The 60,948-nt window shown below is 48.6% G+C and overlaps 1 protein-coding gene and 1 pseudogene across 3 annotated transcripts; one reads left to right on the top strand and one right to left on the bottom strand.

The window, feature by feature from the left end:
* Positions 1-1,775: 1,775 nt before the first annotated feature.
* IGFBP2 (insulin like growth factor binding protein 2) lies at positions 1,776-32,200 on the bottom strand. 3 transcript variants are annotated; one of them, XM_030804255.1, is made up of 5 exons: positions 31,373-31,930; positions 5,739-5,968; positions 4,520-4,660; positions 2,945-3,024; positions 1,776-2,272 (listed from the first exon to the last, which is right to left on the bottom strand). In XM_030804255.1, the coding sequence occupies exons 1-5, from the start codon at positions 31,812-31,814 to the stop codon at positions 2,257-2,259; spliced, it is 909 nt and encodes a 302-aa protein (XP_030660115.1). In that variant the 5' UTR covers positions 31,815-31,930; the 3' UTR covers positions 1,776-2,256. The 3 variants fall into 3 exon arrangements, with proteins under 3 accessions (XP_030660115.1, XP_030660116.1, XP_003254105.2); XM_030804256.1 differs by lacking the exons at positions 2,945-3,024; positions 31,373-31,930 and adding an exon at positions 32,058-32,200; XM_003254057.3 differs by lacking the exon at positions 2,945-3,024 and having other exon boundaries at positions 31,373-31,933.
* A 22,340-nt stretch (positions 32,201-54,540) lies between these two features.
* Positions 54,541-55,263, top strand: LOC100607047 (annotated as a pseudogene).
* The last annotated feature ends 5,685 nt before the right edge of the window (positions 55,264-60,948 follow it).

The raw sequence follows: 60,948 nt of genomic DNA, 5'->3' as shown, positions 1-60,948 counted from the left end.
AAGTCGTGGGAAAGGATCCAAGCCCAGGTGTCCTGACTCAGGCCTTTTTCTTGCCTTCTCCCTCCCTGGTCCACAATCACCACGGAACCTAAGAAAGGAAAAAGACCCTACCTGGGCTCCGTGGCAGACCAGTTACATCAGAATGTCTGAAGCTGAGGTACTGGCATCAGTTTTTGTTTTAGGTGCCACCGCCGAGTCAAATGTTCACCGAGGTTGAGAAACACCAGGCTTCCCAGGAGGGCAGGCACGGGCTGCTCCACCCAGGGATAGCAGCTCCACCTGGGGACAGCAACCCGGGTGCTGACTGCTCTTTGCAGCAACTCAGAGGGCAGGGGGAAGGGCCAGCTGCAGCACACATGCGCCGAATGAAAGACAATCAGACGCCATGCAGGGACTGCTGAGCTTCAGGCCCCAGGTCCATCCAGTGCCCAGAGCCCTCTAGGCCCTCTCCAAGCGTCCCACCTGCTTCCACCACGGGGCCAGTATAACTCAGGGGTGGGTGGCTGCCACGCGCTGGAGTTAGGGGTCCCCAGACCCAGGGCAGGAGAGTTTGGGCACTTCTGGGGACCTTTTCCTCATCTGTAAAGTGTAACTAACAATAGTGCCTGTTCCACGGATGCACAAGGATCCGCTGAATGAATACTTTTGGGGCAGTGGCCAAGTGCTGGCCTTGGCCTGCTGCAGCCTAGAACACACCCTCCTGGCAGGGCTCCATCTATTCTTGGGGATCTGGTTTTCCTGCACTCCAAGAAAGCTGTCTTGCATTCCAGCTACACTTATGTCACACCTGGTAAAGGGCCTGCCATCCCTCCGCCTCTCCACACTCACCAGATGGAAGGTCCGGAAGGTAGTGGATTGGGCTAGGCCCCTGGGGAGCCCCTCCTCTGTGGGAAGGGATCAGACTCCAGCCACAGGAGAGGGGAGTGACAGGAGAGGCCAGGTCCTGGGCCACGTACCGAGGAAGGTTAGGGGGCAGGGACTGTGGGCCTCAAATAGTGAGCTTTCTCCCCCCATGGCCCATTGCAAAGCAGGGGTGGGGGTGCATAAGCCCTCTGGAATTCACTGGAGTTGAGAGGCCAGCAGAACACAGTGGCAGATGTAGGTGAGCCCTGATGTGGAACTCTGCTGAGGAAACAGGCCACATTCTGTGCCTCCTTCCACAGTCCCTCAGCCTGCACACCTTGACACACTCACAGCCCTTTGTTTCAATTGATATTTGCTGGTCTGGAGACCAAATCCCTTGGGCCCCTTAGAGAGCAGCACCTGAATTCTCAGTGGTGTCATCTTTATGAATAAGCCAGTTAACCACAGCCCTACTCCCTTTCTTAGGGGGCTGAGCGGAAATGTCTCACGCTGGGCAGGGGGGAGCCTCCTTTATTTCAGGGGCCAGACGACAACAATCCCAACGTTTCCTGTTCCTTATCTCCCACTGCAGTGTTATCTGAATGTGGGAGGGAGGAAGCCGGACCCACGCTCCACATCTCCCCTGACCCCCACCCCGTGACACATCCTGCCCCTGTACAGCGCCAGGCAGGGGCCGCATGGGGGCAGAAGCCTCACCTGGGAGTCCTGGGGCTGCACTGGAGGGTTTGATCTGGATTCAGGAGGTTCCCATTCCTTCTTATTGCCATTTCATGAATGGGAAACGGAGACAGGGCCTTTCCCATTTTCCTAGGAGCCAGGGGCAAAGCTGGATGCTGGCGGGAAGGCCAACCTAGGCCAGGCTCCGCATCTCTCCCTGGAAGACCCCAAAGACTCAGGCAAAAGACACACACTTTACTTTTCCTTCCTTTAATCTTATGCAAAAGGGACACAGGGGTTCAAAAATAAAAATTTCTCTTCCCCCTCCCCAAACCTGTACCCCAGCTCCCCGACCACAACCCCCTTCCTCCCCCCGGGGAAAGCAAGAAGGAGCAGGTGTGGCATCTGTAGCTGGGAAGAGAGAGGCCGGGGAGGTGCCGAGCTCGGTGCTGGTCTCTTTCCAAATATAAATACGTGTGTCAGAACTGGAAAATCCTCCAGCACCCACCACCCGAGCACTCTCCGTTTTCTGCCGGTGTTCGGAGAGGGGCGGGGGCGGGGGCGCCAGGCACCGGCTGGCTGCGGTCTACTGCATCCGCTGGGTGTGCACCCCGCGAGCCTCCTGCTGCTCATTGTAGAAGAGATGACACTCAGGGTCCCCCCGGATGGTGGGGGCTCCCTGGATCAGCTTCCCGGTGTTGGGGTTCACACACCAGCACTCCCCACGCTGCCCGTTCAGAGACATTTTGCACTGAGGAGAGAGGAGAAGAGCATGGAGGAGCCCGCAGCCAGCAACTTTCCTTCCCTCCCTCAACCCGGCATCCACTGAGCAGCCACCCCTTGCAGCTACCCACGCGCTGCCGGGTGGAGCTTCGCAACTTCAAATATGCACCAGGGAACCTTGATAAGATGCAGATTCCCATGCAGTAGATCCCTGGAGAGCTGGAAATTCTGCATGGCTAGCAAGCTCCAAGCATGATGCTGATGCTGCCCGCCCAGGGACCCCTCTGATTAGCAAGGCCATTCAGGACACCCGAAGACAAAAAGACTCAGTCCCCAGCCTCAAGAAGGTCCCATCCAGTGGGGGGGACCCAGCATACTGAAGCTTAGTCATAGTGTCAGGTGAAAAACCTCATGTTGCAATCAAAATCAGTGTGTGCCAGGCACTGTGTGAGCAAAAGACACACTGCTCGTTCAGTTTCTAACAAATATAGTCATTTAATCCGCACAACCACTTTGTGAATTGGATGCCATTATTATCCCTGGTTTACAGATGATAAAACTGAAGCACAGATGGGCTAAGCAACGTGCCCAAGGTCACACAGTTGGTAAGAAGCACAGCTGAGATGGAAGCCAGGCATTCCCACTCCAAGGTCTCTGTTTTATGCATAAGCTAACTACTCCTGCAAATCACATTAGTTACCTAAAGGTGCAGCAGACAGCCTGTTTTCCATGAGAAGTGATCGAGACTTTTTCTTCTGAGCTCCAAATGGAGTTAGCCGGCTTACATTTAGAGGGCATGTACACAAATAGCCTTTAATATTAAACTAATATTTAGAGGGTCAAGGTGCCTGGATGGTGAAGGGGGTGGAGAGGTGAGACCCCCTAAGCCATCAGCAGAGCCCTGTTCCCATCTCCTGGCTTCACACACCCACACTTTAGGTCAGCCCAGACTGCCATTAGAGCCACCAGGGTAGCTTTATAAAAATCCCAATGCCCAGCCAGGTGTGGTGGCTCACGCCCGTAATCCCAGCACTTTGGGAGGTTGAGGTGGGTGGATCACCTGAGGTCAGGAGTTCAAGACCAGCCTGGCCAACATGGTAAACCCCATCTCTACTAAAAATTCAAAAATTAGCCAGGCATGGTGGCAGGCACCTGTAATCCCAGGTACTCAGGAGGCTGAGGCAGGAGAATTGCTTGAATACGGCAGGCAGAGGTTGCAGTGAGCTGAGATCGCGCCACTGCACTCCAGCCTGGGAGACAAGAGCGAGACTCCGTCTCAAAAAAAAAAAAAAAAAAGTACATTACAGGGAAAATATTGCATATGCACACTGACTGTTAAAATGTATATGAACAGAAGGTGGAAAGAGGAGGGAGAAGGGCTCCTGAGTGGTTTACTTAAATTTCATTTTCTCCAACGTATTTACAATGGTGTTCTAGATGGCTTTTTTTTTTTTTTTTTTTTGAGATGGAGTCTCGCTCTGTCTTCCAGGCTGGAGTGCAGTGGCGCAATCTCGGCTCACTGCAAGCTCCGCCTCCCGGGTTCACGCCATTCTCCTGCCTCAGCCTCTCCGAGTAGCTGGGACTACAGGCGCCCACCACCACGCCCGGCTAATTTTTTGTATTTTTAGTAGAGATGGGGTTTCACTGTGGTCTCGATCTCCTAACCTCGTGATCCGCCCGCCTCGGCCTCCCAAAGTGCTGGGATTACAAGCGTGAGCCACCGCGCCCGGCCTCTAGATGGCTTTTCAGAATCTTTCCAACGGCATTTCTCCATCCCTGACTCTTCATTCCCTGAGATACTTCGAAACCATGAAGACAACTAGGCCAGTGGTTGAAATCAATGATGGTGGGAGTGTAGGTCGCAGATTATCAGCCTCACCTGAGGCTTATTAGAGCTGCAAACCTGACCTACCACATGGCAATTTGGGGACGGGCCCAGGAAGAGCTCCAGGTGATGTCAATATCTGATCAAAGTGAAGATGCTTGGTTTAAGCCACTTCCCTTCTCCAAGAGCCTCCTCCCAACCTGGACTCCAAGTGAGGCTGGTGGGTGGCTGGGCAAGTGGAGCCAGCAACTGACCCATCGGAGGCAGGGAGAAAAGCTGCACCCTCCCTGGCCTGGCAGCTGGCATCCCAATCCCCACGGTGACATGAGTCTGAGTCTCTCACTCAGCTCAGACCTCAGAGGATTACAGACAGGTGAGGGAGAAACAAGGCACCTCTGGGGCCCAGGGCTGAGGAGGAGCTGCTCTGGCCCAGGCTGGCACCATGCTCACCTGTTTGAGGTTGTACAGGCCATGCTTGTCACAGTTGGGGATGTGCAGGGAGTAGAGGTGCTCCAGAGGCCCCCGCTCGTCCGGAAGGCGCATGGTGGAGATCCGCTCCAGGACCTGGTCCAGTTCCTGCTGGCAGGGAGTCTGCAAGCACACACAGCAGGGGACGCCCGCAGTGAGGACAGCAGGCCCATGAAGCACGCGCCAGACGCAAGCTCAGGGAGAAGCTGCTGCACGGGGAGGGGACTTCCCCATGGTCACACAGCCAGCAAGGGGCACAGGGGGACTTCTGACAGCCTGCCCGGGGATCTCCCTGCCATGCTGGGTGCCCAACCCCAGCCCCTAAAGAAAATTGTATGGATGGGAATGTTCACTCCTCTCCTTGTTCTGTGACCGTGGCTTTCATGTGTCAGAATGGGCTCTACCTCCAAATATCCATCCAAGTGGCTGTCTCCAGAGTCTCTATGCCCCTGCCCCATGCCCAAGCTCCATTTCTTTCCATAAAACCAACCAGGGCCGGGACCCAAGATGGCAGAGCTGGGCAGGAAAGAGGAGAGGGGGTAGTTCAGTGAGGGAAGCATATGGCAAAAAGAGTGACTGAGTTTCAGGCCAGGCGCAGTGGCTGGTGCCTGTAATCCCAGCGCTTTGGGAGGCCGAGGTGGGAGGATTGCTTGAGTCCAGGAGTTTGAGTTTGAGACCAGCCTGGACAACACAGTGAGACCCCCATTTCCACACAAAAATACAAAATTGGCCAGGTGTGGTGGGGCACGCCTATAGTCCCAGCTGCTCAGGCAGCTGAGGAAGGAGGATGACTTGAGCCCAGGAGTTGGAGGCAGCAGTGAGGCGTGATGGCGCTACTACACCCCAGCCTGGGCAAAGAGTGAGACCCCATCTCAGAGGAAGGAAAAAAAAAAAGTAAGCAAGTTTCAGGGACTCTGTCTTCATCTCTGGGATTCATTTTCTGTGTCTATGTTCCAAAACCATACAGAAATGTGAAGGTTTTAGAAGGAAAGAACATCAAGAAACCACAGGTCCAATCTATTTCACAGCCAGAGATACTGATTGCCCCAAAGGTCACTATGTTCCACAACTGTTTGTGGACAGAAAAGTGCTTTGCCTACAGGTCACACCAGACGAGGGTCTTATTGGGATACCCTCCTCCAGCTGAGACCCCACTTTCCTTGTCCTCCCACCCCTTCCACCAGACCTGACCCTCACTGACCCTGGCAGGGGGCGGTCGCAGCTTCTTGGGCTCCTCCAGGCCGAGGTGATGTTTGCCACCCTTGCCCATCTGCCGGTGCTGCTCAGTGACCTTCTCCCGGAACACGGCCAGCTCCTTCATACCCGACTTGAGGGGCTTCCGGCCAGCACTGCCTCCCCCGCCCAACATGTTCATGGTGCTGTCCACGTGGTTCTCCACCAGGCCTCCTTCCGAGTGGTCATCGCCATTGTCTGCCGAGAGAGGAAGGGAAGAAGAGCTCCAGGTCCGGTTTCCCAGAGAGACGTGCCCTCAGGAGCCACCTGGACCGTAACGATGATGAGGGTGGAGATGACGCGTGGCTAATGAGTGCTGATGGCCTGTCAGGGCCTGTGCTGAGCAATTTACATGGATGATCAATTTCAGCTTCACCTTAACTCTTAGGTGGGTACTACTAGCACCCTCCCCAACTTTCAGAGATGGAGAATTTGAGGCTCACAGAGGTCAGTTACTTGAGCAAGATCACAAATCTGAAAAGTGATGGATTCAGGATTTGAAATCAGGCTGTCTGGCTCTAGAAGAATGATAGGGACCCTCTTACAAGGCTGGGGCAGAACAGAGGCGCACAGAGGGATGAATGCATTCGAAAGGCCCTGACCATGGAATGGGTTTAAGTCCTTTCTGGGACCCCCCAAATTCTCCCACTATAACCCCCAGTTTAAAGTTCTTCATTTGTGGTCTGGAAGAGCACGAATTAGTTGAGTTTTTTATAACTCGTGCCACAGACATCACTGGGCTGCAGCATGTATGGCAAAGGAGTGAGAAGGTGGAAGGCCACGTCGCCACCCAGAACCTGGTCCCAGCATCCCCCTGCTGTCACTTTGCACTTGCCCACCTGGCCCCGCCTAAGGTCCCATAGTGCTGCTCCAAGGCAGCTACAGCTCTGCCCCACTGACATTCCCTCGTTCCCAAGTCTGTCTGTGCAGCCCACCCCCCAACCCCATTATACTGAGAGCCCCAAGAACAGGAACTATGACTCCTTCGACTTCATAGCTTCAGCTTCTGCAGGGCATGAAGCTTTGTGACGTCTGTCCAAGAAGCATCCATTAAGTCTCCTTATACTTTCTTCAACCTTTTGTATGCACAGCCTAGGTGAAGGAGGCCTTGAAAACAGCTCCAGCCTGCCACAGTCTCACTCTGGCTGAGGCACGTCCAGCCAAAGGAGGCAGAGAGGATCTGAATCGCAAGGCAGAGCTGTAACCAGGAGACAAGACCCGGCAAGCTCCAGAAGGGCAGGGCCTCACACCACCCAGCCCCAGCCCCTTGGAGACACAGCAAACAGCCCCAGACCATCCTACCCAGAGCTGCTCTCCTGCAGGTCCCAACAAGATCTGGGTGGGTGCAGAGGGGTGTTTTTCAACCAATCTTGCACATTTTCTCTTCCCCATTAATGCACCTTCAAAAACTTACAGCCCTTAGAACACAAATGAATGACTCTTAGAGTAATTCTATACAAGAGTATTCACTCACTCACCAACTAAGGGAGGGGGCGCCTCTTCCATGCCAGGGACAGCAGCGGGTGCTGGCATTCCAGCAGCACTTGCTGTCAAGGCGTGCCCAGCATAGGCCCCAGCATATGGGACATTTGATGGGGGTTGCCCCTGTCCTTTCCCCTCCCTCCGAGCCTGATAACTAGTCAGTCTTCACTTGTTATGCAGCAGCTTCCTTTAGAAGCCAGCACGCCGTCCCCAGGGTAGCAGCTCTGGTTAAAGGGGTGTAGTCGGGTTAAATCCCAGCTCTGCCATTTTCTATATCAGCTGCATGTGTTCTCCCCACACAGACCCTCTCTGTGCCTCTACTTTCTTAACTATAAGTTGCTGGATAATAACAGTTCTTTCTTCATAGAGCTGTTGAGAGTATGACGAAAAAAAAGCAGTCAAAAGACGACTTAGGCCGGGTGCGGTGGCTCACGCCTGTAATCCCAGCACTTTGGGAGGCTGAGGCATGTGGATCACTTGAGGTCAGGAATTCAAGACCAGCCTGGCCAACATGGTGAAACCCCATCTCTGCCAAAAATACAAAAAAATTAGCCGGGTGTGGTGGCACACACCTGTAATCCCGGCTACTCAGAAGGGTGAGGCAGGACAATCGCTTGAACCCAGGAGGTGGAGTTTGCAGTGAGCTGAGATCGCACCATTGTACTCCAGCCTGGGCGACAGAGCAAGACACTGCCTCAAAAATAAATAAATAAATAAATAAAAGACGACTTGGAGCTCAGAAATTCTATATCCATGTTGCTGGTGGTTATTACGTTGATGATGATGACAATGACGAATGCCCCAGTTATCTACTACTTCAGCAGCATGAAACCCAACCAAGAACAGGGAAACCAAGGAAAATAAGCTCTGAACATCCTGATAGCTGTTACCATGGCTGAGCATGTTTAAATGTTGGCACTTTCTACTCAAGATGAGGGGAGAATCATCCCGTGAGGAGCCTCGAGACAGTTCACAACAGTTCTGCTCCAGGAAGCCTGGCTTCTGGATGTCTGGTTTCCAAGGCTGCCATAGAAGAAAGTCAACAATATTGAAGGGACAAAGAAGGAATACATGTGGACAGTAGCAAGAAGGATCAAATGGCAGAGAGGAAAGAGGACACTAAGAAAACAAAACATACAAACTCCGGGTACCTTTTGTGTGTGGCAAACAATGAATGCCACACCCCTCAATGAACCCTGGGGATTTCCATGTCTTCTAGCCCAAAACAAGAATTATGTTGATGATGATGAGCTTGGGACATCAAAAAGGGGAGGGAATTAAAATCTACCTATTCATCATTTTAAAAGACTTTTATCCAAAATTGTTGAACTTCAGAAAAAAAAAAATTGCAATGTTTAAATGTATAAACCTCTGAAACCTGGAAAATCCTTTCATTTAGAATGGTATTCCCACAGGGGCTCTGGGGAGCCTGGGTTGTACCATAAATGAAGCCAGCACAGATTAAATTGTTCCAGCGGCCCGGCAGCCCAGCACCACTGACAGGAAAAGGCCGATTTAGCGTGCGCCTCCAGGCTAGTTTGCAGTCCTGCTCCACCGTGTCTAATCAGACCCAGGCACCAGCCCGCAGCTTTCCTCATCCATCCTGCCCTGCCCTCTGTGCTCCTCCACATGGAGAGCAGCAGACACCCAGGGGCCCAGAGAGGCAGGCTGAGTGAGTCCCCCTGCTCAGCTGCCTGCCAGGTTCCCAAGAACAGGGACACTGAGTCACCCCATCGTGCGGCAGATTTCTTCAGTGCCACCAGGTCCGCACCCTACTAGAAGAGCCCCCCTTCCCTCTTCAGATGGACCCCAGAGGTCAGGAACAAAAGGGTGAAAGAGAAAGGCCAGGGAAAGTCTGAGATCAGACAAACCTGGACAACAAACAGAAGAGGTCAGGTTCAGTCAACTTTCCATCTCAACACTAACTTCTAACGCAGCACACAGACGCCGTGCAGCGCACGCACTCATCCCCAGCCTCCCTGCCTCCACCCCGCTGCCCTTCCCAGACACGAAGTGGGGCACCTCCAGTTTGCCCTCACCCGAACCCTTGGTACCTGAGATCACCCTTGGCATCACCCTGCTTACCGCACCCTACCCAGCTTTGTGCCCACAGAGGCAGGAAGGATATCTGGAGACCTCAACACCGCATTCTGCCCACAGGGTGTTAGAGAAGACAGGGGCTCTGGGACTCTGCTGGTACTGCACCCTGCCACCATTTCTGAAACTCTCCACTCTGTGGACATGAAGTCTGTGATGCTCAGAGGCTCACCTGGCTCTGCCCTTTTGGGAACTGGCTTGGGTGAAGGCAGCCAGTCTCTATTATGTCTGTAACGACACGTTGTCTGGTTGGAGACAGGAAAGGCAGCTCATGTGTAGCTCTATCCAGCAGCTTCTGGAAAGGCTCCGCTCACCCGAACTCAATGTCTGGAACATCCAGTGTACTCCAGATGTTGGGCAGCATTCCTGGCCTCTACCCACCAGAAACCAGTAGCACCCTCCCCAGGTTGGAACAACAAAAAATGTGTCTTCATTCGTTGCCAAATGGCCCCAGAGAGGCAAAATCGCCCAGGGTGAGAATCACTGTTCTGGAGTCAGGCTTTTAGCCCAAGACCTGGAAGTTGATAGCCCATTTGCTGAAATGGCTCCAGGCCCCATATAAAGCAAATATTCCGCATCCACAGCTAAGACCCCTCCACTACCCTTCCATCTGCAGCCACACTAGTCCACAGTTTCTTGGGGGCAGGGCACAGGGTCTTCCCTGGGCCTCCCAGAAGACTTTCAGCCTGCAGCTCCCCCTCTTCACTAAGCCCTCTTGTACCACAGTGGCCAAAGAACCATCCTTTGGCTGCGTCCCAGAGGTCAATCCAACATTAATCCTCAGAAGAAGGCCCTCTGCAATCTCTGGAAACACATTTGAAAAAGGAGAGGGGCACACACAGATAAATGTGCATTTGGGCCTGAAGGCACCAGGCAGGGCCAACTTGTCCATTAGGCTCTGGAGGCATAGTGCCTAGGATGTATTTTGATTTCTATTAACATCAGAAAAAAAAATAACTTTTAGGTTAAAAATTCTTAATATATAATATTAATACATTTGCATTTATTAAACAAGTTATAAAATACAGTTTTCTGATTTTTTTTTGTTTTTTGAGACAGTCTCCCTCTGTCACCCAGGCTGGAGTGCAGTGGCACGATCTCGGCTCACTGCAACCTCCACCTCCCGGGTTTGAGCAATTCTCCTGCCTCAGCTTCTCGAGTAGCTGGAACTACAAGCATGCGTCACCATGCCTGGCTAATTTTTGTATTTTTAGTAGAGACGGGATTTCACCATGTTGGCCAGGCTGGTCTTGAACTCCTTGCCACAGGAGGCCCACCTTGGTCTCCCAAAGTGCTGGGATTATAGGCATGAGCCACCACACCTGACCTTATTAGTCCATTTTCACACTGCTATAAAGAACTGCCCGAGACTGGGTAATTTATAAAGGAAAGAGCTTTAATTGACTCACAGTTCAGCATGGCTGGGGAGGCCTCAGGAAACTCACAATCGTGGTAGAAGGCGAAGGGGAAGCAAGGCACCTTCTTCACAAGGTGGCAGGAAGAAGTGCCAGGCGAAGCGGGAAAGAGCCCCTTATAAAACCATCAGATCTCATGAGAACTCACTCGCTATCACGAGAACAACATGGGGGACCCACCCCCATGATTCAGCTGCCTCCACCTGATCTCTCCCTTGACACGTGGGGATTATGGGGATTACAATTCAAGATGACATTTGGGTGGGGACACAAAGCCTAACTATATCACCTTGTCTCTGCTAAAAATAAAAAAAATAGCCAGGCACGATGGTGCACACCTGTGGTCCCAGCTACCTGGGAGGCTGAGGTGGGAAATTACTTGAGCCCAGGGGTTAGAGGCTGCATGATCATGATCATGTGAGCCATGATCATGCCACTGCACTCCAGCCTGGGTGATAGAGTGAGCCCCTGTCTCAAAAATGAAAAATAATAATTTTTAAATTTTAAAAATATAGGTTTTTACAGAAGGGCCCACAGAGGCAGTGTCCAGGGCCCACAGATGCCATATGCAGCCCTGGCTCCAGGTCCCAGGAGGCTGGGGTCAAGTTGGCAGTGTTCCTCCAGGAGGACAAAGTTGATTTCCTGTCCTGAGATGTCCCAAACTCTCTGAGGTGAAGGTCAAGTTTGCCCACCCTCACAGAGGCCACCTGGATTCAAGGGTATGTTTTATTCCATTTCTTTATTGATCTCAGCAGTGCCAACAAACATGCCAATAAGATGAAGAAATCCACAGGCCTGGTTTGCTGATGCAAGGTCTTTTAAAGATGGTTTAACAAGACCATGCATCAGCATCTGTTTCTTTCTCTGGAACAGGCTTCTGGAATCAAATCCAGTGGCCAGATCTGAACTCCACATCTTGAAGTAGAAGCCCAGGGAAGGGAAACGAAAGAGTTGACCGGGCAGAGATCAGAAAGCATTGTAGGCTGAGAAGAGCCTGCATTCCTTGTTACTGTTCCCAGCCAAGAGATTCAAACCCCAAAATCTAACTGCCTGAGTTGGAATTCAAGCTTTTACTACTGAGCTGTGCAGCACCAGACAAGTTCCTTACACTCTTTGTGCTTCCATTGTTCATCTGTAAAAAGAGGACAAACAGTATGCACCTCCTATGGGCCACTGGGAGGATCCAAAGAGATGCTGCCTGCATCTACAGTGAGGGCCTGGCACACAGTAGGCACACATGGGGTTAGCTCTTAGCCACTTCCATTTCCTGCCTACCAGGAAAGTACCCACATAGCGCCCCTCCTCCCCTCAGTCAGACAAGGGCATCATCATACGTTACCAAGTTCTTCCCATATATTCTCTTATAGGCTGCAGGAACAATCCACAGGAAAACATTCCAGATGTCGAACTCCAGCTAGAGATGGAATTTGCCCTCAGAACAAAAATACCAAGTTGTATTTTTTTTCTGCCTAAGAGAGTTAAGTTCAGAATAATATTTATTAAGCAACCACTTATGTATGCAACTCCACAGGCTCTGGTGCAAAGGTCACTATAAGAAATGGTTCTTAGCAACCCAAATGACATCAATGGAAAAGGCTCATGGGCTTAGAAATGGTTGATAGAAACCTCCAAGGCCCCTGAAGAGACTTTCCCTGTAGATTAGTAAGCATTAGCTCTTCTCCCCTACATAGCACCTGGGGAAATGGGTCAACACAGAAGCAAGGGATTTCACATATAGAAGGTCAAGCTTTTCCAAAGAGAAGTCAGGGAGATGACAGACAACCCCAGAGCCATTAGTGGGGGGCCTGAAGGGCAGGGGAGAACTCCCACCCCTGCCTTGGGTAGATTGCCACACCTTTCTACCTAAGACCCCTAGAGGGGAGCTGGAGATGAGGAAGGCAGATGGGATGAAAAGAAATGGATCGTTGTCCCATTTTACAGATGGCAAACCTGAGCCCAGATGGACTACCATCTGAATTCACAGGAGCAAACGCAACCTCTCTGTCATATCAGCAGTTCTTCACAATTATCATGGGGTCCCTACATTGTCTTTTGGCCCACCCTTACTAATTTAGCCAAGGAGAGCAGCTGGAAGCTGACAGCCCAAGAGAAAGAGCCTTTATTGTTCACTTCTATGCATTCATACTCAGGTTTTCAGACTTAATTTTGGCACAGCCCATTTTTCCAATGTAATCCTGTTTGTTGCATCAATGATCTTACTCAACAAATCAAACTCTTGTGTTTGACAGAAACAGACTCCCATAAAATCTCATTTTCTCCTAGCACAATATTCTGACCTCAGTGCTCTATTTGGAAATTGGTGATTCCTGATCTAAGAGAGACCTTAAAAAGCTTTCTTAGGAAACTAAGCCCCAAGAATCTAAAAGCACCTCCCTGGTCCTTCCTCCTCAGAGTGTGTGGCCTCGGTCCTTATCCAGACCTGGTGAGGAAATAAGACCTTTTCCCTACCTAGAACAATCACATCTTCCTAACAGCTCAGTGTGTCTCCCTTCTTTTTTCTTTTCTTTATTCTGAAGAAAGACTTACCATTTTCCAGCCTTCTCCTCCTAGCTCATGATTATCTTAAAATCTAAGAGCAGGGTTGAGGAAGAGGAGGACTACAGAGATGATCTAAGCCAACCCTGAACCTGTCATTCCTCCAATGGACTCACCTCTTGCAACAGGTAATAGCATTCCAAGCCTTTCAAGAGTTAATTCTGAGTAATGGGCCAGGGGAATGAAGGTTGGCTGCAGCTTCCTGGTTCCACCCTAGCTGGGCAGAAAACTCACATGACTCCGTCTTTGTTAATTTCTCCCAAAAGGCACTTAGCCTTGACATATGCTGGGCAACAGAATAAATACTAACCACCATCCTCCTCCCCCTGCTCTCTAGACGACTCCACTAATATCCATTGCAGTGGACGATTCATTAACAAACTGGAATGAGCAATGAACACCAGCACTCGAGAACCCTGAATGCCAGCACTGCCCCTTGAGATTCACTCACGAGTCAGAACCTTTAGCCTCTCTGAGCTCTAATTTCTCAAGATGATATTAACAATTCTGCCAAGGGGCGGGGCACGGTGGCTCACGCCTGTAATCCTAGCACTTTGGGAGGCCGAGGCGGGCAGATCACCTGAGGTCGGGAGTTCGAGACCAGCCTGACCAACATGGAGTAACCCTGTCTCTACTAAAAATACATAAAAATTAGCCAGGCATGGTGGTGCATGCCTGTAATCTCAGCTACTCGGGAGGCTGAGCAGGAGAATCGCTTGAACCCAGGAAGCGGAGGTTGCAGTGAGCCAAGATCGCGCCATTGCACTCCAGCCTGGGCAACAAGAGCGAAGCTCGGTCTCAAAAAAAAAAAAATTCTGCTAAAATGATGGCTGCTGTTAAACAGGACATGGTATTTTTACCCCTGACAGCCCAAGAAACTCTCACTGTGGCCAAAACCAAGCTTTAGAAAAAAATGTGTGGTGGCCAGGCATGGTGGCTCATGCCTGTAATCCCAGCACTTTGGGAGGCTGAGGTGGGCGGGTCATTTGAGGCCAGGAGTTCAAGACCAGCCTGGCCAACATAGCAAAAACCTGTCTCTACCAAAAATACAAAAATTAGCTGGGCGTGGTGGCGCATGCCTGAGGTCCCAGCTACTTGAGAGGCTGAGGCACAAGAATCGCTTGAACCCAGGAGGCAGAGTTCACTTCTTGCAGTGAGCCAAGATTGCACCACTGCACTCCAGCCTGGGCAACAAAGCAAGACCTTGTCTCAAAAAAAAAAAAAAAAGAAATGTGTGGACAATCAATTTCTTGAATGGGTAAATAAAAGGTATATCTGCCATGTGAGGGGAAGGCTAGGTGATGTCTGATCTGTAGAACAGCCAAATGCATGGAAAAAATGATTCATGAGAGAGTTCTGCAATATGATCTATTGCATATTTCTTCTAAAGCTTGGTTTTGATTTTATAAATTTTATACATTGCTAAATATCAAAGCTCTCTGCCATTTGATGGAAATCCTTAAGCAAGAATGAATTTGCCTAAATTACTTTAACTTTGTTTACAGAATTTAGGGGGAGGGACAAAAGGAAGGAGGCCAGGCAGTAGCTCATAATCACCAAGCATGCTCAGTTGAGACAGGGCTCATAAACACGCCAGCACATACAAGAAACAGCTTTTGTTGGAGTGAATTCGAAGCCAGTCCTCTTTGTATGGCTGATGGTGGTCACCAAACTCCATCTAGCATGTGGCCACTATGTTCAATAGCACAGCCTACCAACAGGCTGGGATTAGTAATTCAGGCCATGCTGGAGGTAGGGAGGGAGGCAGAAGTTAAGAAAGAGGAAGGTGAAATGGGGGTTCTATTTGTTACTTTTTTAGCTAAAGTTTAACCTGAAGTCCTGAGACTTTGTGGGTGAGTGACACTGTTTATGTGTCTTCCCCTGACTTTTTTTTTCAAAAGGTCAGAGGGAGCAGTGGCCTCTCACACTGGAATTCTGAATAGTGTGCACAGATGTCTGTCGCAGTATAGGCTGGCACGCAGGACACATTCCAGCTTAGTTAATGACATCCCCCCAACCAGTCCATCTATCTCCTAAGGACACCCAGCTTCATTCACTGTAACCTCCCTTCCTATTCCTTCTCATCCCCTGAGCCCTTCCTTCCTGCAAGGGAGCCAGCCATGCAACACCTGACATCCTTCCATCCTTCAGTAACAGACCAGTCACTTCTGAGCATGGTTTTCCAACAGGTGGTCCCTCCTCTCCCAGTTTCCTTTGTGGTAGTAAATGACTGCAAACAGCCTTCTCAGATGTTTCAGATCCACAAGTCCCCTAGGTTATAAGATCACACGAGTGCAAGAACTGGCCTTTCTCTTCTGAGAATCATCTCCCTCCACCTGCAGCTACCACAGGCCAATCACCCAGCTGAGTGCTGAAGAGCTCAGTGACCTCTGTTGACTAGCAAGCCCAAGAGGCACAGGCCACTGCCCTTCCACGGTGACAGAACACCTACAAGAGATGATGCACCACTAAGGGAGGGCAGAGAGCCTCCACCTGGCTGATGAATCCCCTCCACGTCAAACAATGCTGCAAAGTTTTTTGGATTTCCTTTGGAGCACCAGCTTTTGGGTTCGAAGGCTTGGCCAAGCAGTCCTAGTGTGGGAGGAAGGACTGAGGTTCGATCCTGACTTCGCCACCACCCCTGGGATTCTGAGTGATGCTAAGCAGGGTGTTGAACTTGTGCAGGTGTCAGTGTACTCATCATCTGTAAATTCAGGGAATTAGACCCAGTCAGAGGTTCCCAAACATAGCTCTTCATCAGAAATCATCTGACGAGCTTGCTAAAAATAAGAGCCCTGGACCCCAGCCCCAGAAAGTCAGAGGCAAGGACTAAGGAATCTGTATGTTGAATGATACCTCTCCTCTCAAGCTCTGGCATTGCCAGGCCCCCATGCCTTTGTGATTCTCTCTGCTCTGTCTGAGTTTCCTGAAGAACTTCCTGGTGAGGAGAGAACAATCCCTCTTCTTTTCAAGAGAGGTGGTCTCGGGTACAAGCTTTGCAGAGACACAGCCTTGTGAGCTCATCCACTCATGGGTTTGTAAACAGACACGTATGCTTGCTTGGATATATGCAGAGGGGCCTCTCCTGGCCAGGCGTCATGGAGGTTTCTAGAGTATGCCCTCATGCTGCCATCTCATCTCGGGCTCCCCGCGAGTGAGCAGAAACAGCACAGCCTCTCCAGAGCCTCCCTGCCTGTGCACTCTCCAAAGGGCTCCTTTATAAACATCAGGGTCATTCCTGGAATTGCAAAGACCTGGGGAGGGTCAGGGCTGAGGCAGACAGTTTGAGAAAACAAAAACATGCTCAAATTCAGCCAACGTCCTCTGGGGCCCCATGAGCCAAGCTGTCCTTGAAGAGCCAGAGAAATTGATATCAAGATGGCAAACAGCACTATCAGCTTTCACTCCTTTCCATGGGTCCCAAACATTTCTCCTCAGGTTCAACTAAAGCCATCCAGGAACCTGGCAAGGTGACCTAGTTGCTGAGGCCCAAGTGAGTAGACTGTGCTTTGATTCAAACTTGAACCAGGGACTATGGGAATGGGAAGAATGTGCCTGACCCAGCAATTCTACTTCTCTCTACATGTGCACAGGGACACATGTACAAAAATGGTCATTACAGCATTATTTGTAGTTGTAAAAACACTATTAGCACCAGATCCAAAAGTCTTTCAACAGGTGAATGGATAAATAAAACCAGTAGGGTAATACAAAGGAACAATATATAGCAGTTAAAAAGAATATCTCTGACCTATGGATGTCAATATTAGATCTCAGACACCTAATGTTAAGAGGGAAAATAAAACCTTTATGTACATTTCCAATTTATTTTCACAAAACAATTTGGACAATATTGGTCATCTATCACATATATGCATATAGATGCAATATATGCAAACATAGGCATATTAGTCATCTACCATATATATGCAAATCTGCTTAGCTAAGAAAGATAAACACTAAGTACTGCATGCTAGTGGACAAAATATCAACTGCCCGCGGTTCTGGATGGTAGGCTTGTGTTATTACATTGTTCTTTGTACTTTACTGCATTTTTTAAATCTTCTTTGAAAAAAGTCACCTCTCAGGGCTGGGCGCGGTGGCTCATGCCTGTAATCCCAGCACTTTCGGAGGCCAAGGCAGGTGGATCACGAGGTCAGGAGTTCGAGACCAGCCTGGCCAATATGGTGAAACTCTGTCTCTACTAAAAATACAAAAATTAGCCAGGCATGGTGGCGCATGCCTGTAATCCCAGCTACTCGGGAGGCTGAGGCAGAAGAATCGCTTGAACCCGGGAGGTGAAGGTTGCAGTGAGCCGAGATCGCACCACTGACTCCAGCCTGGGTGACAGAGTGAAACTCTGTCTCAAAAAAAAAAAAAAAAGTCACCTCTCACACCAACCACCCCTCATCTTCCTCATCAAGCAGAGCTATTAGTAACCTCAAGTGTCCCTGAAGCCCTGCTGGAAGAGGACCAAACAATAGTGACATGGCAGACTTCACCACCACTCTCATTGGCCAGGGCAATGATGTTACCAGGGTCACTTGTCCACCAGTCAGAACCTAGCCCTGGGCTCCTGGCCAGTTCTCTATGCCATGAAGAACTCGCAAATGAGTCAGAAAGAAGACCCAAAGGTAGTAGAAGAGGGTCACAGAATTAAGAAGGGGAAGATGAGGTAATCAAGATGACTCAGGCCTGAGAACTGAAAGCCAAGGGACAAGTCCATCCTGGTGCTGCCAGAGGGTGCTGAGTGGTGGAGGTGTCCAAGGGCCAGGAAAACCCAAGGGAAGGGAAGGAGCCATTCTGTCTCCCCAAGGACCAGAGAGAAAACAGCCTTAAACTAAAATAGGAGAGACCCAAGTTAGAAGCCATCCAAGAATTTCATAAGAAAGAACAAAACAAGTGATAAATTGCAGATGGGAAGAAATTGCACAGACTCCCTCTGGTATAACTTAGGAGAAAGCTTTTGAGAAGGAAGAAGGATGAACAATACGGCCTCCAAGTGTCCAAAGGCCACCTGATTGCATGGATGAAAAGCACTGCCATAGGTGGGAGGATGGCTTAAGCCTGGGAGGTGGAGGCTGCTGTGAGCTGAGATCATGCAATTGCATTCCAGCCTGGGTGACAGAGCCAGACCTTGTCTCAAAAAAAAAAACAAATAAATAACGGCTGGGCGCAGTAGCTCACGCCTGTAATCCCAGCACTTTGGGAGGCCGAGGTGGGCAGATCATGAGGTCAGCAAATCAAGACCATCCTGGCTAACATGGTGAAACCCCGTCTCTACTAAAAAATACAAAAAATTAGCCGGGCGTGGTGGTGGGCACCTGTAGTCCCAGCTACTCAGGAGGCTGAGGCAGGAGAATGGTGCAAACCTGGGAGGCAGAGCTTGCAGTAAACCAAGATCACACGCCACTGCACTCCAGCCTGGGCACAAGAGGGGGACTCTATCTCAAAATAAAATAAATAAATAAATAAATATTTTAAAAAATTTTAAAAAAGAAAAGCACTGCTGGGTAAAGTCTTCTGGTAATTTGACCCAACTTTCTTCACAGGACTCTAGCCTGAGTCCATTGCCAAAAAGCTGTAGGTCTGTGCATTTTCTTAGTCCTCCTAAGGATAGAAGCTTCCTGAAGACATAAACTTGGTCTTAGCTTCCATACAGCTTTCCATACTTAATGAATGAAGGACAGGAGAGAAGACATTCTGTGTCCTCAATTTACATTTTTGGAAGGAAGACACTGTGCTTTTTTCTTCCAAGACTGAAGAAGTAGAAGCCTGTCCAACTTGATTCTCTTACTTTCGTAACTTTATTTACCATGAAGGGACTTCATTATTTAACATCAAGCTCTTCCCAAGAGACTTGGTCAAAAGACTAAAAGAGCTACCTGTTTATTTGCATAGGATGTATATACATCTCTACTGACTTGGTTTCTTCTTTATTCACCTTTCTAAGATGCTTTTCTTGTCCCCCTCCAGCACGAAAAAGCGTGTGTTATAGGTGGTATGACAACTGCTTTTTCATATGGTCTCCTAGCTGACACACAGCATGTACTCAATTAAGGTTTACACATTAGAAAAGGTGGCCATCTGATATGGTTTGGCTGTGTCCCCACCCAAATCTCACCATGAATTATAGCTCCCACAATTCTTACATGTTGTGGGAGGGACCCAGTGGGAGGTAATTGAATCATTGGGGTAGGTCTTTCCCATGCTGTTCTCGTGATAGTGAACAAGTCTCATGAGATCTGATGGTTTTATAAAGGGGAGTTTCCCTGCACAAGCTCTCTTGTCTGCCACCATGTGAGACGTGCCTTTCACCTTCCGCCATGATTGTGAGACCTCCCCAGCCACATGGAACTGTGAGTCTATTAAACCTCTTTCTTTTCTAAATTGCCCAGTCTTGGGTATGTCTTTATCAGCAGCGTGAAAACAGACTAATACACTATCAAAGAGCATCTAGCACTTGCCCAAGAGTACCCTGTTACGTTAACTCTTTTTCTCATTCTTCTGGCCTTTGCCTCACCATCTAGGGCCCATATCAGCAAGAGTGGTTAAGAGTCAAGAAAGGCAGTGAGCAAGTGGAACCATGAGATGGGATGGGAAGGACACATGCCTCTCCCAAGACCCACATTCAAACAGTTCAGTTTCGATGATGCAATCCCACAGCCCTACTCCCATAGTGTAACAAAGGCTGAATCCTACCAACCTTTCCCACCACCCTCCCCTTCCACTGTCCTCTTCTCCATCCCCATAACTCTGCTCTCAGATATTCCAGGCCTGACAAATTGAACCCACAGGATGCAAAAAGAAATTTAAAACCTGCGAAGATGTCCAGGATTGCCGGCCACTCTCAAACCAGCACAAGAAGTGTCTTGAATATAAATAAGTGTCTTTAAATAGGTCACCATGCTTTTCTCTGTCTTCAACTAAAGTTCACTAATTTTGTCTGATAGTATATCACATCACTCACCTTCCTTGGCTATGCTCTCATGGTTTAAGAGGCAGTGAACCAAACCAGAGACAACCAGCAGAGCCTCAAGTGGGAGTCCTAACTTCTGGAGCATAAATGGGACATGGTTGGTCATTAAGCTGTTGTTAGAACCACAGGCACAATGGCATCGAGGGTCATGACTGCCCCCTGGAAAACTCTCAACTATTGACTCCTCTCTGGACTCACTGAAGGCTTTCCAAAGCAAAGTGGCAGCTGTCCAGGTAAGCCACACTCAAGGGAATAAGTCACACCTGCTAACAGGATTCTTGAAATGACCAATCAGAAAACGTCCAAAAGCAGGTGTCTGCCATTCTCCTGTTCTCCTGTGTTGCAAGAATCAGAACCTGCATTACCTCATTCGATTATCTCTTGTTTCTGTGCTACGTGGCTTGCATGTTTACCTTCATTATCAAGCAGGCACATGAGGTTGATAATTTCTTATCCCCCTCACACTTCATAGATGAGCTATAGAGCTGGAGGCCAACTGCACAAAGTCACGTAGCCAGTGGCCAAAACCAAGCCCAAGTTGTTAACCAACCAGGTGGCATCTGGCCACTTGGCATCACCTAAGAAAAGACTCTCAAGCAAGACCTTTTAGCCCCAGGGCTTCATTTCTTCCCCTCCCCATCTCTATGGGACCCCCATCTTTCCCTAGAAGTAGGCTATCAGTCATGTCAGCAGCCCTAGTCAACTGCAAAAGCCTCTTTGATCCAGTAAACCTGTCCTACCCCCACCCCCTTTATCCTGCCTGACACACGTCCCGCCACTGTTGCTATAGCAACTGCTCAGCATTATCAGGAAGTCACAGGGGCAGGGCACAGGGCACAAGGGAATTCCCATTTTCATTTTGTTCTTGGCCTCGGGCATTTTAGAAAACAAGTTCACCACCCAGAGGCAACTTGGCACCTCCATCCAGAAGTGAAGACAATAGACCTAAAAGAAACTTCCTAGAGAGTTGCATAAAGGAACATTTTTGAGAAGATATGCCTTAATTACTACTTCCCAGGGAAAAGCAGCTTTTCCAAGAAGCAGTATATAATTCACTGTTTTTCTGCATGTGTGAGTCTGGTGAAATGGAGAGCTGGAAGAAGAAATCTAGAGACCCAGACTACAATCTGGTCTGTGCTTGCCTTGGCAGTTGAACCTGAATGTAGCCTTGATTTCTTCATTTGTTAAGTGGAGAGAATCTCGAGGCTAAAACAGAGCTGGGGCAGGAAGTGGGAGGGGGGGAAAATATAAAACAAACAAACAAAAAAAAAAACAAAATGAACTTTCTGGTAGAAGCAGGCAATGTCTAGAACAAAGCCATTTTGTTTATCATTGTTATATCACTTATTCTTTGAGGTGGCACCCTTTGCTTAGTGCCAATGACTGACTCTCTGCACCCCCAGAGTCCAACCTGAGTCCCTCCAGCTGAAACACCCCTCTCTTCTCAACTTCTAATAGGATGGAACACACTGAGTAGGCACAACTTCCTCCCCACCTCCCACCTACCAAGGCCTTCCGGGACTCAGTCCCCCTCTTCCCTTTGACTTCCTGGCTCAGAGAGCTCAGTTCCTTGAATGAACACAGGCTGCCACACCTTCACCGTCCTCCACTAATTAGAAACCTCCCCAGGCTTCACTAGAGGCCAACTCCACCAGGGCCTATGGGCGAATTCCACTGCCCAGCAGCTGGGGGTTTGCCAGCCCCTGCCCCCTTCTCCCCAATCTTCCCTCCTGCCCTGCCTCCCAACAGCCAGGAAGAGATGTGGGGCTGGCAGCCAGAAGGGCCCCAAGGACTGCCAAGTGTCCCTCCCCCCGCCCACAGAAAAAAGGAAAGGGAAAAATTCCTGACTACAGTTGCTCTGTATTTCTTTCCGGGAGAGCTGGCTTTTTGAGCTAAGTCTCCCTCTGAGTCTTGACTGACACCCAGGGCCTGAGCCAGCCCAGATCTTCCCTGGCTTTGTTCAGGAACAGGAGTGGCCAGAGAAGGGGGAGGGAAGAGTCAGGGGTTAGTAGCCAAGGAGGAGGAGAGGCATAGGGAGATGGTCCATTCTCCAGGAGAAGAAAAAAAAATCAACATCCCATCCAGCCTGCTCTTTGTGAGTGTGGAGGGTGGGAGCAGGTGAAATTACTCTGGAACTGAAACCAACACATTTCTCTGGACCTACTATCCCATCTGTAAAAGGGGCTTTTCCTTTCCTGCCTCCATCATGAAAGCCCTCCAAGAGTCTAAGCCAAGCTTGTCCAACCTGCAGCCCAGGAGAGCTTTGAATGTGGCCCAACACAATTTCGTAAACTTTCTTAAAACATCATGAGATTTTTTTGCAATTTTTTTTTTTCAGCTCATCAGCTATGGTTAGTGTTAGTGTATTTTATATGTGACCCAAGGCAATTCTTCTTCCAAGTGGCCCAGGGAAGCCAAAAGATTGGACACCCCTGGTCTAACATGACCATCCACCCCGAATTCCCAATGGCAGTACTTTGCCTTGTCCCCAGTCCTGATTTCACCATAAGTGTATTCTGACCCTCAGAGACTCAAGCATCTGCCTTCTCTGCTTTCCTGGGGCCTTGCCTCATTAGCTGATGGAAAAGAAAGTCTTCGGCATCATTGTGCACAGACAGGCTGCCATTCAGAGGGCTTTTTGGTACCACAGATGGAATCAGACATTAGGTAGAGCCCCAGTACTCAGAAGACACTCCCCCAACCCAGCGTTTCTATGGAGAATCCACCAGCCCCTTGCAAAATGAGATGCTGCTCCCCAACTCAGGAGTAAACTCTGGAGACAATGTAGCAAGAAAACATCACTTTTTTGGAAACAGCTTCCAATTTATTTGCCAGGATCAAGTTCAGTGCATTCTGGCATCCCAAGTTCAGAGATGTGAAAGGTGCATTTTCCTGGTGCAGGAAATGGGTGGCATCGGGTGTCCTCACCGGCTTTGATGACTGCACAATTGCACACCCTTGAGCATGCCATATGTGCTAAATGTGCTAGGACCACTTGGATTAGTTAGTACTTAACTCTATTATTCTGAAGTCTGGATCCTTGCAGACTTCCCCTGGAGAGCCATCTATACAGAGAGGACCTTCCCCCACCCAGAGATGTGGCCTCAGGGATTCTCCAGAGCTCTGGACACTGACAGCCAGAAGGCTAGGTCTTCCAGGTTGGCTGGCCAGGCAAAGGAGGAACTCAGCCCTGTGTTACCTGCTTATGAGCAGCAAGGCCAGCATGAGAACCCAGGTGTCCAAGCTCTGGGGCCACCTCTGTTCCCCACAGTCCCTCCAACTCCCATTCTAGACACTGCAGAGAGAAGCTCCCATACCAAAAACAGTCAGTCCTAGACGTTAGGACATCGGATCCAAAGAGCACTGCCCAACTAATCCATTAAAAATGCAAGCCTAGCCAGCTGCGGTGGCTCACACCTGTAATCCCAGCACTTTGGGAGGCCAAGGTGGGCGGATCATGAGGGCAGGAGATCAAGACCATCCTGGCTAACACTGTGAAACCCCGTCTCTGCTAAAAAATACAAAAAATTAGCCGGGCGTGGTGGCGGGCGCCTGTAGTCCCAGCTACTCGGGAGGCTGAGGCAGGAGAATGGCGTGAACCTGGGAGGCGGGGCTTGCAGTGAGCCAAGATTGCGCCACTGCACTCCAGCCTGGGCAACAGAGCGAGACTCCATCTCAAAAAAAAAAAAAAAAAAAAAAAAAAAAGCAAGCCTGATTTTGCCTCCAACCATTTATGCACTGCATTTATATTGCATTTAGCAATTGCATTTATATTGCATTTAAAGTACAGTTTCATTGCCCTTTCCATAAACTGCCTCGCTACAGCCCTGTGAAAGTAGGTTGGAGAGGTATGGATATTTCCATTCATAGGTGAAGAGATGGACATCAAGTGACTCATCACCAAAATGCAAGAGCTTAGGTTTTATATGTAGTTAATATCTTTACACACATCTGTGTAGTTGACCCAATGAAATACTAGCAATTTTTGATTTACAAATAAGAAAACTGAGGCTTAGCAAGAAATCTCTTACCTTGGGTGATTAGTACATGGTAGACCACCTGGGATTTGAACCTCCAGAGAAGAGTGGCCTGCCTGACCTTTCCAGTTTGGCCTTCATTTTAAAGGCCAGCTAACTGTCAAGGAGGAGACGTCACTTGTCAAGATTGTTAAGGCAGCTAACATATACAAGAACATACCATGTGCCAGGTACTTGCCATTATCACAGCCACCCTAACAGGCACCCTGGGAAAGAGGTAAAATCATTGCTATTTTACCAACAGGGAACTGGCATTGGAGGAAGAGCCTTACTAACTACTGAGGTATTAAGAGATGGGGTTGCAATGGAACCAATCTCGGTCAATATGACAGCAAAGGCCAGGCTGCCTGCACCATCATCTGCTACCCAGCAGCTCTTCTCTCAAGAGGCCCACCCTGTGACCTTCTTGTCCCTCTTGACTGACCTCTGTATGCTGGCTACTTACAACTGTGAGGTCCCCAAACTCCAGGACTTGTGACTCTCCATGGAGTCAAGGAAATCTACATAATTGAAATCTGGCAGAAATTTACTGTGCCCCATACATCACCTGCATATGGCAGCTGTCCAGGAACAAAACTGCTGGTTGATAGGGTCAAAAGCTTTTCTCTGCCAACAGCCCAACTCCTTGCCCGGCCATGGAGGTAGAGGGGTGCAGTGGGAAGGTGCCCAGGTTAGCCTCTCAGCATTTTCGTATCGCTGAGTCACCCAGTGTCCACACCTGTGAAATGGAGGCAGAACGGCCTCCCTCGCAGGGAGGTGGAAGACAGGAGACAAAGCAGGCACAGAAGCCAGTTCATAATAGGGTGAGGACAGATGTGAGCACCACCAATCTCCTGGTGGCTGCGTGCCATCTCAGTGAATTGCTGGCCAGAGACAGGAGAAGCAGAGGGAACTAGAATATCTGCCAACCACGTCACCAGCTTCCCTCACGAATTCAAACATCATCTCCCTCTTCTATGCCTTGGTTTCAGCAGAAGCAGCACTAGTGCTAACCCTTATAGGAGAAAATCCCCATTCCCTGGTCTATAGAAGTCCTTTCCCTCAAAGCCCAGTCAACCACCCTCCTCATTTAAGGATTCTAGTTTTTTCAAGCATTATAGTCTCCAGTCACCTACATAATATCCCTCTGATTGGACGGATCTCTGAGGCTGAGACCACTATATTTTCCACACCATTTTTGAGCCCCACCCACCTACCTAGCAAGCAGGTGTTCTAGCTGAGCCAGAGTAGGAAAGGCACGGAAGGGAGAAGTGTGGGAGAGGAAAGAATGGTCTGCAGGGACAAAGAGAACAGCATGGAGAAGGCAGGAGAAGGAAGAGGGAGTCGGGAACATAGAGAGAAAGGCTGAGACAAAATGCACTCCCTGGATACAGAGTTCCTTAAAAAATTAAAATAGGCCAGGTGCAGTGGTTCATGCCTGTACTCACAGCACTTCGGGAAGCCAAGGCAGGAGGATCACCTGAGGTCCGGAGTTCGAGACCAGCCTGGCCAACATGGTGAAAACCCGTCTCTACTAAAAATACAAAAATTAGCCAGGCATGGTGGCAGGTGTCTATAATCCTAGCTACTTAGGGGGCTGAGGCAGGAGAATCGCTTGAACTCGGCAGGCAGAGGTTGCAGTAAGCCGAGATTGCGCCATTGCACTCCAGCCTGGGTGACAGAGCAAAACTTGGTCTCAAAATAAGTAAATAAATAATAATAATAATACAAATAAAAATAACAATTCCCAGATACACAGACCCTTTGCAAAAAAAAAAAAAAAAACAAGCTTTTTTCTTTTGGGTACAGTGTTCTAGTACGTGGGAAGGACCAACAACAAAAGCAGATGTGGACGTGGCCTCACAGCCCCTTTCTGTTCTGCTCCTCCTTCATTCCTTTCAGCAGCCCCCATCCTGTCCTGCCAGGCATCGTAGGTATTTACCTGTTCTCCATTCCCTTTGGTGCAGAATTTTCAGAACTTCCTCATATCAAAATCAAACAGTTGTGGCCAGGTGCGGGGGCTCATGCCTGTAATCCCAGCACTTTGGGAGGCCAAGGCGGGCAGATCACTTGAGGTTCAGGAGTTTGAGACCAACATGGTGAAACCCTGCCTCTACTAAAAATACAAAAATATTAGCCGTGTGTGGTGGTGCATGTGTGAATTCCCAGCTACTCGGGAGGCTGAGGGAGGAGAATCGCTTGAACCTAGGAGGTGGAGGTAGCAGTGAGCCGAGATCATGCCACTGAACTCCAGCCTGGGCAACACAGCGAGACTCCGTCTCAAAAAAAAAAAAAGAAATTGAACGGTTGTACCTCCCATTTTCTAAGGGTGTGAACAGCCCAGCTGAGAACCAACTGGAAGCCACCTCATGACTGGACCAGAGAACAATTCTTTCCAAGTCAGCCCTCAAAGGTCAGATAATGAGTGAATGGATATGCTCCTACTTTCGGGTAACCCACGGCTTTTTATTTTTATTTTATTTTATTTTATTTTTGAGACGGAGTTTCACTCTTGTTGCCCAGGCTGGAGTGGAGTGGCACCATCTCGGCTCACTGCAACCTCCAGCTCCCAGGTTCAAGCGATTCTCCTACCTCAGAGTCCCAAGCAGCTGAGACTACAGGCAGGTGCCACCATGCCCAACTAATTTTTGCATTTTTAGTAGAGATGGGGTTTCACCATGTTAGCCAGGCTGGTCTCGAACTCCTGACCTCAGGTGATCTGCCCACCTCAGATCTGCCCACCTGTAATTCCGGCCTCCCTAAGTGCTAGAATCACAGAGGTGAGCCACCGCGCCTGACCAACCCGTGGCATTTTTATTTTATTTATTTTTTGAGACGGAATTTTTTTGCTCTGTTGCCCAGGCTGGAGAGCAGTGATGCAATCCCAGCTCACTGCAACCTCCACTTCCCGGGTTCAAGCAATTCTACTGCCTCAGCCTCCCAAGCAGCTGGGACTACAAGCATGCTCCACCATGCCCAGCTAATTTTTGTATTTGTACTAGAGAAGAGATTTCACTATATTGGCCAGGCTGGTCTCCAAACTCCTGACCTTGAGATCCACCTGCCTCAGCCTCCCGAAGTGCTGGGATTACAGGCATGAGCCAATGCGACCGTCCCCATGGCATTTTTATAGAACTAATTTCCAGCCTCTGAGCCTGAAGGAATGATTTGCCTGAAAGTCTTAAAGCTCAGTGCTGAAGTAGGCCAACAGTGAGAACTATCTAAGCCTCCCTCTTCCCTCTGCCTGACAGGAAACTCAATAGTCCACTTGGCCAAGAGCCATTGTGTAGGCAGACCCTCGGGAATACACCAGATGGGTTCTTCTCTCCCTCCAGGCTCTACCACCTATTCTAACCCAGAGATTCCGGTGCCCCATTTTTCTCAGATTTCTTAACAGTGTTACATAGAATTTTTCTGTTCTCAAACCTTCCTCAAATATCTTGTCTAAAGAAGTGGATCATTACCACCACACAAAGGGACTTATCACAGTAAATGTTTTGGACATATGTGGAAGCTGAGTAGGGAAATTTCAAACAAAGAAGACCCGGATTCTGCAGCTTCCTCAAACTGCAGCCCACCATGGGAAATGGCAACCCCAGGCGTCAGAAAGAACGCCACTTGCCTCACTGGTCCAGAATCTGTCGGGCCACACCCTTCAGAGAGGCCCTGCCTCCGAGGCCCTGCCACACCCTGCTTGGTCTCCTAGACAGGCGCTTCCCCATCTCCTTCTTTCATGAGCAGTGGTGACTGGTGACTCAGGCAGCGCTGCTTAACAGAACTACTGCTGGGAGTTCTGTCCAGATGGGGGGAGGGGAGGTGGAAGGTAGTGGTGTTAACAATCAGTGACAGTAGATCCCACTCATTTCCCTAGTCTATTTTACGACTTTGAACTCAGTATGCAAATTTATGCAAGACGAGATGCAAAGCAGTACTCTGAGCCAGAAGTCCCATTGCTTTTTCCCCCTTTTTTTTTTTTTGAAGCTGCACTGAACCACTGTAAATCAGTGCTCGCCTCTTCCCCCCTTTATTCTACCCCAGCAACTGCAGAGGCAGAGCTCCCCAGGCCCACCCGCCCGCCTGCCCGCCTGCCCGCCTGCCTGTCTGCCCGCCCTGGGACTTTGAATGACTGCACATTTCTATAGCACCTTTATACGTGCAGTGGGCCAGACGGCCACTCGGGCGGCCCCGCCCCTCAGTATAATCCCCTGCATTGTACACGGTAGGGAAGGAGGCTGGGGAGATACTGAAGGAACCGGTCTAGCCCAGCCTTAATTCTGAAAGGGCCTGGACTGGCCCAACCCTGCTCCCTCCTCGACCCTGACATTTCTAGGCACTTCTGTCCACTCCACCACCAAACACATACACACGCTTTCAGAGTCCCAACTTCATGCAGATCTCAGGGTCTCCTTTCGGTTTTTCTTCTAGGCCTACCCACCCCTTCCCCCAAGTCTGACTTCTCAGTTTCTTTGAACCAACAAGCCCCAGCCCATTGTCCCCGTGGGATACAGGATCACCACCACCCACTCCTTCCACCCACTGATGTGCCCACCCCCACCCCTGCATCCTTGCCATCCCCAGGAAGCCAGCAGCAACACAGCCCCTGAGTCCCGGGAACAAAGACAAAAGAGCTAACAGCAAAGCCGGAACTGCTGAGGTTCGCTGCCTCGAAATAAGAGGGTATGTTTAAAATTCTCAAAAGCAACCTGCTCAAAGAGGAATGCAGGCTGGAGGGGGGTGCTCATTCTTCGGACGGGAGAGAAGAGGGGACGGGAGATGGAGTGGGAGGCAGAGGATTCAGTGCTAAGATCTCCGCTGGGCCAGGCCCCACCCAACGCGGACCAGCACTCTCCATCCAGTGACTCCAGTCTCTGCCCCAGCCTAAGACCCTCTCCCGCACAAAAGCCTCCAACCTTGACCCCTTTTTCTCCTGCACCCTTGCAAGCTCAGGCTCCTTCCCAAAGTGCTCCCCTCCCCCAGCCCGACTCTTTCTCAGGCACCCCTGACATTGGTCACTTCTTTTGAGTGCACCCACTCAGCTTCCAGCCCCACCCCCCACCTTCCACCCCTGCTTAACATCCCCTCTTCCCAGGCTGGTGCACAAAAATGCGGAAGGCGTCTGGGCACTGGGGAGGAGAAGGCAGCTGGGGCAAGCCGGCGGAAGGGAGTCCCATAACCAGGCAGAAAATCCAGAGTGACATTCTTCCCATGAACTCACCCCATTGTCCCTGGCCTCCCCTAACAACTCCCCCCCACCCCCTTCAGGCTCCAGGGAAAAGTGAATGGGAGAAAATCTGCCGCATCTGTTCCTGGCTAAAGACCCTAACCGGCTTCAGGGATTTGGGAAGTAGAATTGGTTTTCAGGCTTAGAGTGAGACGAACGAAGAGTAGAAAAAAAAAAAAAAAAGTAAAACGTTAAAGAAGGAAAGGCATCACACACTTTATTAAAACAGTCAGCAGCCAAACCATCCTATGAACTTAGAGGCCTTTCAAAAAGTTCACCCTGCTGAGGAAGATGTTTAGTTTGTCAGAGTTCAGCTCAGAAACTGCACAGCACCTCCCCGGTGGACCACGAGGGGTGATGAGGAGGAACGCATGACTGGGGGACAAGCACCCCGCAGTGAAAGGATTTCATGGGGGCTTTTTCCTTTTATTGTTACTTTCTAAGAGAAGCAGGAGGGAAGGGTTAACTTCCAGGCAGGCTAGGGAAGGAAGCGAGCCGAGGGAGAAGAAAGGGATTGAGAGGCTCCACTCAGAGGAAGCCCTAACTTGCTCTGTACTCCAGAGCAAAATGTGCTAGAGAAACAGAAGAAAGATTTCAACTCTGACCCCTAATTCCATTCTCAAGGAGAAGAGGGAAAAAAACAATAGCAGACCAGGAGAAGGGAGGCGGGTTGGTGCATGGGGTGGGGGGCTTACGAAGACCTCAGAAGCTAAAAAGCAAGCATTCTTCTTTTCACTTTTTCTTTTTAAGTTTGAGAAACTTAGACCCACTTGCTTTTTCAACAACAGCAGCAGGCAGTGGACACATTTCACCACTGTCTCCAAGAGGAAAGAAAATAATTACAGCTTCCTCCCGACCACTGGGGCAGGAGGCTTTCGTAATTTAAAAAAAAAAAAAAAAAAAAAAGTAACCTCCTTAGAGCCTGGTTGTGTCCCTCAAATAAGTTTTTGGGAGGGATGAGGGCCCCTGAACAAAGAATATCGGGTCCCCATTCTATCCTACAGGAAGGGGTCCCTCAATTTAGGATAGGGGCGGGGGTGGGGGGGGTGGCAACGCATCTCTCCTGCCTTTCGATCTGGGGCCCAGATGCGAAACTGCACAGCCTGGCTGCCCCCGTCCAGGGAATGCAGCCGGCGATCGGGCTTAAGTTACATTGATTCAGCTGCTAGGAGACCCCTCGCCTACCAAATGCCTCCCTTTTATTTTTCCATTCAACGTGGTAGCAAGATCCCCGCTCGTTCCCTATGGAGAAATGGTAGTGTTCGTTTTCATTTTTCTCCTAAGCGACTCATCCTACAAAGTACCAAGTCCTTTCTTTCCAACTCACAACCCCAGTAGAAGGAAGGGTCCCTTGGGACGCCGGTGCCTCCTCCTAGCTACCTTTCCTCTTCCAAGGTTCCTGGTGTCACTGGCACCCCGCAGCCTCCGCCTCCCAGCAGCGATCCCACCAGGACCCCTGGGTCCTCAAGCAGTGCCCCAAATAAGGTTCGAGTTCCTACTCCCATGGATCTGACCACCGGCCCCCTTCCCAGCAAATCCCTCCTCCAGAATAGAACTCTGGGTCCGTTCCACGCGGGTAAGACTATGGCAGCAGGGATGCCTTTCCTCTCCCCATTCATCCCCACCAAATGAGTCGCCCAGGGCTCTTCCACTTGCTCTAACTCCAGTTCCCCTCCCCAGGCCTGACTTCCGCGTCCCGCTCGCAACAGTCCCCCTTGATCTGGTCCAAGGTCTCCGCTCTGCCGCCCCTAAAACAGTCCGTGAGATCCAGCCGCCCGTCGGGCTTCCCCGCTGCCCTCCAAGTTTCTCCCAACTACTTGTTCCAGACCGCGTTACCTGCAACCTGCTCCGGGCTGGCGCCATACTCGGCGTCCCGACGCTTCTCACAAGTGCCCTCGCCCATGACCAGCGCCTGCAGGGGCAGCTCGGAGCCCGGGTGGGGATAGCAGCGCAGCCCCTGGCCGCAGCGCGGGGTGTAGACGCCGCACGCCTCGCCCTCCAGCCGGGCGCACACCGAGCAGCAGCCGCAGCCCGGCTCCCGGACGAGCTCGGCGCATGGCATGCGGGCGCCTCCGGCCACCGCGGCCACCGCGGCGGGCGGCGCGACCGGCGGGGGCCCGCAGGCGGCCAGGCGCTCGGGTGTGCAGGGCGGGCAGCGGAACAGCACCTCCGCGCGCGCCCCGCCGCCGCCGCCACTCGCGCCCAGCAGCAGCAGCAGCAGTGGCAGCAGCGGCGGCGGCGGCAGCGGCAGCGCGGGGCAGCCCACTCTCGGCAGCATGCTGGCGGTCGGCAGCGCGGCGCGGCGGGCGAGCGAGCGGGCGGGCGGGCAGGTGGCACGGCCCTGCGAGCGCGGGAGCCGCCTCCTCCGCTTCTTCCTCCTCCCTCGCCGCCGCAGCCGGGTCCTAAAGGGCCGGCTTCTCCCCGCCCCCTGCCTTCTCCCCTCCCCCTTTTGGAGACCACTCCCTTCCCCCCGACACTCCCTCGCGCCGGCAAGGGCGTGCGCGCACGCCTGCTCGCCCACCCTTGCGTTGGCCACGGGCTCTGGGGGTCCCCTGCTCTTCCTGGGCCACGTCCCTCCGCACTCTTGTGGCCCTGCATCTGACTACTGGAGGAGAATACAGATAACTCGCGGGTTTGGGTAGGACCGGCGTGGCGGTGGAGAAGAGCGCGTGCTTTTGTCTGCTCTCAGTTCAGTTCGCGAGGACTTCGTTTGCGCGCTTCCCATGTGGCCGGCACTGGGCTAACCGCTGGGGAACACAAAGGACATAAGGCACCGTTTTGACCTTCAAGTAGATTTCAGTCGGCTCACACTAACTCCTTCCATCCTGGGGTATCACCCGCCGCTGACACGTGGCTTGGAACAATGACTTCTTGTTGGGTGGGTCCTGCGAGTTTCAGACCCGTCTAGACCAGGCGAGACCCAAACAGCCCCGAATGGTCTTAGTGACTATTGCAGTTTTCCAAACCTGGGAGCTCGTGACTACAACCTATGAGAACCCTAAGTGCAATGCTCCGCAAAACCTGCCCCCTTCCTCTGCCCTAGACCCCCTCCCTTCTCCCCCCGCTAAAATAATCCCTTAGCACTCTGGGCCCCCACCTACAAATCTCGAGGCACTTGTTGCAGGACAGATCCCAGAACACCCAGTTGCAGGGGTCTTGGAGAGGTCAGATCAGCTCTCCAGGTGTGACAGACCCGCTCTGGGGTAAGGCCATTTATGGCTGTCTTCAGTAATGCAGATGGACAAGCATGACCTCCTTTCATTGTTCTGTTTGATTTACTGAGTCATCTACCCAAGCTGCCCCCAACCCCCATCATTCCAGGCTGGACTCGGCCATAATCATCAACCATCTCCTGGGGTGTGACCCTAACAAAGACCCCTGTCACAGAGATTCCCTGGGTGAGAGATGGACCATTAAGCTGCCTCCACCGCAGGTTTAATCTCCCTATACCTCAGCGCCCCTCTTCCCCAACCAGACCCCTCCACTCTGGCTCTTTCTAACTTTAAGGCTCAGAGCCTGTTTGATTCAATTCAACAGCTAGTTAACCTAACGGCCACCTGGCTCTGAAGGTGACTAGATGCCTCCAGGAAGACAAGTTCCTGGTCTTAAGACCCTAAACTGGGAAGAGTTAAGGGGAAAGACTTTGGTAAGATAAAAAATAAATAAATAAATGTTTATCAGAGGCTTTGAAGAAAAGAAATATTTTGGTAGAGAGGTGATGTGGTGATTGAGGAAAGGGGAGTTTCTTGGGTGAGTCGGAATTGAAATTGAAGCTTGTAATTTTGTAATTCTATCAGAGGAAATGGACGGTTAGCAAGGGCACAGGCAGAGCGACCACCTGAAGAAAAAACACAGAAATGCGGCCGGGCACGGTGGCTCACACCTGTAATTCCAGCACTTTGGGAGGCCGAGGCGGGTGGATCACCTGAGATCAGGAGTTCAAGACCAGCCTGGCCAACCGTGGCCAACGTGGTGAACTCCTATCTCTACTAAAAATACAAAAAATAGCCGGGCACGGTGATGCACGCCTGTAGTCCCAGCAACTTGGGAGGCTGAGGCAGGAGAATCGCTTGAACCCAGGAGGTGGAAGTTGCAGTGAGCCAAGATCGCACCACTGCACTCCAGCCTGGGTGACAGAGTGAGAATCACTCTCAAAACACACACACACACACACACACACACAGAGAGAGAGCGAAATGGGAAAATGAGTTTGGGGATCAGAAAGTCCACTTCAGCCAGAGTGCAGGATGCTTGCAGAGAGCAGCGGGGGAGGCAGGAAATCCAGTTGACTGTGGAGCTTTGGCTTAATATGCTGGGCAGTAAGGATACAGCATCCATGTTTGAGCAGAGGAAGAGATGCACAGAGCTGGACTTCTGGAAATCATTAGCACTATGTAGAGTGCCGATCTGAAAAAAAAAAAAAAAAAAAAAAAAAAAGAAGTAAAAAGCACTATGTACAGTGCCAATCTGAAAAAAATAAAAATAAGAAAGACACAGGAAGGATCATGGTCATTCCACCTTCATTCTCCCTGGTGTCTTCTGCCTGCTTTGTAACATGTTTCTGTTGGTCCCACCCACTGAGCTCCTACAGAGTAGGGACAGGGTCTAGCACAACGCTGTCCAATAGAAATCTACTGCAAACCGCAAACGTGAGCACATGTGCAACTGTAAATTTCTGGTAGCCATATTAAAATATAGTAAAAAGAAATAGGTGATATTTATTTTAATAATATTCTTAATTTGGCGATATATCCAAAATACTATCATTTCAATGGGTAATCAACACTAAAATTAATGAGAGAGTTAACATTCCTTTTCTTAGACTAAATCCTCAAGTTCTGATGTGTATGCTATACAGCACATTTCAGTTTGAAGTAGCCAAAATTCAAATGCTTGATAGCCATGTGTGGCTAGGTAGCTATCAAATTGGACAGCCCACAGGTCTAAATACTGCCTGGCACTAGGTAGGCACTCAATAAATATTTGTTGAGTGAATGAAAAGTACAATCTCTCAAAATATTCCTGGCAGGGCCCCTCATTCTCTTTCTGTCTTAATTGCAATGCCCAGGAGCTGGGAATGAAAGGCTGTGATGAGTCTATTAAGAGGCTAAGAGTGGCATTCATTCATTCATTCACATGCAGCTACTCACTTATCTTTTGGGATTCATTCTCTTTCCACCTCCTTTTAAAGTTCTTGATCTTTTAGCCAAGAGCAGTGGAGATGAGCAGGCAAAGTGATGCTGACTTGACAAATGCAAAGTACTCAATGATATTTCACTTTCTAATGAGCCTGGAGGCCACACCCAATTCTTTTCTCCTAGTTCCCAGGTTAATGGCCAGTTTTACCCTTCCCCACCCTAAATACACGCAAACACGTAACAAAATAATCCCATCTTTTTAAGGCTTTTCCTAACCTCTCCTGAGCCTCACTCAAAATCCCACTCCCCAAAGGCCAGCTGCTACAGAGGCTTGAATCACAAAGCATCCTCAATCCATTGAAGCCTAGAGAAGTAGGGGGACTCAGCCCAGAACCCAGAGCTGGTTACTGGCTGGCCTACGACTTAACCATTTTGCCTATTACTGTAGGCCCAGGGCTAGAACAGTGCCTGCACAGAGATACTCAAAGAATATTTGTTGAGTCAATCCAGATTCTCCACTCCTTGTCTCTTGCTTTGCCCATCGCATTGTTTCTGGAGCATTCTTCACTTTAGATTTCTCATAAGTCCTCTGCAAAGGTATGTCCTCAGGCTTGAGAGCCTGTCTGTGCCCAGCAGTGAGGATTGGTTGAGAGATGGGGACAGGCCAAGAGTGGTTTTCTCCCTTCCCCTTAATCCCTACCTTTTTCCATATCAACCGCGTTTTATAAACCCTACCCTTACATGGTTTACCGTAACTAGGTACCACCTGTACTATTATTTACATAATTTTTTTAAAGTAAGGCAATTCACTCTCTTTTTTTTTTGCTTACGATCATTTTTAAAAGAAATTTTATATCACTACCATAAATGGAAATGTAGTATTGATGACCATCTATAGATGGTAACCATAAAACACAATGAAAACAAAACAATGTTATTTGATTTGAGCTGGATAGTGTTGCCTGCTGAAGCTTCTGAAGCTGGCACACTCTTCCCAAGTTAAGAAGGATGAGACAATTTAGAAGAAGCATTCAGGTCAAGTCAGACCCCAGCTGAGATTTTCTCCACTAAGTCATCAGGAGAGGAATGTTTTTAAAAATATTTTATTGACATATACATGCAAAAAAGTAGATAAACTAGAGAAATATCCACAAATTAACCACACCATATAACCAGCTCCCAGATCAAGAAGAACATTGGCCAGGCACAGTGGCTCATGCCTGTAATCTCAACACTTTGGGTGGCTGATGCAGGAAGATCACTTGAGCCCAGGAGTTCAAGACCAGCCTAGGCAATATGTGAAACCCCGTCTCTACAAAAAATAAAAAATAAATAAAAATAAAAATAAGCCAGGTGTCACACATGCCTGTAGTCGCAGCTACTCAGGAGGCTGAGGTGGGAAAATAATTTGAGCCCAGGAGGTCGAGGCTGCAGTGAGCTGTAATTATGCCACTGCACTCCAGCCTGGATGACAGAGTGAGATGCTGTGTAAATAAATAAATAATAAAGGAAAGAACGTTAACAGCATATGGAAAACCTTTCATGCCCCTGCTGGTTATTATCCCCATGCCCTGCAAGGGTAAACATTGTCCTGACTTCTACTGGCATGGATGAGTTTCCACATAAATGAAAACTTACAATAAACAGTTTTATTTTTATTTTTTTTTGTTTTTGGAGACAGAGTCTCGCTCTGTTGCCCAGGCTGTAGTGCAATGGTGTGATCTCAGCTCACTGCAACCTCCACCTCCCAGGCTCAAGTGATTCTCCTGCCTGAGCCTCCAGAGTAGCTAGGATTACAAGTGTCTGCCACCATGCCCAGCTAATTGTTGTATTTTTCATATGGAACCAAAAAAGCATGCAAACAGACCAAGCAATCCTAAGCAAAAAGAACAGAGTCAGAGGCATCACATTACCTGACTTCAAACTATATTATAAGGCTACAGGAACCAAAACAGCATGACACTGGTACAAAAACAGACACATAGACCAATGGAACAGAATAGAGAACCCAGCCATAATGTTACAAAGTTGAGAAAATAAGCAATGGGGAAAGTACCTAGTCAATAAATAGAGCTGGGATAGCTAGCTAGCCATATGCAGAAGAATGAAACTGGACCCCTACCTCTCACCATATACAAAATTGAACTCAGGATGGATTAAAGATTTAAGTGTAAGACCTCAAACTATAAGAATTCCAGAAGAAAACCTAGGAAACACCATTCTGGACATCAGCCTTGGGGAAGAATTTATGACTAAGGCCTCAAAAGCAATAGCAACAAAAACAAAAATTGACAAGTGGGACCTAATTAAACTAAAAAGTTTGTGCACAGCAAAATAATCTATCAGCAGAGTAACAGACCTACAGAATGGGAGAAAATATTTGCAAACTATGCATCTGATAAAAGTTTAATATCCAGAAAAAATTCAACAAGCAAAAAAGCAAATAACCCCATTAAAAAGTGGGCAAAGCCACTTCTCAAAAGAAGACAGACAAGCAGCAAATAAACATATGAAAAAATGCTTAACAACACTAATCATCAGAGAAATGCAAATCAAAACCACAATGAGATACCATCTCACACTAGTCAGAATAGCTATTATTAAAAAGTCAAAAAACAACAGATGTTGGCAAGGCTGCAGAGGAAAGGGAACGCTTATACACGGTTGGTGGGAATGTAAATTAGTTCAGCTACTGTAGAAAGCAGTTTGGAGATTTCTCAAGGTACTCAGAACTATCACATTACTCCGTATATAGCTAAAAGAAAATAGCCAGGCGCGGTGGCTCACGCCTGTAATCCCAGTGCTTTGGGAGGCTGAAGCAGACGGATCACTTGAGGTCAGGTGTTCGAGACCAGCCTGGCCAACATGGTGAAACCCTGTCTCTACTAAAAATACAAAAATTAGCTGGACATGGTAGCACATGCCTGTAATCCCAGCTACTCGGGAGGCTGAGGCAGGAGAATCACTTGAACCCGAGAGACGGAGGTTGCTGTGAGCTGATATCAGGCCACTGCACTCCAGCCTGGGTGACAGAGTGAGACTCCATCTCAAAAAAATAAAATAAAATAAAAAGGAAAGAAAATAAATTATCTTACCAAAAAGACACATGTACTCATATGTTCACTGCAGCTCTATTCACCATAGCAAAGACATGGAGTCAACCTAGGTGCCCATCAATGGTGGACTGAATAAATAAAATGTGGTATATATACACCATGGAATACTACGCAGCCATAAAAAAGGATGAAATCATGTCCTTTGTAGCAACATGGATGCGGCTGGAAGCCATTATCCCAAGCGAATTAACACAAGAACAGAAAACAAAATACCACACGTTCTCACTTATAAGTGGGAGCTAAACACTGGGTAATCATAGACGTAAAGATGGCAACGACAGACAATGAGGGCTACTAGATGGAGTGGGACAGAGGGGGCAAGGGTTGAAAAACTAACTGTTGGCTACTAGGCTCACTAACTGGGTGATGGGATCATTCATACCTCAAACCTCAGCATCACGCCACAAGCCCATACAATAAACCTGCACATGCACCCCTTGAATCTAAAATAAAAGTTGAAATCATATTTTAAAAATTCCTCCTATTTTATCATACATATATTAACCCCACTGTGAATAGCCCACTGTGAATAAAGAAGGTGTTCAACCAGAACTGGTAAATTGAGAAAAGATGGAAAGTGCCAATTGTTGGCAAGGATAGGAAGCAAGTGGAACCTCCATGTACTTCTGATAGGAGTATACGTTCATACATTTACTTGGCAAAACTTTTTAGCTCTGTCTACTAAAGCTGAACACATGTGTACCCTATGACCCAGAAATTCCAGGTCTAAGTATGATTACAGGTATGAGCCACCACGTCCGGCCATCATAGTTTTTTTTTAAAGATGGGGTCACTATGTGTCACCCTGGCTGGAGTGCAGTGGTTATTCACAGGCACAGTCATAGCACTTTGTAGCCTCAACCTCCTAGGCTCAAGTGATCCCCCTGCCTCAGCCTCCCAAGTAGCTAGGATTACAGGCACATGCCACCATGGATGGCTCATATACTTTTTTTTCATGGGGGAGTTTTGAGTTTGAGTTTTAGTTGTTGTTTCGAGAGGAAGGGAAGAAGCACAAAAGGATAAGAGCATTGCTTGAGCGGAGGAAATGTCCTCTAGTTTTTATACATTCCCCTGGGATTTGCCAAAGAGCAGCACAGCCTCCTCCTTGGTGAACCCTGAAACAGAATGAACAGGGGTGAGGACCTCTGGCTTTTCTGACCCAGCTCCTTGGTAAGAAACTCCCTAATGGAAATCTGGGGAACATCATTATGGAAAAGATGAAGAATGGAAAAATGTGCTGTGGTGAAACTAAGGCTGGGGCTGCATGCTCTGTGGTGACTTTCTGAACAAGCATCAAGTGCCAGGTCAACAACTGGATCAATCGCTGTCATCATCTTTGTCTTCAGAAAATCTTAACCAAGCGCCTCCTCCCAGATGATAGATTAGGCTTTGTATAGCCGTGCCATCTGGAAGTTGCTGATCAGGTTGGATGACTCCACAGTGACCAAATGGAAAGGACACAAAAGAAAAGAATCAGAATCAGAATGTGGGCCCTGGAGGCAGGTAGGAGTTAAGCAAAAAAGGGCCTTGGGACCAAGATGCTTGGATTCATGTCCACCTCCTCTGCTTACTGGCTATGTGATTTGGAGCCAGTTTTTTAACCTCTCTCAGCCTCAATTTCCTCATCTGTAATAAGGGGATGATAATAGTACCTGTTTCAGAGACTCGTTGCAAAGAGTAAATTAGGCTGGGCACTGTGTGGTTCATGCCTGTAATCCCAGCACTTTGGGAGGCTGAGGCAGGTGGATCACTTGAGGTCATGAGTTCAAGACCAGCCTGACCAACATGGTAAAACCCCGTCTCTACTAAAAATACAAAATTAGCCGGGAGTGGTGGTGCACGCCTGTAATCCCAGCTACTGGGGAGGCCGAGGTAGGACAATCACTTGAACCCTGGAGGCAGAGGTTGCAGTGAGCCAAGATCGTGCCACTACACTCCAGCCTGGTAAATAAGAGTGAAACTCCATCTCAGAACAACAACAACAACAACAAAACAGGGTAAAGTAGGCTGGGCACAGCGGCTCATGCCAATAATCTCAACACTCCGGGAGGCCAAGGCAGAATTGCTTGAGATCAGGAGTTCAAGATCAGCCTGGGCAACACAGCAAGACCCCATCTCTACAAAAAATTAAAATTAAAAAATTTTCCAGGGATGGTAGGGGGTGCCTGTAGTCCTAGCCACTCAGGAGGCTGAGGTAGGAGGATGCTGGAGCCCGGGGATTCAAGGTTACAGTGAGCTAGGATTGCAGCACTGCACTCCATCCTGGGTAACAGAGTGAGACCCTGTCTCTAATTTTAAAAAATAACAAAAATTTTAAATAAGAGTAAATAAAACAAGGTGAAATCCTTAACCCACTGCCTGGTATGCAACCCTCAGCCAAAGATAGTCCTGCCATTATGATTGCATTAGGCACGTGGGAGGCGCCTATGTCTTTTGGCATGGTGCAGGAGTAGGGTATGATATTTAGAGTTCCTCAGTGTGAGGTCAGGAAAGCACCACATCTCTCCCTCTGTAAAGCTGGGAAGATGTTTGCAGAGGAAGGAGAAATTCAAAGGGACTACTTGGTTGGAAGGGATTGGAGTTGTTCCCCAAAGTGTAATGAGGCAAGAGAGGGAAAACTGGATGTATATTGCTTCCAGCAAGTGTGCTCAAGAGTAACAGAAAAGTAACAGAAAAGAAATAGAAGAAACCAGAGCACAGCATCCTCAGAAGCCTGGAAGAAAGTATGGAAACCAGCCGTGGAGATTTGGAATCTTATCCGCAGTGTAAGTCGAAGGCCTGGCTCATCTGCATGGCCTAGGTAACAGGCAGGGAAGTGCAGTGACAACAGGAAGAAAGGAACAAAACTAACAGCAATAAGTCCGTGCAGACACTTTTACAGGTGCTATTTCATTTAATTCTTGCAAGTGTTAAATGATGCTTAGATAATTTAAGTGACCTGCCCGTGGTCATCCAACTAGTATGCCAAAACCTTACCTTTCCACTACTTCCAGGGGAGCCAAGAAACGACAACTCTAATTCAGGACCTACTGCCAACCTCAGGGTGTGTGGCCTTGGGCATGCTGCGGCACTCTACTCAATTTCTCTGAGTTTACTCAAGTTCTTCTGAAGGATGAGGGCATTGGACTGCATGTTCTTAGGCACTGGATGAAGGAAAGGATGACTTACAGAGGCAGTTTAGTGTGATTAAGAGCAGGGATTCTGAAGCCACATGACCTAGGCTCAAGTCTCGGTTCAAACTACTGTGGTAGAGCCTGCTGATGTTCACCTTTATCCCATTCTCTTTTCCTTCCTTCACACACAGAAGCTTAACTCACACAGCCACAAGTGACTAGTTGTGGGCAGTGAGCTGTGAGTGAGGTGAAGTGATGTGTCACTCCCAGCCTGAGGCAACGGAACAAAACCTACGTGACTCCTCAGTTTCTGTCTTCTTCATGTTTTAAATGGTGAGGCTACAATATGGCAGGGTCTCCACCAGCCTGGATCCTGAGTGACTGTATGGATTAGAGAATAGAGCCTCCTGCCTTGAACAGCTAATGAGTGTAAATTAAACCTCTGTTGTTTTAAGCCATTAGGATTTGAGAGGGTTGTTATTGTAACATAGGCTAGTCTATCCTGACTAATGCAACCATTTGCTAGCTGTGTAAACTCGGGCAAGTTTCTTTTCTTTTTTTTTTTTTTCTTTTTTGAGATGGAGTCCTGCTCTGTCACCCAGGCTGGAATAAAGTGGTATGATCTCAACTCACTGCAACCTTCACTGCCTGGGTTCAAGTGATTCTCCTGCCTCAGCCTCCCGAGTAGGTGGGACTACAGGCGTGCACCACCACGCCTGACTAATTTTTGTATTTCTGGCAGAGACGGGGTTTCACCATGTTGGCCAGGCTGGTCTTGAACTACTGACCTAAGGTGATCTGCCTGCCTTGGCCTCCCAAAGTGCTGGGATTATAGGCATGAGCCACCCCGCCTGGCCTACCCAGCCAAGATTCTTAACCTCTCTGTGTATCAGTTTCCTCATCTATAAAATGGAGACACTGATAATACCTACCTCATAGGGTTGTTGTGAGCATATGAATAACAATATTTTACACACTTAAGACTTAAAAACAACAGCTAAAACATTGAAGTACTATGTAAGTATTATTTATCACATTTATTTTGTAGGACGTTTTTCCAGTAGCAATAGAAATTGTCCGTTTCAATTAATATTCAAACATGCAACAGTAGATCCGAGTTTGCATCCTGACGTTGCCACTTGCTTGTTGGATGAGTTCGAGCCAGTCGTCTGATTTTTCCGAGCCTCTGTTTCCTTATCTTTAATGTGAACAATAATGTCTACTTCAAAGAGTAGTTGTGAGGATCCTGTGAGCTCAGCACCTGGCATGTTGTAGGCTCAAAAAAAAACAAAAAAAAAATCCAGCTGGGCGCGGTGTCTCACGCCTGTAATCTCAGAACTTTGGGAGGCCAAGGCGGGCGGATCACAAGGTCAGGAGATCGAGACCATCCTGGCTAACACGGTGAAACCCCATCTCTACTAAAAAAATACAAAAAATTAGCCAGGCATGGTGGTGGGCTCCTGTAGTCCCAGCTACTCGGGAGGCTGAGGCAGGAGAATGGCATGAACCCAGGAAGTGGAGATTGCAGTGAGCCAAGATTGGCCACTGCACTCCAGCCTGGGTGACAGAGCAAGACTCTGTCTCAAAAAAAAAAAAAATCTCTTCTTGATTTATATTTTGTAGGTAGGGAGTTTGTGGTGATTCTCCTCTAAAAAGGAGATACCAAGGCACAGAAGGGAAAAGTCCAAATCTTCTACTACTAGAGGAAGCTTTCCAGACCAAAGCAATGGAACCCCACCTGGGACTAACCAGATGGCCACCCTCATCCCCTATTCCCCTCACAGCCCACGCTGCCATTGCCTTGTTCTCATGACCTTTCCAGTATAACAGACCATCCCAAAGTTTAAGTCTTGAAACAGCCATTTATCTTACTTCTTGTGGTTCTGTAGGTTGACTGGATTCAGCTGGGCAGTTCTCATGTGGGCTGTTTCATGTAGTTATAGCAGACGGTGTCTGGGACTGGAGTCATCATCTGAAAGCCCAGCTCAACTGACACCCAAGAGGGCTGCACACTCCCCTGGGGGCAGTGGGTGCTGGCTGCTGGCTGCGAGCTGAACTGGCTGGTCAACAACAGCACCTGCATCTGGCTTCTCCTGTGGCTCAGGTGGCTCAGAGCATGGTGGCTGGGTCTGGGTTTTGAGAGGGAGTGTCCCAAGAGTGAGTGCTCCAAGAGACCAGATGGAAGTTGCAAGTCTTTTTTTTTTTTTTGAGACGGAGTCTCACCCAGGTTGGAGTGCAGGGCATAATCTCGGCTCACTGCAACCTCCGCCTCCCGGGTTCAAGCGATTCTCCTGCCTCAGCCTCCTGAGTAGCTGGGATTACAGGTATGCGCCATCATGCCCAGCTAATTTTTGTATTTTTAGTAGAGACAGGTTTTCGCCACATTGACCAGGCTGGCCTTGAACATCTGACCTCAGGTGATCCACCCGCCTCGGCCTCCCAAGTTGTTGGGATTACAGGCGTGAGCTACTGCGCTTGGGCCCAGAAGTTGCAAGTCTTTTTGGCATTAAGAAGTCCCGCAGCATCACTTCCCCTACATCCTATAGACACGTAGAATGTCAGCCCATGTTCAAGGGGGGGGAGAAATAGCGAGTGGGACAGAGATATTGTGGAAGCCATCTTTGGAAAGTGTAATTGGCACAGCATCCACACCTCCTCACTGACGGGACATCTGCATAGAAGCCAGGCCTTGTTCCAAGGAGTTGAGGGGCAACTCCACTCACCCTTGTCTCCTCCGACTGCTGGTCATTCCCTGGGAAGCAAGGGACAACTGCTGCTCTCCAGAGGCAGGCCAATTTGGATAAATGAGTCAAGCCTCTACCAGGCCAGGAGTCCTGCCCAGCTTCTGGGGCTCACAGTTTTACAAAGAGCACTATAGACAGAGCTCCAAGCCTTGGGTAGAGGCGCTTCCCATTAAACACATTACAAACAAATAGAAGTTTTTTCCCTCCCCTCTTGGAAGGTTGTGTTGGGGTCAAGGAGTTGTGGAAATCCTTGATGGCTCAGGACAGGGGCCTTTTGCATCTGACGGAAAGGAGTGTTGAGCAAAGCATCGCTCAGCCAGAATTTTCTAGATTAGAAGTTGGCAAACTTTGGCTGTAAAGGGCGCTGTGGTAAATATTTTAAGCTTTGCAGGCTTCATGGGGTTGCAAGGACTCAGCTCTGCCATTATATCCCAAAAGCAGCCAAGGGCAATATTTAAACAAATGAGCAGGCTGTGTTCCAATAAAATTTTATTTACAAGAACAGATGGCGGCCAGGATTGGCTTACAGGCTGTAGCTGGTCCACCCCTGCTCGAGGGCTTCCTCAGTTTGAGAGAGCAGATTTTCAAAGGCTTCCGTGCCCAAGAGATAACTTAGGGCCTGAAGTATCACTTCCCAGCCTGCATCCAACCAACCCCCATTAGAGCAGCCATCCATGTAACCCCAAGAAAGCCCTAGAATGCCTGTGAGAAAGGCCAGCTCCACAAATGTCAAGTTCTTTATGAGGGTCCCCACTCCCTCCCAGGATTTCAGGGTGAGGTGTTCCCAGTCCCCAGCGTCCCCAGAGGAGAATCTCAACCCAGCCCTGGCCGGGCCCTGGCAGCCCCTCTCTGTTCAGTCAGGACAAGATTCAGACGTGCACCCTGAGACGTCTTGGAGAAAGGAAGAGAGGCAGGCAGCAGAAGGAAGCAAAGCAGATGCTGCGAGAACGGGCCTGGGAAAGATTTCAAGCAGAGTGCAGCATCTGTGGACAATGTGAGCAGCGCTGCGGCCTCCATTGGACGGCCCGCCCCCTGCTTCCTGCTGCAGCTTTTCTTTCGAGGAACGAGACTACATCTGTTTGGCGATATTCTATTTGGAATCATTAAATAAACCTTTCAGGCCTGGCAAACAACAGCCCATCTTATTCCAGTGGGGGAGCTCCTGAAACGCAGCAGACTTCTTAATCCTAAATCTGTCTGCTAGCTCCCCCTCCCCTCCAAGCAAATCCCTGCTCACCCCATTCCCTAGCCAGCGACTTGGAGAAAGACGGCATACTTACCACCTTCAGCTCCTCTCAACACTAACAGATCCTTGTTTTGGAGTCTTCATGTTTACTTTTTTTTTTTTTTTTTTGTGGTGGAGTGTCGCTCTGTTGCCCAGGCTGGAGTGCAGTGGCACAATCTCGGCTCACTGCAACCTCCGCCTCCCAGGTTCAAGCAATCCTCCTACCTCAGCCCCACTAGTAGCTGGGATTACAGGCACACGCCACCATGCCCGGCTAATTTTTGTATTTTTAGTAGAGACAGGGTTTCGCCATGTTGGCCAGGCTGGTCTCGAACTCCTGACCTCAGGTGATCCACCCACCTCGGCCTCTCGAAGTTCTGGGATTACAGACATGAGCCACTGTGCCCGGCCTTCATGTTTACTTTTAGTATTATTGTACTTGGTTTCTCTCTTTCAGTAGCTCAATAGTCTTAGCCACACAATACTGTCTGAGCAAACTTGTCCAGGCCCCCACAATTATCTCATCTCCCTGTTACCCCCACCCTCACCCTCCTGAGGCCACTGAGAAGCAGGCAAAGCTAAACAAATAAAGGATGGAAAGCGACCCAGCCAGCATTTCCAAGGGCCTGGCAATGGGAAATTACAAGCTCACTGATCAGCTTGTCTTTACGCCCCACAGACACCAGCCTGCCCCATAGACACACAACACACACACACACACACACACACACACACATGCACACACACACACCCCGCAGAGGCATACTGCAATGCGGGCTACAGACCCTGTGTGCCCAGCTGCGCACACAGCCCTCTCCCCTTCCCCGTCTCCTCACTCCCTTACCTCAATGCAGCAGACACTCATTGCCCTAACTCCCCTTTCCAGGAAGTCTGTTGCCTCAGCAGAGAGTCATGACATGGAAAGCAAGAAGTTGCTGTAGACACATTTGATTTCTGATGAAATTGCTGCTGGGTGGTGGTGAGAAATGAGTTTGAACTGCACCCTTCCACCTCCCCAACTCTTTCCCGCCTGGGAGAGGGATGTATAGACTACATGCTGCAATTTCACAGACAGGCCTTGTTTCTCTGTTGCTCTGTGATTAAACCGCTGCCTCTCTTTTCTAATCAGAAGCCAGGTGGTGAGGCTGTTACTGCTCTACCAAGACAGAAGGGGAATGGGGGGAGGAATAGGAGGAAATGATGAAATAATCCAATTTGGAAACAGCCATTGCAGGGTGGAGGTAGCCAAGAATCACTCCCCAGGGGAAAAGTAGAACCCTCAATTTGGAGACTCTTTATAGGGCAGTTTGGGGATTGGAAACGTTCTTTGTAGGAGGAAGACTCTTCTAAAATGATTCCTGATTCAGTCTTTGCTGAGCACCTTCCTGAAGGTGAGGCAAACTTCATCTAGCCTGTTCCTCCTTCCTAACACCAGGCATGGAGCCCCCCTCAAAGCTGTCTTAAGATCTGAGTTCAGGTGGCTTTGTGTTTCTTTTTGTGCCCTACCTTCATCTCCCTGATGACATTGAAAGCTCAGTGAGGACAGAGACTGGTATTCTCTGATTCCTGTGCCCCCGTCCCCTCACCCATCTCCCCACAACCCTCCTGCCTGGCTTTGCCTATGGTAGAGAGGTTACTCCATTCTCATTCTCCTGCTATGCCTCCAAGTGAGCAGCCTCAGTGATTCTCTTTTGCGTAGGTGGAAGAATCGCAGCCTGAGGAAAAGAAGCTCACCCCTCAGGGCCATTGGATGATCCTGTTACTCCCAAAGCAACAGCCATTCTACTTGGCATTCCTGTCTTTTCATCCTGACTGTGGCCGGGCAGGAAAACACAACTAATTCAGCACCACTGGGCTCAGAGCTCACATCAAGCAGTATTTCCCAAACATCAGCCATTCAAGAACTTCTTCCTACTCTGTGCATTATCTTTGAACCACATCGATTATTATTTCTCTAATATTTATGTTTAAATCAACTCATTTAACTTATTTATTTAGAGACAAAGTCTTGCTCCGTCACCAAAGCTGGAGTGCAGTGGCGTGATCTTGGCTCACTGCAACCTCTGCCTCCAGTGTTCAAGCGATTCTCCTGTCTCAGCCTCTCGAGTAAATGAGATTACAGGTGCGTGCCACCATGCCCGGCTAATTTTTTTTTTTTCTCGAGACTGAGTCTTGCACTGTCACCCGGCCTGGAGTACAGTGGCACGATCTCGGCTCTCTGCAATCTCCACCTCCCAGATTCAAGCGATTCTCCTGCCTCAACCTACCAAGTAGCTGGGATTACAGGCACCTGCCACCACGCCCGGCTAATTTTTTGTATTTTTAGTAGAGACAGGGTTTCACCATGTTAGCCAGGATGGTCTCGATCTCCTGACCTCAAGTGATCCGCCCACCTCGGACTCCCAAAGTGTTGGGATTACAGGTGTGAGCCACCACACCAGGTCACACTCATTTTATTGAAATAAAAACACTGCAAGGAATAATATGCCCCAAAACACAGCTTTAATATATTATTTTCCTATTACACATAAAGACAAAATACATAAATAAGAGATCTTTCTTCTAATACCACCTAAAATCAGCTTGTATGCTGTATATTGCTACACAATGTAGAAGATATTTTAATCTTTTGGCCAAGTTAAGTAATAGACATGTCTCTGAGACTCAGTCCGTTCATCTTTAAAACAGGAATAATAACTTCTGCTCTGCCTTCATGAGATAATAAATACCTCATGGAAGGCAACGGACAGCATAAAGAGCTATCAAGTAGGAAGGGGATTTTTAACAAAGGACATGGCCAGGAGAATGGCATAAGATGTAATAAGCTGGGAATTTTGTAAAAGAATAAATTGCTAAAGGGGAAGAAGTAAAGTGTTATACATACCCAAAAGAACAGAAGCCCTGCACCAGATACTGCAAAGGAGATAGAAATAGTAGAGAAATGTACAGACTATTAAAAGAAACAATACACGCCCACAGGAAAAACACAAATAAAAAAGGCCTATAGAGAATTATAACCCTAATTATAATTCTACAGAGCTATGAAGGCAACGCAAAGGGACGATGAGCCTCTAGATGAATCATGGGGAGCTCTGCAGTTCTGCAGCCTAAATTGTGGGCTGGGAGGACTTCCTGGAGGTGGTGGTAGAAATCAGAGCTCTGTCTCCTCGGTCGTGAAGGTGTTTCTGGGATCCTTTTCCTCTCTCCCACATCTGAACTCCACATTCTCCTTGGGCTTCAGCCGTGGACAACCGGTGCCTACTGGAAACGGCTTTTCTGGAGGCTGCTGGTGGTTGGCAGGGCCTCGAGGCCACGGGTAGCAGCAGCACCGTGTCTCTGTGATATCCCACAGTGCCCAGCACCCACCGTCTCTCCGAGTCCTCTCTACGGCCGTCCATCACCCCCTCTCATCCACAGCTCTCCATGTGCACCGACTTCCCACTTGAAATCTTTCCCACTGCCGCCTCCAGTGAAACTTCTCTTGCTCACTTTCTGTAAAGTGTTTCTCTCTCTCCTCTCAGCAACTTGTCACAGTGCAACTATTTCTATCTCTTACATTGCTGTTTCTCTCTGTCACATTGTAGCTTATCTTGGGGTTGGTCTCTCTCTCTCTCTCTCTTTCCCCCTCTCTCTCTTTCTCTGTGTTCTATGACTCCTTTTCCTCCATTGTTATTATCTTCATCCTCCCACCACCTCCTGATCCCCTGAAGGCCTGATCCACTGAAGGCCTCCTTCTATGACCCAGCCCTTTCCTTCTATAGAGCAGAGTCCGAGGTGACTCTGCTATAATATAATAATCAGTGGCCAAGGGACTCTAAGGCAGGGGTGTCCAATCTTTTGGCTTCCCTGGGCCACATTGGAAGAAGAAGAATTGTCTTCAGCCACACATAAAATACACTAACACTAATAATAGCTGGTGAGCTAAAAGAAAAAAAAAAAATTGCAAACAAATATCATAATGTTTTAAGAAAGTTTACAAATTTATGTTGGACTGCATTCAAAGTCATCCTGGGCCGCAGGTTGGACAAGCTTGCTCTTGCTGTAAGGTATCATTGTCTGGGGGTTGGGCAGAAGGTTGGTTTTAGAGGGTCACAATGAAACCTCTACCACAATTGCACTAGACACATAACCACACCCACCTACACACCCACCCATTCCCACCCACCCCCCACACACACACTGCATGGCTAGGGTGCAGCATTGGGCATCTTGCTGATACTTTCAAAACTGTGCCTTCTGCCCAAGAGCCAGAATGCAGAATCAATAATTATTTCTATCCACATCTTTACAAAATAGTAAACAACCCCGAGGCTTAGCCAATCAATGACCTCAGTTCCTGCTCTTTGTCCAGAATCCTGCTCTCTGGACTTGCACTGTGTAAGGGGCATTTGAGTCGTAACACAGAAGAACTCAGAGCTCGAAACAACCAGAACAAGCACAGCACACTTTAGAGGCACTTACTGGGGAGTCCTTATCCCAGCTCTGCCAGATAACCTACAATGTGACCTATTTTGCAAGTCATCAAACTGTTAGGAGCCTCAGTTTTTGCATCTGCAAAATGGGGTAAGAACACGTAGTTCATGAGGCTTTTGTAAGGATTGTGTGGGATCGTTCTTGGGGGTTTCTGGCAGGATGTCTGACCCAAAGAAGGGATTCAGGTCAATGTTTGCCAGACCTGGAGTCGGATCTTTGCTGTGGACCTTTGCCTCTTGGAGCAATCTCTTGACTTTGAAAACTCTGATCCATGATATGGGATGCCCTGTGTTCTTTAAGACCACCTGATGGCACCCTGAGTCTGGTCTCTCCTTCCCTGGGCATAGCAGTTCCAAGGGGACCCATCACGTGAGAGCGGCACCCTTGCATGGAGACCTTCACCTTGCATCGTGCCATCTGTCACTGCCTGCCCATCCGACTTGATCCTGGCTGTCTGGAACAAGACCTTCTCTCTGGGGAAAATATTATTGTTTTTTTGGCCACTTGTTTGATCCTCCAGAGTCAATATTTGCAGCGATAAGCACAGTGTGATGTAGCCAGTGGAGTTGTTTATAACTCTGCCCCTATCCTATTGGGTTCCGGTTCCTTCTGGGCCACATTGTGAGGTGAGTGGGTGTGCATTTCAACAGCAGTTGGTCCTGGTACTCACCAAAACTGCTTTGGAAGAATATGGAAGAGGAGCTGGAGTCTGTTTGCTCCTCTCTCCTGAAGGTGTGCCCTCAGCCTATGCTGATTGCTAAGCAGGAATTTATGTGACCTTCCCAGGAAGATGGCCTAGACGCCTTTCCCTCCCAAGTCTTTCTTGTAACACAAACCTCCGGGCTGCCCCAGTCTTCTCTACTAGATAGTGAGATCCCGGAGGAGTCTTTCTATAAAAATAAGATTTTCTGTTTCCACTTCACATAAAAATGCCTAGAGAGATTTTCCACCCAGTTTGGAGGGCTTATTTCAAATGATTTGACTTAAAATATAGGCTATGAGCAGTGGGCAAAAATTCCTTTGAAGTGGCCCATAAGAGGGTACCCCAAGGGCTGGAGGGGTGGCCATTCTCTGGAGAGAGTGACTACTCAGGGGATACCATGAGAGGCCACAGTGACATCTGATTAGGAGAGACAGGCTGCACATATTAATCCATGGAAGACAGAGGTGACAAACATGGTTTCAACTGTGAGCTCCAAATCAAAAGTGATGAGGCTGTGTAGTCAACAATCGTAATTGAACTGCTTCTCTTGTGGGCAACTCTATATACCTCTAAGAGAGTAGAAGCAAGGATGGATATTTTTTCTTTTCTCTCTCTTTTTTTTTTTTTTTTTTTGAGACAGAGTCTCACTCTGTGACCCAGACTGGAGTACAGTGGGGCGATCTCAGCTCACTGCAAGCTCCGCCTTCAAGGTTCACGCCATTCTCCTGCCTCAGCCTCCCAAATAGTTGGGACTACAGGTGCGCAGCACCACGCCCGGCTAATTTTTTTTGTATTTTTAGTAGAGACAGGATTTCACTGTGTTAGCCAGGATGGTCTCGATCTCCTGACTTTGTGATCTGCCCGCCTCGACCTCCCAAAGTGCTGGGATTACAGGCGTGAGCCACCGCACCTGGCCAAGGGTGGATTTTTTAAACCATGGGTAATGGTTTTCTGGAGAAATACAGGCAGCTTGGCTCGCTAATAGTAATAATAATAGCAACAACAAGAGAGGAAGTGGAGGAGGAATAGGAAGGAGGAGAAAGAAGAAGTAGGAACGGAACAGTGGCATGGCTGGGTAGTCCACTATGTGCCAGCCCCTTAGCAAAGCGAGATCCAAAAGTGATCTCATTTAATTATTTCATTTAATCTTCAAAAAACCCCTACAAATCAGCTCTTATCATCTCCACTTTTCAGGTGAGGAAAGTGATGCTCTGAGAAGTTAAAGCTGCTTGCCCAAGGTCATGCAGTTTACCAAAAGCAGATACTGATATGGTTTAGCTGTGTCGCCATTCAAATCTCAACTTCAATTGTATCTCCCAGAATTCCCACGTGTTGTGGGAGGAACTCAGGGGGAGGTAATTGAATCGTGGGCCTCATCTTTTCCGTGCTATTCTCATGATAGTGAATAAGGTCTCACGAAATCTGAGGGGTTTATCAGGGGTTTCTGCTTTTGCGTCTTCCTCCTTTTCTCTTGCTGCCACCATGTTAGAAGTACCTTTTGCCCCAGCACTTTGGGAGGCCGGGTGGGAGGATCACAAGGTCAGGAGATTGAGACCATCCTGGCTAACACGGTGAAACCCCATCTCTACTTAAAAAAAAAAATACAAAAAAGTAGCCAGGCATGGTGGCGGGCACCTGTAGTCCCAGCTACTCGGGAGGCTGAGGCAGGAGAATGGCATGAACCCGGGAGGTGGAGCTTGCAGCGAGCCGAGATCACGCCACTGCACTCCAGCCTGGGTGACAAAGTGAGACTCCATCTCAAAAAAAAGAAGTACCTTTTGCCTCCTGCCATGATTCTGAGGCCTCCCCAGCCATGTGGAACTAAGTCCAATTAAATCTCTTTTTCTTCCCAGTCTCGAGTATGTCTTTATCAGCAGCATGACAACGAAGTGAGATACTGAGTGAGATTTTCCTGACCTTGATCAAAAAACGTCCAACAAATCCATTTTTGATGAACTTATTATCGTGCACTGTGGACAGTTGAGCCCTTATTGTTACCTTGCACTTGCCACTTCCTTGATTGTTGTCTCTTCCCTTTGAGGCAATGAGATCCTTTGTATCCTCCACTTGACACGTGCTAGGTCCCAGTAAAAGTTGATCAAATGAATCAAGATGACTGATCCCTTACTTAGTCAATCAAGGATCTGAGATTGACATAAACCTGCCCTGAAGCTCTTGGGAATTTTTGACGCATGCATGCATTTTGGAAGCAATTGCTACATGCCAGACACAATTTTAGTTGCTTGGGATACATCAGTGAACCAAACGGACAATTCCTCATGCTCTGGTGTAGCTTGCAGGGGGAGAGGAGCAGCAGAAATGACTGGCAAACTCTCTAAGAGGTTTCTGCTCACTGCCTTCTTATTGAGAAAGCAAGACTTTGCCCCAATCTGCTTTCCACATAGTAACCAGAGAAGATTCTTTTCCAAACATAAATGTGATTCACTCATAACCCTGCTTAAAACTCTCAGTGGCTTCCCATGGCTCTTAAGATAAAGCCCCCACACCTTAGACCTGCCTTCAAGGTCTTGCATAGGATCTCTGCCCCTGGCAAGCCTCATTCCACAGCCAGTTCCCCCATCATAAGCTCTTCCAGTCCCTCCCCTTTTACTATGCAACTCCTCCTTCAACTGTCTTCCCATGGAAGACCTGTCCTCCCTGCATCAAACTCTCCCTGCCAACTCCAGGGATCTGTCACACTTCTCATAGTTACAGCTTCACATTGATTTGGGTGAGTTTCGGATGAATGTGTGTCTTCTGTACTGAACTGTAAGCTCCTTGCACATAAGGAATGAGTCTGCTGCACCCCCTACCGTGTGTCCAGAACCTCACCAGGGCCTGGTACAACACAATGTGCTGAATAAATGCCTGACACGCCATCATTCTCTCCACCCCATACTGCCCATGGTCTTCTCATCTGATCTGTGCAAATCTCCTTTTTCCAAAGAATTAAAAGGGCTGGGAATCCAGAGCTGTGGGCAGGGTAGCCACAGCACCTAAACCTCCGATCAGGACTGTGGTCTCACAATGCAGGTGCATATAACAGGGCCAAAGACAGAATGGTTGACCTCAGACAGTCCAGGTCATATGGTTACTGCAACTATGATGAGAAATAGAGCCCAGGCCAGGCACTGTGGATCACGCCTGTAATCCTAGCACTTTGGGAGGCCGAGGTGGGTAGATCACCTGAGGTCAGGAGCTCAATGCCAGCCTGTCAAACATGGCGAAACCCCGTCTCTACTAATAATACAAAAATTAGCTGGGCGTGGTGGCGCATGCCTGTAATCCCAGCTACTCGGGAGGCTGAGGCAGGAGAATCACTTGAACCTGGGAGGCAGAGGTTGCAGTGAGCCAAGATTGTGCCATTGCACTCAAACCCGGATGACAAGAGTGACATTCCATCTCCAAAAAAAAAAAAGAAAAGAAAGAAAGAAAAATAGAAGCCACTTCAGCGTGAAATGCTGGAGAAGGAATGGGGCAAAATGAGTTTCTAGCCAAGCCTATCCCTAGGAAAACAGTGAGCAGAAGCCCTCCAGCTTCACAAAGCTTGGAGTTGCACAGCTAAGAGCTCTGTTCAATTTCACCTACTCATCTCTTTTTTAGAAAGGTATAGTACCGGACCAGGAAAGTTACTTTCTAATTGGAGACGTGATTTATTTATTCATTAGCATTGATTAAGCTCCTACTGTGGGCTGAGTTTTGAGGATGTAAAAGTGAGCTAGATTGATGCAGTTCTTGTCTTCAAAAATCTGACACCCCAACAAAGCAGGCAGGCCATGCAGGATTAGAGGGCATGGGCAGTGCTAAGGATGCCCAGGGCAGTGTGGCAGGGCACCTACTCAGCATGGGATGTGGTAGAGACTCAGGAACTGAGTTTAGAGGAAGACGTTGCACGGGCTGGGAAGGGCTTTCCAGGCCATCAGAATGGCACAGCCAAGGGCATGGAGGCAAACAGAGCTCGGGGTGCTGTGGCAACCACTAGTAGTTTGTGTTCCTGGAAAACTCCAGGGTAAAACTGGGAATGGCAGGCAATGGAGCTGGAGCAGTAGGGAGGGGGTGGGTCACAGAGAAATCTTAAGTCCTACTGAGAATCTCAGACTCTCTCATGTTGAAACAATAGAGCAGCATCTTTTCATTAGAAGAGTAACATGGACAAAATTGCATTTCAGGGAGATCACATGCTGGCAGAAAGGATCTAAAGGGGACCAAGGAGGGTCAGAGAAGCCAGTTAGAAAGTGGTGGCCGTGTCCATGGAGAAGTGACAAGAGCATGATCTCGAGTTGTAGAGGAGACATCAGAAGAGAGATGTTCAGGAAAGGTTTAGAAGCCGGCCCTTGGAAGAACTAGAGTATGGTGCAAACAATAACAACACTTTCCATTTATTTAACTTCTTTCACCTGCCAGACATTCTGGAGAACTTTTCTCTGTTATTGTAAATATTAATATTCATCCAAGTAGGTAGGGGATGCAGAATGAGTAAAGGCCTGGAATCTCAAGACCCTCTATGTAGAGTCTAAATGTCAGAAATGATGGGCAGGAGTGAAGGCTAGACCCGGTTTACTGGAATTGCTGTGGCAATGGAGGGGTCCTCGTACACCACACAATCATGTCTATTATGTCCTACAATGGAGGAGCCATCATGGCCATGAAGGGGAAGAATGGTGTGGCCATCGCTGCAGACAGGCACTTCGGGATCCAGGCCCAGATGGTGGCCACGGACTTCCAGGAGATCTTTCCCATGGGTGGTTGGTTGTACATCAGTCTGGCCGGGCTTGCCACTGACGTCCAGACAGTTGCCCAGTGCCTCAAGTTCCGGCAGAACCTATATGAGTTGAAGGAAGGTCAGCAGATCAAACCTCATGAGCATGGTGGCCAACCTCTTGTATGAGAAACATTTTGGCCCCTACTACACTGAGCCAGTAATTGCTGGTTTGGACCTGAAGACCTTTAAGCCCTTCAATTGCTCTCTAGACCTCATCGGCTGCCCCGTGGTGACTGATGACTTTGTGGTCAGTGGCAGCTATGCTGAACAAATGTACGGAATGTGCGAGTCCCTCTGGGAACCCAACATGGATCCAGAACACCTGTTTGAAACCATCTCCCAAGCCATGCTGAATGTTGTGGACTGGGATGCAGGGTCAGGCATGGGAGTCATCATCCGCAGCACCGAGAAGGACAAAACACCACCAGGACACTGAAGGCCCAAATGGACTAACCCTGTTCCCAGAGCACACTTTTTTTTTTTTTTTTAAATAAAATAGCCTTTCTTTCAAAAAGAAAGAAAGAAAGAAAGAAGAAAGAAAGAAAGAAAGAAGAAAGAAGAAAGAAAGAAAAAGAAAGAAAGAAAGAAGAAAGAAAGGAAAGAAAAAGAAAAAAAGAAGAAAGAAAGAAAGAAAGAAAGAAAGAAAGAAAGAAAGAAAGAAAGAAAGGAAAAGAAAAGAAAAGAAAAGAAAAATGTTGGGCAGATGCTAATGCCAGCTGAGCTGAGATTGGGCAGAGGAATGGAGTAGGGGCTGAAGTAGAGGATGGAAATGAAAAAAAGCATATCCCAACAGCCAGTTAAGAGAAGAACTGTATTAGGGACTTTTTTTTTTTTTTTTTTTGAGATGGAGTCTCACTCTTGTCACCCAGGCTGGAGTGCAATGGCATGATCTCAGCTTACTGCAACCTCTGCCTCCTGGGGTCAAGCGATATTCCTACCTCAGGCTCCTGAGTAGCTGGGACTACAGGCGCCCGCCACCACACCCAGCTAATTTTTGTATTTTTAGTAGAGATGGTGTTTCACCATGTTGGCCAGACTGGTCTTGAACTCCTGACCTCAGGTGATCCACCTGCCTCGGCTTCCCAAAGTGTTGGGATTACAGGCGTGAGCCACTGTGCCTGGCCCTAGGGACTTCTTAAGAGTCCAAAATTTAGACAAGGGTTTGCAAACTCAGATGTCTATATGTATCAGAAAGGGAACATTAATCAGTTAGATAAGCAGAGAGCTGTGAAGATTCATATATAGATGCTTCTTGACCATCAGGAATGGTGGGGACTGTGCCAAGGGGAGAGCTCATATGCATCTGAAGGGGTCAGCTGCCACTCAGCTCCAGCTGATTGTGGCCTGGCAGGAATGAAGGTCCAAGGTAGCTAAAGGGGCTCATTTCAAAGCAAAATTAGTTCTCCAGACTTTTCCATTAATTCTCTCAATTTGAAAGTCTTGGCAAGTAATTCGAAATTCAAAAAAGAAAAGAAAAACGTAGTACAAAGCACACCCAGCATGCTGATAAGCTAGATGTGAATATAGGATTGGTACTGAGTCCTCTGGCAGAGATTTTTTTTAACAGTAGAGGTATACAAAGGAAAGGGAGACACAGGCAGGGCACACCAGTGCAACCAGAACCACAGCTGCCTACCAGCTGACAGTGTGGTGTTGTCTCCTGTCCACCACGTGACAGAGTCTGCAACAACATCCCCTCCTAGAGTGAGGGAGATGTGTTCAGGTGTGAATAGCGGTTATCAGACATCAGAGAACATCTTCAGCTTTCCAGAAGCATATCAGGAAGGATCATGTCCTGCACTTTAAAGGATGTTATAGCCCAGGTGTGGTGGCTCATGCCTGTAATACTAGCACTTTGGGAGGCCGAGGCAGGCAGATGACCCAAGGTCAGGAGTTTGAAACTAGCCTGGCCAACATGGAGAAACCCCATCTCTACTAAAAATACAAAAATTAGCAGGGTGTGGTGGCACATGCCTATAATCCCAGCTACTCGGGAGGCTGAGGCAGGAGAATCATTTGAACCCGGGAGGTGGAGTTTGCAGTGAGCCGAGATTGCGCCACTGTGCTCCAGCCTGGGTGACAGAGCAAGATTCCAACTCAAAAAAATCAATAAATAAACATAATTTTAAAAAAAAAAAAGGATGCTATGAATAAGCCAACAGCTTGTTGCAATTGTCAGAGGCATTTGAACCAGAGTGACTCCATCTTGAGTGGGGGCTGGGTAAAATAAGGCTGAGACCTACTGAGCTGCATTCCCAGGAGGTTAGGCATTCTTAGTCACAGGATGAGACAGGAGGTTGACAGGACTGGTATCACAAGATACAGGTTATAAAGACCCCACTGATAAAACAGGATGCCGTAAAGAAGCCAGCCAAAACCCACCGAATCCAAGATGGCAAGGAAAGTGACCAACAGTTGTCCTCACTGCTCATTATATGCGGAAGTTACTCTATTTGGTCTAAAAAGGGGAGGAATCCTCAGTTTCAGGAATTGCCCACCTTTCCAAGAAAATTCATGAACAATCCACCCCTTGTTTAGCATATGATCAAGAAATAATCATAAAAATAGCCAACCAGCAGCCCTTGTGGCTACTCTGCCTATGGAGTAGCCATTCTTTTTTTTTCTTTACTTCTCTAATAAACTTGCTTTCATTTTACTCTATGGACTCACCCTGAATTCTTTCTTGCATGAGATCCAAGAACCCTCTCTTGAGGTCTGGATTGGGACTCCTTTATAGTAACACAACGACGCCCCACTGTCCCACATTTCTTTCTCATGGTCTGCCTTCTGCTGCCCTTGTGGAGTTCCGATTTTAGTGCCTATTTTGTGACTCTGGTTTTGTGGCCTTTCCCTCTCATGGCTTAATACCTTCTCTTCAGACCCCCATAACTGCCCTTGGCTTCCCTCATCAGCTCCAACCTGGCCACAGGGTGGACCCAGTGCTCGGGTCCAATGCAGAGATCCCAGGTTTCATCTTATAGGTCCCGTGAGTCAAGACAGAGGATGGGATGGAAATGTCACCATGGAAAGAAGAGAACTTTAAGATCAGTAATTATTATAACAGCCAACAAAGAGTGAGAATAGAAGCTACATCCTCAGAGATTCCCAGAAAGAGTGTCAGTGGACAATGATCTTGATGGTTTGGTCAACTCAAGTCAAGAAGCATCTGCAAATAATCACACACACCCCCCACTGTGTGCCTGGTGCCCCACAGTGCTTATGTCGTGTACTTGTAGAATTCTTGCAACAGTCCAATGTGGTAGGAGTCAAGATTGTCCCCATATTACAGAGGAGAAACTCAGATCCATAGAGGTTAAGTCACTTGCCTCCAGACATTTATCCTCTTTCCAAAACTGGACCCAACTCCTGAGTGTGGCTCCTCCGAAAGAGTGCTTTTCAAATCACCTCTGGCAAAGAACCCATTTTTTCACCTTAGTTCATCACAGACTGACAATACAATCATAAAGTGAATGAGTAGCAAAACAGTTAGGCGTTGGAAGGTGCAGAATGTCAAATAGTTCCCGAAGTTTCTGAGAGTTCTCTGTCTCTGTCGCTATCACATTGTGGTGCAGCAACACACACTGCCCCAGCAGCACAGGCCACACGCCCCTGGGGTAGCGCTGTGCCAATCCATCTCACTACACACTCAGCCTCTCAGGATGTAAAGTAGTTTTGGGAACCACTTGTCTATATTCCAGCGGCTGAACTGTTCACCTCCATGGGTTCATGACTCTCGCACCGTGTTTCTGGTTTTTGTGATTTTGGGAGAGGCACCCCGTATTGCACAGGAATGAGATTAATTCGCCCCTCAAGTCCCTTTCAAAACCAAAATGCTAGGATTCCATCTCCTTTTACAGCACCCCAGTTCAGCAGGACGTCTGCAGGGCCAGCTGTTTTTGTTCTTGCATTCATTAATAAAGTAGTGAATGCAACAAGAGCCACCCTTTTCTTTTCTTTGTCTTGTCTGAAAGGGGGCAGGGAGGGAGCAGGAGAGCCCGCAGACGCAGGGGACGTGTCAGACGTGCGACAGGAAGGGCTCAGCGAGGCGAGAGCGAAGCTGTGAGGAAGGAAGGCAGGTGGGCGGAAGGCGGGTAAGGGGGGCCAGGAGGGGGCCGGGTGGCCCCGCAGACAGACACATGGAACCAATCACCCCAGGCAGGGGGTGGGGGTGCACCTGAGAATTACAGAGACACCTGGCCTGCTCTCTGGAGTAGAGGAGGATTGAGAGCTGCTGAGGAAGGGAGTTGATGATGGAGCAGGCTGGGCCGGAGGGAAGCACATGGGGGCTCACTCCGGGACCTTACTGTGATATCTGGGCTCTTGGTGATTGGAGGGTGGGTAATTCTCATTGTTTGTACAGTCAGGGTCCAGCCAGGGAAGCACGAGGGAGGGAGTTCGCTAAGTCTTATTCAGAGACTTTAATGAAGGGAATTGGTTACAGAGGTGCTAGAAAAACCTCCTTGGACTGGAGGGGTGACAAGAAGAGGTGCTTTTTCATAGCCCAGGAGCAATGGTCACCCTATTACAATACAGGTCACCCTATTACAATACAATACCCTACTACGGTTGTATTAACAATAACAGTTATTGTATTTAACACCAGTTAAATCCGAATTTCAAATAAATAACAAATAATAATTGCTAGTATTTTAAAAGTCAGTATAGAATGCATTAAATGCCACAGAATTGTATATTTTAAAAAGGTTAAAATGGTAAGATTTATGTTATGTGTACTTTATCATAATCAAAAATGTAATATAAAAATGCATCCAGTTGGGCTGGGCATGGTGACTCACGCCTGTAATCCCAGCACTTTGGGAGGCAGAGGCGGGTGGATCTCCTGAGGTTAGGAGTTTGAGACTAGCCTGGCCAACATTGTGAAACCCTGTCTCTACTAAAAATACAAAAAATTAGCCAGGTGTGATGGCACACGCCTGTTGTCCCAGCTACTAGGGAGGCTGAGACAGGAGAATTGCTGGAACCTGGGAAGCAGAGGTTGCAGTGAGCCAACATCGCTCTACTGCACTCCAGCCTCAGCGACAGAGTGAGACTCCATCTCCAAAAAATAAAAAAAAGTATCCAGCTTATCTGCAATTCACATTTAACTGGTAGCCTGTATTTTATTTTAAAAATTTAGCCACTTTACATCTAGCAGGTACTAGAATGATGGTGGGGGCTGCCCCCAAGGGAGCTGGGGCCACAGAGGAGACAACTGCTGCCCAAGAAGGCAGAAAGTGGAGGGACTGGAAAAGGAGGAATGGCCGGCTTCTCCCCTCCTTCTGGTGGCCCTCCAGTGATCCACCAGTTCCTCCAATCAGCCACGGCTACCTGGAAGCCAGAGGGCAAAGGCACCTCAGAAATGCAGGTGCAAGGAAAGGGTTGAAGAGCAAGCATGCAGTCATTTTAGATGACCCAGGAATGCTGGACCTGCCTGGCCCAATAGCCACAGTTGTATTTTCTCTGCAGGCTGAAATGAAGCTGCAGGTTCAGTGGTGTTATCCCTGAGTTTCTTGCTCTCCCTACACTGATCCTTGGATAAGTAGTTACTGCTTGCTGCCAAGGACGAAGGACATGAACTCATGTGTGGAGCAGCTTCTATGTACAAAGCTGCCCACTAGGAATCCCGGAGAAGTGCTTCAGTTGGGAAGTTCAGGATATGGTTCCCCAATGCCCATTCATTCATTCATTTATTCAGCATCTGCTTATGAGATAGGCATGGTCCACGGCAATTGAGTAGATGGTAGTATAGAAGGCAACACATTCCACATTCTCAAGGTACTTATGGATCTAGTCTGTTGGGAAGATATCAAATGCAATGAGAATTAACTAAAATATAAGATGTAAATGGTAAATGCAAGAAGAGTCTAGCAGAGCAATGATGAGGGTGCACGTGACCAAAAGAAAATGGACAGTATAAGTGATGCTCACAGAAGGTAGCTAGTGCCCGGCATGGTGCCAGGTGCAGGAGAACAGCAGGGCAGAACCGGGCATTTGCTCACCTCTCTTTCCAGGAGCTCATGATGTTGCCCACAAGAATCTCCAGATGGCAACTACAAATATCTCTTTACCATCTAGGCTTCTTATAACCCTGCAGGGAGGCCCTTGAAGGGAAGAGAACAGATTTGGTTGCCTAGAGCT

Source organism: Nomascus leucogenys, chromosome 22a (genome assembly GCF_006542625.1).
Source record: "Nomascus leucogenys isolate Asia chromosome 22a, Asia_NLE_v1, whole genome shotgun sequence".
Taxonomy (NCBI): Eukaryota; Metazoa; Chordata; class Mammalia; order Primates; family Hylobatidae; genus Nomascus; species Nomascus leucogenys.
This window is presented reverse-complemented; position numbering and strand designations above follow the sequence as displayed.

What these genes read in the sequence shown, in the direction of transcription:
- IGFBP2 (XM_003254057.3), bottom strand. Translation starts at nt 31,814, where the DNA reads ATGCTGCCGAGAGTGGGCTGCCCCGCGCTGCCGCTGCCGCCGCCGCCG. An exon ending in CAGCCCGGAGCAGGTTGCAG is followed by an intron (nt 5,969 to 31,372) that starts GTAACGCGGTCT and finishes CTCTCTCGGCAG; the next exon opens with ACAATGGCGATGACCACTCG. An exon ending in TGCGACCGCCCCCTGCCAGG is followed by an intron (nt 4,661 to 5,738) that starts GTCAGTGAGGGT and finishes GTGTGCTTGCAG; the next exon opens with ACTCCCTGCCAGCAGGAACT.